Below are 56,215 nucleotides of genomic sequence, written 5' to 3' on the forward strand. Positions count from 1 at the left end.
AAGAGAGAAAAAAAAAAAGAAAAGAGGACATGAGTAGTGGGGGAACAGGGCATTAACCCACTTATGTCTCCATAAGTAAGGGAGAAAGAAGGATCAGACTTCACCCTGATATACCAAGTCATGAGCAGTGAACTAATAGAGAGGTCTGTGGGGCTGGCCCCAAGCCCAGCTATGTGGACCCCCTCCCCAGAAGATTGCACTACAGAGGACAGCTCTGAAGACACAGCCTGGGAAGAGTGGCCAGTCTGCCCAGACCACATGAGAACAAACTAAGAGGCAAAGAGAGAATGAGATAGAGCGGACAGCATCCTGGCCCACCAAACCCTGAGGCTCACCTTCCTAACACAATTGCTGAAGTCAAAATGGGTGCATAAAAAAATGTGGTGAAGATAGCTGATGGTGCCCAGCTATTACAAGATATAGCATCTGGGGTCTGAAAGGCTTGACGTCAAATAAGTGGCCATTTAGCAGGGAAGCAACAAAGCCCACCAGCCTGTGTGATCATGAGGTGTCAAAGGAATCAAGTATCAGGCATCAGAAGACCCCAAACAAACAATAATATCGATGTGAACAAGGGGGGTCGGAGTTGAGACCCAAAGTTCACCTGTAGACAATTGGATATCTCCTCACTGAAAGGTCACAAGGAAGGGACAAGCCAGACAGGGTGCAGTATAGCACCAATGAAACACACAACATTCCTCTAGTTCTTTAATGCTTCCTCCCCTCTCCTATCATGACCCCAGTTCTACTTTATAATTCTAAATCTGGCTAGACTGGAGCATGTACACTGGTACAGATAAGAGCTCTCGGTACACAGAATCCAGAACAGATAAACCACTGAGGAACAATAATGGAAGTAGTAATCCTTGAGGGTAGGAGGAAGGTGGGGGAGAGAAGGAGATGAAAGGGGGAACCGATTACAATGATCGACATATAACCCACCCCGCCCCCCACCCCCAACTCCGGGGAATGAATAACAGAAACATGGGTGAAGGAAGACAGTGAATGATGTAAGATGTGAAGATCATAATAATTTATAATTTATCAAGGGATCACAAGGGTGGGAGAGGGAGGGAAAAAAGAGGAGCTGATACCACGGGCCTAAGTAGAAAATGTTTTAAGAATAATGATGGCAACATATGTACAAATGCTCTTGATGTATGCATTGTTATAAGAGTTGTAAGAGACCCCAATAAAATTATATATATAATCTTCCAACCCACTTGCGATTGAGCTAATTCTGCCGCATAATGACCCTATATCATGTTTTTGAGGTTGTAAATCTTTTTTAAAAATCATTTTATTGGGGACTCGTACAATTCTTATCACAATCCATACATACATCCATTGTGTCAAGCACATATGTACATTTGTTGCCATCATCATTCTCAAAACATTTGCTTTCTATTTGAGCCCTTAATATCGGCTGCTCATTTTCCCCCTCCCTCCCCACTCCCCCCTACCTCATGAACCCTTCATAATTCATAAATTATTATTTTGTCATATGTTACACTGTCTGACGTCTCCTCCCATCCTCTTCTCTGCGGTCCATCCCTCAGGGAGGAGGCTGTACATAGATTCTTGTAATCAGTTCCCCCTTTCTACTCCACATTCCCTCCACCCTCCAGGCATCGCCACTCTCACCACTGATCCTGAAGGAGTCATCTGTCCTGGATTCCCTGTGTTTCCAGTTGCTATCTGTATCAATGTACAGCCTCTGGTCTAGCCAGATTTGTAAGGTAGAATTGAGATCATGATGGTGGGGGGGAGGAAGCACTTAAGAACTAGAGGAAAGTTATATGGTTCATCGTTGCTACCCTGAACCCTGACTGGCTCATCTCCTCCCCACAACCCTTCAGTAAGGGGTGTCTGGTTGGCTACCGATGGGCTTTGAGTCTCCACTCTGCACTCTCCCACATTTGCAATGATATGATTTTTGGTTCCTTGATGCTTGATACCTGATCCCTTTGACAGCTTGTGGTCACACAGGCTGGTGTGTTTCTTCCGTGTGGGCTCTGTTGTTCTGAACTAGATGGCCACTTGTTTATCTAGAGGCAGTAAATCTTTAAAGGAACACACTGTCTCATTTTTCTCCCACTGAGCTGCTGGTAGGTTTGAACTACTGACTTTGTGCTCAGTAAAGCGGGGTTTTCTATTACCTTAAAGAGTTATGGTCTTGGAAACTCACAGGGGCAGTTCTACCCTGTTCTATAGGGTCTCTGAGTTTGCTTCCACTTGATGGCATAGTTTGGTTTTTATGGTTTGGGGATCTAACATTTACCCCACAGCGCCACCTACCAACATATTAATGTATACTTAACAACAACAACTCCAAAATTCATTGCCATCCAGTTGATGTCACAGCGATCCTCTAGGAATGGGTAGAACTGAGTACAACTGCTCATCTTTCTCTGGAAGAGTGGCTAGTGGTTTCAAACTGATGATCTTGCATTTAGCAGCCCAGTTTGTAAGCACTAAGTCACCAGGACTTCTATACATAACAAAAGCAAAGAGAAATAAACCTCAAAGTCTTGTTTTGGAAATACAAGATATTTTTACTTTCCATAGTAATGATTAATTCATAGTGCTTAAAGGAAATTGTGATTATTCTGGACACTCCCTTACTGAAGGGTTGTGGGGAGGAGATGAGCCAATCAGGGTGCAGGGTAGCAACGATGAAACATATAACTTTCCTCTAGTTCTTAAGTGCTTCCTCCCCTCCCACCCCCCCACTATCATGATCCCAATTCTACCTTACAAATCTGGCTAGATCAGAGGCTGTACATCGATACAGATAGCAACTGGAAACACAGGGAATCCAGGACAGATGACTCCTTCAGGACCAGTGGTGAGAGTGGCGATACCTGGTGGATGGAGGGATTGTGGGTAAAAAGGGGGAACCAATTACAAGAAATCTACGTACAACCTTCTCCCTGGGGGATGGACTAACAGAGAAGTGGGTGAAGGCAGATGTCAGACAGTGTAACATATGACAAAATAATAATTTATGAATTATGAAGGGTTCATGAGGGAGGGGGGAAAATGAGGAGCCGATATTAAAGGTTCAAGTAGAAAGCAAATGTTTTGAGAATGATGATGGCAACAAATGTACATATGTGCTTGACACAATGGATGTATGTATGGATTGTGATAAGAATTGTAAGAGCTCCAATAAAATGATTTTTTTAATTGTGATTAATAAATGGGTTAATATATCTGAAAAGGCTATTAAAATAGTAGGTGGTATTTTGAAGCATTTATATAATTAGGTATTATTTTTGTTAAATATTTTGGAAACATTTTAATTTTTAAATAAATATTCATTTACTTTTATAAACAGAAAGGAAAAATTAAAATAAATATAGTGAAATGGCAGGCAATAGGCATAAAATGCAAGGAGTTCTGGTAGCGTGATGGTTAAACACTCAGCTACTTTGTGGGAGAAAGATGTGGTAGCCTGCTTCTTTGCAGCCGGGGAAACTCTTGGAAACCTTATGGGGGGCAACTCTACGACATCCTATGCTATAGAGCAGGGGTGTCAAACTGGCAGCCTGTGGGCCGCCTGCAGCCCTCAAGGTAATTTTTTGTTGCCCATGAAGCGCTGAAATAAAATGTAATGAGAAAAATTTGTTATGAAGAAAATAGCGCTTAGGGGAAATTGAGGCAATACCGCAGGCGCTATTTTCCCCTAAGCGCTATTTTCTTCCTAACATTTTTTTCTATTTTCATTTTATTTGTTTCGTGGGCCACCAAAAAATTACCTCGGGGGGCCGCAAGTGGCCCACAGGCCACCAGTTTGACAGTCCTGCTATAGAGTCACTGTGAGTTAGAATCAACTACGGCGATGGGTTTTGGGTTTTAGGTACAAAATGTTTAAGCATTTTAAATGTGAATGAAAAGTTAAAAATAAATGAAAACCTTGAAGATTCATATTGGAAAAAAGATGGTTGATAGGGAAAGGTTGATAATTCTGATGCCGCAGACAGAAGAGAATTGGAAACTAGAATGATAAGTAAATGTTTACCACAGGCCAGGAGCTCTGGTGGAACAATGACTTAAACACAGGACGGTTATCTTCAAGGTTGGAGGTTCAAATTAAACCCCATCAGGCTGTTTTTGTAAAAATAAACAATCTCAAAAACCCTGTGGAGCAGTCTACCCTATAGAGTCACTCTGATTTACTATGCTGATATGCTATCTGATTTGGAATCTACTGCATATCTATAGTTTTCATGTGACCATAGGCCAGGCATTCCAATTGTTAAAATTCATAGGGAAAAGAGGTGAAACTGGGAAAGAAGTGGAACATCCTTCCCTTTGAAATGAGAAGATTTATCACCTCCAACTCCCTTAAATTGTGTTAAATCTGATAGAAAGATACTTAAAAAAACAACAAAAACCCACACCCAAAGGTCAGCTTTCATCAGATTTCTAGAAAAGGGATTTGAGTGCTTTCTTTGAAAGGTAAAAGAATTTAGGGAAGATGAAAGGTTGGTTTTAAAAATAATTTTAGATGAAAAAAATGAGCCAGTTTCTGCAAGTTCTCAACTGGGGCTCATGATGACCCCGCATGACAGAGTAGAACTGCATCCAGATTGCCCTGGGCCAGTCTTTCTCCTGGGAGTTGATATAGTGTTTCTCCTTGGGAACCACGGATGGGTTCCAAAAGGTTAGCAGGCAAAATGCTTAACTGCTTATGTCAACAGAGTTCCTTTGAAGTAGGATTAGATTCTCTTTAGGGACATTGCCAAATTCGAGTGATTGGCTCATCTTGCCCCTCCCTTACACTGGTAAACTCTCAGGGCAGATTGAGTTTCTATCTTTCAGGCTCCAGCTCCGTTTAGAGTTTCTTCGGACCAGTGACATTAGCTGTGGATCACTACCTACCATCCATTCTTTCCACTTCCTTCAACCTAAATGCTTTCCAAACATCTCAAAAAATCTTTAATTTTACTAGTCCAGATTCTAGATCTGACTGCCTTCCCACTAACTTTCGATAATTTAGTGCTTTCTGATTCAGGGTTTTTTTTGTTGTTAGTCATGCGTTCTTATAGTTTGTGGGGAAAAAAAAGGCTTACAACGTTTTTGAAAATTATTAATCCTATGCGATTATAAAGCATAATGGTTTTCAGTATTCACTTTTCTTTTCCTAAAACTTTCGGAGAAATTGGTTTGCCCGAACACAACATCATCCCTGAAGAAAGAAAGTGGGTGGGCGCTCCTCTCACGTTATTGCTCCTTTTGTCTTTGGCTCGGATTAAAGTGTCATGGCGTCTTCAAGAAAAGGGGGCGAGCTTTGTCTGGCACAGTCATCGGTGGCTCCGGGCTGGGTGGAGCAGTGGACAGAGGGAGGAAAAGGGGCCCCAGGTGGGATGGAAAAGGCCGGACCCTCCAAGAGGTCTCCGCCGGACGGGCTCCATGGGAGCGAGGCCCGACTGAAACTCCCAGCGACAGACCGTGCAACGGGGCACCGCCCACCCCTGTCCTTGTCCAATGAAAACCTCAGAAAGCGAGGCACCGCCCATCTGTTGGTCAGGACGCCGCGAGGGCGGGGCCCGCAGTTCGGTTGCGCTGTGGAGCGCAGCTGTGAGGGAGTCGCTGTGATCCGGGCCCCGGAACCCGAGCTTGAGCTGAAGCGCAGGCTGCGGAGAGTGGAGTCCGGAGGTGAGCGCAGAAGAGAACGAGGGGTTCGGGTGGGAAGTCAGCGAGCGGACGGTCGGATCGGCTCTTCGGAGCCCCGGGACGTTGGACCCCGCCAGGCCGGTCCCTGAGGGCGGCCTTGCTCCCTCGGGAGCCTGGGCCGGGCCCGCCTGAGCTGAGGGCCCGCTTCTGCCTCAGAGTCCCTGGCCGGCCCTCCCCAACCTCTCGAGTGTGGCGGCGGCCCGGAATTGTGCCCGCGCGGGTCGTGGGGGGCCGTAGCGTTCGCTTGGAACTCTGGCTGGCGAGAGGCGGGGCCGCGCGGCGGGGGCGGGGCGGGGGCGGCCGTCAGGCGGCGGGCGCGGGCCTGCAGGCCTGCGGAAGCGCAGCGTCCGGGCCGGGCCCGAGGCTGCGGCGGGCGCGCTGCTGGCTGCGCGGGGGCGTGGCCTCCGCCCCTGACGGCGCCGCCCCCCAGCGGCCTTTGCTGAGGTGGCCGCCGCGCACCCCGCGCCTGCGAGGAGGGCCGGCGCGCCCTCCCAGCCCCTTGGGCAGGGCGACCTGTTGGAATGTGAAATTCCAAGGGCCTCTTCCTCTCCCGAGCGGACAGTCCCGCAGGGGTCGGCGCGAAGACTGTCCGCTCGGGGTGAGGGCAGCCTGGGAGAGGCCCGCGGCCTGCCCGCCGGTGCGGGGGAGTCGGCACGCAGAGGGGGTTGCGTTTCAGCCAATGTAAAGGCTCCGAGTAAAACTCCGGGGCCCCCCCCTACTCGGCGGCGTGAACCTGCGGTGCACTTCGGGGTCGCTGGCGGCAGCCCGAAGATTCAGGGGCGCCAGTTCAGCAAACCGCGTCCGCGCGGTGCTTGGCCAGACCCCCAGAAAACCCCAAGCCCGGGGCTGGCAGCGGGTGCAGACTCACGGAGAGGCGACGGGGCACCGAGTGCGCAGTCGGGTCCCGAGCCCCGCGCGGAGGAGGGGGGTTCAAACTGCCCGCCCCAGCCCCCAGCCGGGCTCTTCGACCCCTGCGCCCCCGGGGTTCCGGGCCTGACGCTACTGTGGCCTTTTCTGTAAGCCATTCTCGTGAACCCTCCACCACCCGAGGCAAAGAAAGGTTGGCAAAGGTAGCTTGACCAGTCGGTGAAGTGATGGATGCTCTTGGGTAATTATTTTGCCGGTGGAGAGGGAACAAGCACATTCCAAGGGCATCCCTATGACGGATGGAAGTTTAGCTGCCCAACTGTGGATAGGAGCCCTAGTGGGCTAAGCACCGGGTTAACCGCATCAGTGGCTTGTAGAGAGAGAACGAGGCTGGCTGCTCCCAGAAGGATTTACAATCTCAGAAACCCTAAGGGGGGGGGCAGTTCTCTGCTCTCGTCATTCTGAGTCAGAATCGCCTCGATGACAGTGGGGTTTGACTGGATAGTTTGTGTTCTGGGTTTAAAGTTTCTTTAGAGCCACTGGCTGCAGGCTTCCTGTGTTTGAATCCCACTGATCCTTCCTATTAACATCTGGCTGGGAATTTTTCTTAGTGTTTCCAGATTCTAGATGCATTTGATGATTATTACCGGAATGCAAACTTTCTTAAGCTATTTTTCAAGGGAAGGACTGATCTCAAACTCAAGTTTCCTGGTAGATTATTGAGGCATGCTTTCCTAGCTAGACTGAGGGAAATATCTAGGAGGCAAGAACTTAGAAAATTACTTGGGAAAGCAATATTTTACCCGATTTTTCTCTATAATGTCTGTTGTTTCTTGGTGTTTACTAAAATTTCATCTAGTAAAAAATCTGGAATAAATATGGTGGGTGTTGGAGGAAACAGGTGGGTAGATCAGAGAGTTCTTTTTTTTTTTAAAAAAAGTGGATTTTTCAAAATAATGGTGTTGATTGGAGGCTTCTGGGAATCCAAACTAACTTAAAGGAGCAAATTTACTTTCCAGAATATCATTTTATACCGGAGAACACTGCCTTGAACCAGCATACATAGGTTCCAATTTCTACACAGCCTTTGTTCTTAAAGATAGGGAGTAACATTTTGTCTGTCTTTTGACTTTCTAGAAGTTAGTGACATTCAGCTTAATAGGATTCTTACTATAATTATTTAAATTCTTTTCCTTAGCCATATCCTGGGAAATTTTATACTGTACAGTAGTACATTTTTCTATAAGGTATTTTCTTCTCTAAGGTACTATCTTCTTGAGTTACTTGTATTTGAAAAATACATGATAGATTTAGTGCCTTCAAGGAAATGTAAGCATGATTGAGCCATGGGAATGAAATGGGAATTGGAGCCTTAAAGTCTTTAGAATTGCCTCGAGCTTGTGACAGTTTAGAAGACCTCATTTATTTTGTTCATTATTGAATCTGAACAGCTAGCCTAGTGTTTGCTCACTACACATTTGTTGCATAATAAACATTTATTGAATGAATGAAAAAATGTTGCTAAACAATACTCATTTTCTATACTTACATCACACCACAGGGAAGGTGAGGTCATTAGGGATGAGGTCACTCACTAATCATTGCCAGTCACCTGACCTGGCCAAGAGTAGCGTCATCACAGATTGGCTGGGGCATTCTGTACATAGGAGGGATGGATAGTGATGGCCAAGGTTAGTTCTAGCTAGATAAATCAACAGTGTTTTATTTCAGCTGGAAGAAGTTGTTGAGGGTGTGATAGGTCCAGCCTAAGGGTTGGATAAGCAGAACATTTTTGAGTGTAGAGTAATTTCTTTGGCAAAAGACAGCTATTGGGTGAGTACCGTATATACATATTCGTGTATAAGCCGAGTTTTTTTTTCCAGCACTTTTATACAGTTTTTTTTTTCTTTTATACAGTTTTGTGGTAAAATTAGGTGCCTCGGCTGATATTCTCAGGTATATACTCGGGTATATATTTACTGAGAAGGGATAAAAACCAAAATACACTCACTGCCACTGAGCCAATGCTAACTCATAGTGACCCTATAGGACAGGTTAGAACTGTCCTTGACAGTTCCCAAGGCTGTACTCTTTACAGTAGTAGAAAGTCCTGCCTTTCTCTTAGTGGTTTTGATCTGCTGACCTTGCAGATTGCAGCCCAGTTCGTAATCACTACACCACCAGGGGTTCCTTGAGAAGAGCTAGGCTCTCTGACTGTTCCCTTGGATCTCACTAAGTGTGGTTTTACTGCCATAAATCTTGTGTTTGCCTCTCCTGAGTACTTTTCTTCAAGGTAGCTACTGTTCTCCAGACTACTAAGGAGAATAATTAGTTTCCATATTGAATAATTCTGACTTTGGATTTAAAGGCAAGAGTTGTTTTGTTGTTGTTGATTGTCTTAATAGATCTGCCCTGACCTTCTCTAACTTCTCCCTCCATCCTTGCTCCAATCAATGCAGGACTGAGAGTTCGTTCGTTCCAGCATGTCAGAGGGGGAGTCTCAGACAGTACTCAGCAGTGGTTCAGACCCAAAAGTAGAATCCTCATCCTCAGTTCCTGGCCTGACATCAGTATCACCTCCTGTGACATCCACGACATCAGCTGCTTCCCCAGAGGAGGAAGAAGAAAGTGAAGATGAGTCTGAGATCTTGGAAGAGTCACCCTGTGGCCGCTGGCAGAAGAGGCGAGAAGAGGTAAGGTATTGATAGTGCCACTTGGGTGAATGAATTCTAAAGTGAGAACTGGAGGGGGCAAAGTCTCAAAGGGGGAGAAAAAACAGGTTTAGGGAGAGCAAAACAATCAAATGGAGTAGTGGAATGAAATGTTCATGTGGTTGTTCGGTGACATCGAGTTGGCTTTGACTCATAACAGAATGAAACACTTTCTGATCTTGTGCCGTCCTTACAGTCTTTGCTGTGTTTGAATCCATTGTGGCAGCCACTGTGTCAATCCATCTTATTGAGTCTTCCTTTTGGAGGGTTCATGGCCTAATTTTAATGTCTCTTCATTTGCATTTCTTCTCAGGTGAATCAGCGGAATGTGCCAGGTATTGACAGTGCATACCTGGCCATGGATACAGAGGAGGGTGTAGAGGTGGTGTGGAATGAGGTACAGTTCTCTGAGCGCAAGAACTACAAGCTACAGGAGGTAGGTGATGGGGAAAGAATGGGGCCTTGCGGGTATGAGAACACTGATGCTAAATTGGATTGATTTGGGGGAAGCTGACTAGGGAGAGGGTGCTTTGGAGTTAGATGATTTCTGGGACAAGGAATATATTTTTCAGTATTATTATAATAGTTTCTTCCTTTTTTAAAAAAAACAATAGTTTATTATCTATCTCATCTTCCTTTTCCTAGGAAAAGGTCCGTGCTGTGTTTGACAATCTGATTCAGTTGGAACATCTCAACATTGTTAAGTTTCATAAGTATTGGGCTGACATTAAAGAGAACAAGGCAAGGGTAAGGACTCTTCCTGCGATTTCTTTACTGTAGAAACTAGCTACAGTGATTGTTCCTTTATATCTGTAGATTAAACAAGGTAGTTATCAAACAACTGGAATCAGCTCCTGGGGGGATTAGACTACCACCTGTGCCTTTTGTCTTGTTAGAGAAACTACAGAAGTGAATGAACTCTGTTTTCTCCTTCCATGTTGCCTAGTAGTCTTTCATCGTCCTTTAATCCAAGGATGGGAGCCCTAGTGGTATAGTGGTTACGCATTGGGCTGCGATCTGCATGGTCAGCAGTTCGAAACCATCAGTATCTCTGAGGGACAAAGACTGGGCTTTTTATTCCCACAAACAGTTAAAAGTCTTGAAAAACCCACAGGGGTTGATATGCGTTAGCATTGACTCAATGGCAGTGAGTTAATCCAAGGAAGTGAGGGTAAGAACAAAAGGAGAGGGAAAAAAAATCTTGATAATATAAGAAGGGACTTCAGAGAGTTCATGGAAGAATTCCAGTATCTATTAATTAATTCCATTTTCCACAAACTTTTGAAACTCATTTATATGGTGCATATATGTCACCACATAAGGATCATTTCTACTGTCGGGCTTTATTTGTGTGCCTTGCCTTCCCAGGTCATTTTTATCACAGAATACATGTCATCTGGCAGCCTCAAGCAATTTCTGAAGAAGACCAAAAAGAACCATAAGACTATGAATGAAAAGGTATGGAGTCTCCAGAGGGAGGTAGTGTTAGAGAGTTAAAAAGGACGTTAATTATGATATTGACTAGGAAGGAGGAGATGAAGGAAACTGATGAGTGGGGTGTTGAGAGAGGGATGACTGCTGACCATTGGACCAAACTCTATTCCAGGCTTGGAAACGCTGGTGCACACAAATCCTCTCTGCTCTGAGGTAAGTTGTGTTTGGTTAAATTCTGTCCCATATTGCCTGATTCAATTCCTCCAAACAGATTCCAGGGCCTACACTGCAGTTCTTTTCTGCTCCCCACTTTGTTTGAGTCATACACTGTCAAGATTAGGCCCCTCGGGTCTTTTTGAGGGGGTCCTCCCAGTGCCCTAACCACAATACTTTCTCCTTCCTGTTGCTTTCTCCTATACTTACCCAGCTATTTAAGTCATCAGGCATAATGGAGATTCAGAGTGTGGGATTTTCTTTGCGGTGACCAGCAGGAGACCTGGCCCTTGTTCCTCTTAACCCTTGGGTTCCCCCTGCCCCTAATTTCCAAGTGGCCCCTCTAACAGCCCAGTGCCCCCACAGCTACCTGCACTCCTGTGACCCCCCCATCATCCATGGGAACCTGACCTGTGACACCATCTTCATCCAGCACAACGGACTCATCAAGATTGGCTCTGGTGAGGGGAGGGAGAGGTTCTGGGCAGGGGAGCCTCGGGAATTTGGGAACCATGGGGGTAAGATGCAAGGAACGGGAAAGAGCAAAGCAAAATTCTGAGGTGTTGAGTAGTGATAAAAAAGAGAAAGTACATGGTTAGGGGAATGTACAGGGAGAGGCCAGTTGATTAGTAGAGAGAGGGTAGGGTATACCTTTATGTGTGTACCTTTATGAAGTGAAACGGGTTACTACAGATCTTGTTAGGAGGTTGGGAAAGGGCAAGAGATGGTGTGAGGTCTGCTTTGAGCCCCTAAGGCCAGACCCTACCATAGGAGGTTCCAGGCTGTGCCTGCCATGAGTGCATTCATTTGCTGTGTATCAGTATGCAGTGTGACATTTCTGTGTGCTGTGTCTGTGTGATAATTGTGTGTCCATTTGTCTGGGGCTTGGCTGCTCCATTGCTCACAACTTTTCTCTGTTTTCCTCCCTCCCGCTTACGGGCTGCTCTGTACCCAACAGTCTTTCATAGGATTTTTGCTAATGGTGAGAGCTCCCTCTGCCCCTTGTGGGGCTCTGTTTGTGTTCCCTCTGCTCCTCTCTTAGGCTGCTCAGTGCATGCAGTCGTGGGAGCAAGCCCCTGCTCTCCTCCCTCCCCTGCCTAATGTTGCCTGTTTAGCTTTTGCCCTCTTGAACCTCCACCTGCTTGCCCCCTCCTTAACCTGCTTGTTTCCTGTGGATTCTGCCTGGCTGGCTACCTACCTCTTGTTTTCTTATTCCCCATCATCATCAGGCTGGTTCCCCAAATCATACTGTGCTCCTAGACTGTGATTTGTAGTCATTGTTGACGATCTGAGTGAGTCCAAAATGGACCCAGCCCTGGTTCCTCATTTCAGCCATGTGGAGAATAAGGGGATAGAGTAGGTGACTCAAAAGTTTGGCATTAAAAGTGAAACTTACTCAAGGGTATTGACTCAGTTCAGAATTACTGTATATACTCATGTATAAGCCAAGTTTTTCAACACATTTTAATGCCATTTTTGTGGTAAAGTTAAATGCCTTGGCTGATATTCGGGGTGGGCTTATACTTGAGTATATGTGGTATTTTTTAATTTCTGGCAGTTACAGTGGGTAAGGAGGTGAGCTACTTTGTTATATGTTAATGATTCTTACCCTTTGTTGTCCAAGTTCCTGAGGTCTCTAATGGCCCCAGATTAGGAAGGGCTGCTTATGTTTAATGATATTTTCAAGGTGAATAAAAGAGCCAAAGCCAAATATTTTAATGTGATCAGGGATTAGATGGATCTGGACCCTGGGAAGGTGAACAGGCCACAAATCAAAGGTTTTTATCAGACTGCTTTCCACCATGACCAGCCCAAAGCTTTCCCCATGTCCCCGTTAATGTAACCATGTTGCTGCTGAGTTAGGAACCTTCCATGAGAAGCAGCAGGCTTGAGAAAGGAGAAGTAGACAGTGGTCATTTTTTGGTCTATAGTTCAGAATGGGCAGGGGGATAGGTTTGTGCCTGTTGAGGGTTAGAAAGGAGACTCGGGAGAGGCTTTGGGGGCCTCTCTCTGGAGTAAGAATATACTTCCCTGATGGTGGTCAGATTGTGGGTATTTTCCCTACTCTCAGTGGCTCCTGACACTATCAACAATCATGTGAAGACTTGCCGAGAAGAGCAGAAGAATCTACACTTCTTTGCACCAGAGTACGGAGGTGAGACAACCCACTTTCTGGCCTTGTCTTATCTCTCGGTTTTCTACTTTGCAACCTGAGGTACATAATCCAAATGCCTCGTATTTCTGCCTTAGTATATATAAAAGGTGTTTTTGTATTTTTTAAAGAGGCATTATTGCCACCTTCCATTTTCAATCTCCTTTTCACCCAAATCTTTTCTGTTTTCTTTAGAAGTCACCAATGTGACAACAGCAGTAGACATCTACTCCTTTGGCATGTGTGCACTAGAGGTAAGGAGATGAGATGGGCAGGGGGGAAATCAGGACAAATTAGAAGGTGGGAGTGGCAAATAAAGGGGGAGGGCAGGGAAGTTCATACTCTTCAGGGTAATTGTGGGGCACTGGAGTTATTAGCGCTCTGCTTTTCCTCCCCCCCCCCCCCACTGCAGATGGCAGTGCTGGAGATTCAGGGCAATGGAGAGTCCTCGTATGTGCCACAGGAAGCCATTAGCAGTGCCATCCAGCTTCTAGAAGACCCGTTACAGAGAGTAAGGACCTTCAGAGTCACTCCTTCCTTTACTTTGAAATATCTTCAGGTTTTCTTTGCCACCTGACCCACCTACCTACTTGAAGTATGTGCTCTTCTAAGAGCAAAGGAAGGGAACATAACACAGAAAGGACAGACAAAAAGCAGTTAGCATTTCACTAGGGTGGTACCCACCATGTTTTTTATATATGTATACACACAGATTTTGGAGATTAAGATGAGTAATGCTGGGGTTAAAGGTTGTGTGTTAATTATGTCAAAAGAAGAGATCAACTAATTTGATAGTTAATGTAGGCCATTGGTATGTATACTCTTGATATTTTCAAAGAAATTGATCAGTATTAGCTAATCAAATCAATCATTTGCGATGTGGTATGTGTAGCTTTAGGGAAAGCATCCTGAAATAATGAGATAAAGAGCTAATACTTAAAAGATGTAAAGATATTAAAATAGGGACAGGGCCTGAGTAGGTACAAATGAGGCGAGCTGGTACTTCCTTAATGAGGTAAGCATAATAGGGAGCAGGAAGACTAATGGGAAGTTGTGAGGCCAGGGTGGGTCATTTCCAATTCAGCATTAGGGTGGAATATCCAAGTAAAATTTAAGTAATATCAAGTAAAAAATTGATCTTGTCGGCAATCAGAATGAAAGTAGGAAAACTGGAGATAGAAAGGAGGTAGGGACTCACTGTCTCACTCATTCACTCACTCACTGTCTCACTCACTCACTCACTCAGTAACTCACTGACTCACTCACTGAAACAAAAAAAAAAAAGGAGGTAGGTGGTTTTGAGAGGCAGCATGAGAGAATCCAGTGGATTCAAGAGAAAATTGCATAGACCAAAGAAATCGCGACGCTGTTGGCAAACAAAGATGATGAGTGTTCTTGACCACTGTGGCTCTCAAGCAGCTCAGTTTCGTGAGTGTTGCAGAAGAATGTTGGGCCGAGAGGTAGAAAATAAGGAAAAAATAAGTTTGAACGGTAAAGAGAGAAGCAAGCTTCTGATTAAAGATCATAAGAAAAAGAATTAAATCCAGAAAGAAGAATATTTTTCATATAATACATTATGGGTTTCAGAGCCATTTCAGATACAGTTTGTTCCACTTAATCAGCACTAAGTACCTAGTGTCTACAAAGCTTTGTGCTAAGTGTAGTGAGAGATACAAAGATGAACATGGGGGAGTGCGTGCTCCTAGTGCCTTGTTGCCTTCTCTAGGAGTTCATTCAGAAGTGCCTGCAATCTGAGCCTGCTTGCAGACCAACAGCCAGAGAGCTTCTGTTCCACCCAGCCCTGTTTGAGGTGCCATCGCTCAAACTGCTTGCTGCCCACTGCATTGTGGCCCACCAACGTAAGTCTCCTCAGCTCTGAAAGATCACTGGCCGTAGTCTCTTGACTGTTGGCAAAGGAATTTCTTGACCTGACAGGAAACCCATGCCTTTATAACATTAGTGGATATTACACCCCACTCCATCATGCCCTCCAGACATGATCCCAGAGAATGCTCTAGAGGAGATCACCAAAAACATGGATACTAGTGCTGTACTGGCTGAAATCCCTGCAGGACCAGGAAGAGAACCGGTTCAGACTCTGTGAGTAACTAAAGGGTCTAAGAGGGACAGTTTGACCACTGTCACTATGAGGATTCTGTAAAACTGACCGTTTTCTGGGAATGGCTGAATTTGCTATTGTTTCCTTCCTTTCATCTTTCTTCTCTTGCAGGTATTCTCAGTCACCAGCTCTAGAACTGGATAAATTCCTTGAAGATGTCAGGTAAGAGTGAGGAGAGGCTTGCTGGGGAAAGCAGGAGTGGGTGTCCAAACACATGCAAAGCCCATGTGACTTCCTCTCCCACCAGGAATGGGATCTACCCCCTGACAGCCTTTGGGCTGCCTCGACCCCAGCAGCCACAGCAAGAGGAGGTGACATCACCTGTGGTGCCCCCCTCTGTCAAGACTCCAACACCTGAACCAGCTGAGGTGGAGACCCGCAAGGTGAGGGCTGTGTGAGTGTGGATGTCCAGGTGGTCAGGGTAGAAGGGAAACAGGCCATTTCAGAGAAGGCTTGTTCCTCGTAAGGTGCGTGGTGGACTTCTGCTCCCTGGCCACCATGTCCTCAGAGCTGCAAAGGCTCCTAAGAGTTGAGGGTTTTTCACCAAAGACTAGTCTCTACTCTAGTGACCCTCTGTGTCTACTCTCCCGTAGGTGGTGCTGATGCAGTGCAACATTGAGTCGGTGGAGGAGGGAGTCAAACACCATGTAATGCCCGGGGCAGGGCTGCGCTGGGCTGGGTGGCCAGAGGGGGGGAGAGCCTCATTCTCTAATGTCTTACCCTCCAGCTGACGCTTCTGTTGAAGCTAGAGGACAAACTGAACCGGCATCTGAGCTGTGACCTGATGCCAAGTGAGTCTCTCTTGGAGGATAGAGGGTCTAGGGGCCTTACCTTTGAGGAACGTAATGAGGGAGGAGACGACAAGGCAATAACACCTTGACTCACAGACAGTGAGCACTTTGGCCCCTCGTGTTGGTGGGTGGCTCTGACACTTTTGCGTGTATCCCTCTTTCCTAGCCAGGGTAACCTGATGCGGGGTATTTTAAGGGTTCTGTGTACTCACCCCCTCCATTTCTTGCTGTCAGATGAGAACATCCCGGAGTTGGCTGCCGAGCTGGTGCAGCTGGGCTTCATTAGTGAGGTGAGCCGCCCTCCTCCCTCTGCCCTGGCTGCCTCCATGCCTGCGCCGCTGTGCTCTCAGTCCCTGTCTCACTGAGCTCTTCTCCCCCAGGCTGACCAGAGCAGACTGACTTCTCTGCTAGAGGAGACTCTGAACAAGTTCAATTTTGCCAGGAACAGCACCCTCAACTCAGCTGCTGTCACCGTCTCCTCTTAGAGCTCACTCGGGCCAGGCCCCTAATCTGAGCTGTGGCTGTCACTAGATGTGTAGCAGCCTCCTGACCCTCCCCCAGTCAGTATTACCCTGTGAAGCCCCGTCTCCTCTGTTCTTCCGGAGGGTTTTTGGGGATCCCCTGGTTCTGAGCATCATCCTCCCCGCTCCTCCTCTTCCTCCCCTCTGCACTTTGTTTACTTGATTTGCACAGACGTGGGCCTGGGCCTTCTCAGCAGTCGCCCTCTAGCTGGGGGTTAGTAGCTGACCTGCTGGCTCCCGCCCAGCCTGTGTGGAAAAGGGGCCCCTGGGCACTGGGGGAGCCGAATTCTGCCATCTCGCTGGGGCAGACGGGAGAGAGGGTGGTGCTGCAGTGGTGGCCCTCAGGGCCGTTCCATTCGCCTCAGTTGCTGCTGTAATAAAAATCTACTTTTTGCTAAAAGCGTCGTGTGTGTTTGGCCTTCCCCGCTAGGGGGAGTGGGGCGCCCGGCCACCAGGGGCGCGGTGGCTGGGCTTCAGGTTGTAGTCGGGGCGGAACTGGGCCCCTGGCCGCAGGGCGGGGCCAGAGCCAGAGCCAGGTAGAGCTGCCCAGCGCGGCGCGGCGGAGCAGAATGAGGTGTTACCGCCTCTGCAGATTCGGTAACTTCCGGTCCTTTCGGCGGTTGCCCTGCGACCACCCTTTGCCCATCCTATCGTCGGTGAACCTGGGGCCGCCCGGGACCTGTGCACTCCTCTCCCCCGGCTCAGGCCTTCCCCTCCCCCATGCTTTGCAGACGCGGCCCAGGGCCCCCGGCGGCTTATGCGTGTGGGGCTCGCGCTGATCCTGGTGGGCCACGTGAACCTGCTGCTGGGGGCTGTGCTGCATGGCACCGTCCTGCGGCACGTGGCCAACCCGCGCGGCGCCGTCACTCCGGAGTACACCACGGCCAATGTCATCTCCGTGGGCTCGGGGCTGCTGGTGAGTGCGCACGGGGCGGGGCGCGGCCGAGGGCGGGACGCTGGGAGCTGAGCAGAGCAGGCCTCAGGCCTTTTGTCTTCCGCAGAGCGTTTCCTTGGGACTTGTGGCCCTCCTGGCATCTAGGAACCTGCTTCGACCCACACTGGTGAGGGCACTACTCGAGATTCTAGGGAGACCTTGAGTCTGGGAAGTTGGGGGTTGACTCTGGTCCACCAGTAAGGGGGAAGTGCCTCAAACTGAATTGTCTATGTCTAGTCCGTAGACAAGTTAGCCACACGTAGCCTAGCCTCTCACTCTCATCTTGTGCCCCTGCCAGCACTGGGCCCTGCTGGCACTAGCTCTGGTGAACCTGCTGCTGTCTGCTGCCTGCTCCCTGGGCCTCCTGCTTGCTGTGTCACTCACAGTGGCCAATGGTGGCCGCCGTCTTATCGCTGACTGCCACCCAGGCCTGCTGGATCCTTTGGTACCACTGGACCAGGGGTCTGGACATGCTGACTGTCCGTTTGACCCCACAAGAATCTATGTGAGCACATTCTCATTCCCCTTTTTGCAGTCCTCAAAACCTTGATCCTTTTGCCCCTTTAGTGTATGCACCTACTTACTCCTCCAGCGCCACTCCCTGTTAGTTCCCATCCTTCCACTTTGCCTTGTAGGACACAGCCTTGGCTCTTTGGATCCCTTCTTTGGTCATGTCCGCAGCAGAGGCTGCGCTCTCTGGTTACTGCTGTGTGGCTGCACTCACCCTCCGAGGGGTTGGGCCCTGCAGGAAGGAAGGGCTGCAGCAGCAGGTAAGAAGGTGCACTGGAAGGAAGGGGCAGAGGCTCTCCAGCTGAGGAGGGCCCATCCCCGGAGAACTAAGGGCCAGGATACTAACTCCATCCTCTCTGGCAGCTGGAAGAACTAACAGAGCTTGAACCTCCCAAATGTAAAAGGCAAGAAAATGAGCAGCTACTGGAACAAAATCAAGAAATCTAGGCATCCCAGGAAAGTTGGGCCTAGGACAGGTAATGGGCCTTGAGGATGGGGGCCCGAGTAGGAGTGGTGGCAGGGAACTGGTCTTAGACCTGGGTCAAAGCCTTTGCTGCTTTCCCTGCTGACGTGGACTCTCCCTCTATCAAGCAGGTGCTGTTCCAGAGGCTGGGCCCACAAGGTTTGCCATTGAGCAGGGGCCCTTACGGCAGTATAAACAATTAATAAAAGAACTTCTCATTTTCCACTCGATTATGATTCCTTGGGGGGAGGGGGGAGCACCAAGCTGGTGTTGGGGGTGACCTTGATCAAAGAATACAGTGATCTCAGTTACGTACAAAGCTTTAATGCAGAAGAGGCCCTAGCTCTCCCTCAGCTCTATCAGTTACTGAAAGGAGAAGCTGGTGCTGGGAAGCCCCCCACACCACTGGCTGATGAATTTCAGCACATCCTGGCACACTGGGCTGTGGGAGGTCTGTGAGCAAATGGAAAGGCCATGAGAGGAGCCCATTGGTATGAATGAGAGAACACCCCATTGCAAAGAAAATCACTTCCAACTAGTATGGGGAGCAGGGCTCAGGGTCTGTACCCGCCTTCTGGACAGTTTCCCACCCCCAGCCCTCAGTGCTCTCCCGGCCCCCTCGTCACATTGTGTCTAACCTTGATGGCCATAAGGAACTTATTCCAGTTGTCTTTGTTAGCTGCCTTCCCTGGCCGCCGGAATTCAATTTTGTTCCTCAGAATGGGATATCCTGTGGAACAAGAAAAAATATATACACACCATATATACTCGAGTATAAGCCGACCCGAATGTCAGCCGAGGCACCCAGTTTTACCACAAAACTGGCATTAAAAATGTGCTGGGGAAAAAAATGTGCTGAAAAACTCTGCTTATCCACGAACATATATGATATTGGGATTTGAGAGAGACTGATGTAAAATCAAATAGCAAACAGGATACAACATCAGATGTATTCCCTACTGAATAACATCAAAATTATGTTTGTTGTTGCTACTACTTTTGCTTCCTTTCCACCCACCACAGGCTACGGGGTGCTGGAGAGTTCTATACCTGTAATGAGGCAGGGCAGTGCCCGAACTCCAGTGCTTGCTGCCACCAGGGACGCCTCATAGGCACCTCGCTCATCCCTAGGAAGAACTTGCTCTAATCGCTGGTCCATGGAGACTGTGAGCACCCAGTCACGGACCTCTTCTCTCTGAGCCTCCTGGGAAGGACAGGGAGCAGCAGCTTCATGCAGGCAGGGCAAGTGGGCGATGAGTCCACTAGCCTTCAGCCGTATTGATACTGATCACCCTCACAGCCTGGTTCTCCCACTTGGTTCTACTTCCACTGCGGGAACAGTGGAAAGAAGGCAGCACAAGGAAGCTGCTGACTAGCACCCACTGCCAAGGGTTGGGAGGACGATCAAAAGTGTCCTCCCTTCTCAGTGCATTGACACACTGGAGAGACCCTCCCCTTCTCCAGCTCTGCCTCCTTACCGGGACGTGCTGCTTGGCTGGGAGTGGCACTTCAAAAGGAATGTCTGTATCTTGAAAGTCAGAGTGGTCAAGGGCATCCAGAGTCCCTTCTTCAATCGCCTGTGGCAGAGAGGGCAGCCATGAGATAGGCACAGCTTGTGATAATGCAAAACCTCCCAACCTCTGGGGCACAACTTCCTACTCACATCGGTCAGGTCCAAAAAGCGATTGAGAAAGATGAAGGCCATGTTCTCCCAGCCCACTGCCTGTGGCAGAGAAAGTTACAAGTGGGCGTGCACAGCTGGGCCAGGGCAGAACACTGGAGGATAGCAGGAGAACTCTTCCATAACCTCAGAGCCACACAGCTTTGCTCTGAGCCGATGGGATATTCTCTACCTTCCAACTTTCTAATCTCCACTCCACCCTTCCTTGTCCGAGCTCACCTTGGCAGCAGTGCCAGCTTCATAGAAGGCCTTGTCTGCAGGTAGTAGCTGGGTGTGACGTAAGAGTGAAACAGAAAGCCTAGCAGCCACCGTTTCCTAGAGATGAAAATGAAAGCATGATCCTGACACTAGTATTGATTGAACAAACAGACCGGGGAGCGTGGTTTGAGGCCAGTGTGCTGGTGGTGAGGGCTTCCCATTAGCCCGCTAATCCAGAACTCATTAAGTTTAACCCGCCAGCTGCTGTGCGGGAGAAAGGGGCGGCTCTCTGCTCCTGTAAAGATTCCATCTCGGAAATCCACAGGGACAGCTCTACTCTGTCCTACAGGTAGCTGTGAGTTGGAATCAGCTCTGGCAGAAAGTGAGATCACTAAGGCAACCACAATTTTTAAAAGCCAACAATAAACTGCCCTGGAATCTTACAGAACTTGGGTCTTAAACATTTGTTTTTTTCTTTGGTACAAAGAATTGGGCCTAGATAATTTCTAAGGCTCTTCACACCTTTAGAATTGTCATCCAAGTGGAATGACATGGAATAAATACATAGCACACTATCACAACTAAGCCAAAGGAGGGTGAATAAAGAGCTTGTGGGATTTGGATGTTTAAATATAATGAGGTGAAGGCTCACCAAGGGTTAGACCAGTGGTTCTCAACCTTCCTGATGCTATGACCCTTTAATACAGTTCCTCATGTTGTGGTGACCCCCCCAACCATAAAATTATTTTTGTTACTACTGCATAACTTTAAATTTGCTACTGTTATGAATCGGGTAACTCCTGTGAAAGGCTTGTTTGACCTCCAAAGGGGTCTTGACCCACAAGTTGCGATCCGCTGGGTTAGACAAGCTAAGAGAAGGGAGAAGCTGCGAGTGCCCAAGCTTGAATCCCTTCAAATCCATGTACGTGGCGTTGTCCTCAGACCACATGCTCCTCGAGCCCCTCTGCAGCTCACCAGTTGTTTGACGCTCTGGGCTGCTGAGCGCGTTGCGTAGTAATGAGCAATCAGCAGCATGCTCTCGAACTCCTCGTGGGCTGGCGAGTCGGCCTCACTGGACTTCCCCAGGTTTTCACACTAGAAAGGAAGAGAGCACAGCCTGCATCGGGGTCGAAGGAGGGCCGGAGCCACTGGCAGTGTTCAGCGGACGGCCACCTGGAGAGAAGGAAGTAAAAGACGACCGAGGGTAACACTTGATGTGCACGAAAGAAGAGCCTGGGACGGGGTGGCTGAGTCGCCTTTTGATCAACCCAACTTGCTCACCAGGTTGAAGAAGACATCCCGAAGATCGGCCCAGCTATGGTAAGCCTCGGCGTTGTTGGTCCCAGGTGAGCTCACCATGTCAGTGAAGATCCTTTTGTAGATGTTGAAGTTCTGGAGAGGAGGGAGAAGAGGACCACTCAAAGAGAAAGCCCGTGAAGGTGGGGCCCAGGGGAGAGGGGCAGCAATGCTGAAGTGTGGGGAGAAGAGGAAAGGCACTTTCTTGAAGTGGTGCTCTGTGACTGGGCACACATACAACCGTACTGCACAGTCATGAGGTTCATGGACAAATCCTCCGGAGAGCTGTGATGCTCAATAGGCAGGGGAGTTGTGTTCATTCTCTGAAGGACGTGAAGAAGGCCCTAGGGGGGTGTGAGGAGCTATCTCCGAAAGACTGCACCCCCTGTGTATTAGCTAAGAGCATGGGAGCTCCTTGGGTGTTTCTTCAAAAGGGTGTATTAACCAGAGAGGCTGTACATACAGCTCAGAAGGGGCTAGGTGGGAACAGTAGGTGTGATGTGTCATACTGAAGGAATCCTTTGAGAAGAGTATAAGAATTGCCTTTGCAAACATCCACCCCAAGAAAAGGAGAGCTGGTACCTGTGGGTTAGCAGGGGCGCCATGTTGCACATAGAGAGCCAGTGCTTGGACGTAGCCGCCCTCGCGGATCAGGTGGGTCGCATACAAAGCCACGTATTTGTGCAGAATCTTGTAGTTCTGTCCATGGTGGGAGAAGAGAATGGGGGAGGTAGGGATCAGTATGACTGGTGGCTCATGTGCTGATCTTCGTGGTCTGGGCTTCAGTGGAGCGAGACTACCCCAGAGGAGGTAGGAAATCAATGGAAAATGTCGAGAAAAGCTGGGAACGGGAAGGAAAGGCAGCAGTACCTGCTTGGTCGCCGTTTCAATGCACTTGTCCCACTGGCCCTGCTCCACATACAGGTCCAGAGCAGCCACCACATCCACGCCCACCAGCTAGGGATCAGTTGAAAAGAGGTTACAGGAGGAAGCTGTCAGGGGAGAGAAAAGGGGGCAGCTTGCTTGAGCCTCTCCCTGTGTTCTGCGTCCTGCTAGCTGCAGTCTCACCGAGTCCACTTTGCCCTGATTCTTCAGGAACTCTTTGTAATGCTGGTCCACGTAGTCTTCGTACCTGGGAGGGTGTAGAGAGAGCTCCGGCTTCACATCCTAGATGCCATAACTACACTCCCCCTCCCCCAAATGAGGTCAAAGGATTTTCCAATGAGGGGCTCATGAGATTACCGGGGATCGAGCTCCTTAGCCACACGCTTGGCCTTGTTCCACTCCTCACCCTCGATGAAGGCATCGATTGCTTCCTTGACTAGGTCCAGGTTCAGATAGAGCTCTGCAGCCTGCACGGTGGGAAGTCAGAGGCTCGAGCTGCTCCTCCCCTTCCACTGCCCAGGCCTGTGAGCTTGCTCCTCCAGGTCCCCAGAACTGCCTTCCCAGCTGCCAGGACCACCGGAGAGTCATATATTCCACCCCTTTGTGCCGTTCACGGCCAGCACCGTACTGACCGCATTGTGCTTTCCAATTCCAATCAGCTGGGGTCCTACAGCCCGAATGACCTCCAGACTGCGCTGGGGAGGCAGAAACTTGATGGAGAGTTCAGCTGCCTGAGTGGTTGAAGAGAGATGGAAATGGGTATGAGCAACAAATCCCACGGCGGGGCCTTAGCCTGATCCGGTGACTCCAGTGAAGATTTACCGCCTTGGAAGCCCTGCATTGCTAGGATCCCTCTGAGTCAGAATCGACTCAATGACCGTGGGTTTTTACCTATCAAATCTTTCAAAACTTAATGTGCCTATCTAGGACGCTCTCTTCTGACTCACCTGGAGAAGGGATAGTCATGCGCACACCTGGGAAACAACGCCCCAGAGGAAAACAAATGAAGAAAGCGAAAATCTCAGCTAGTCACCAGATGTGACTCCTACTTCCTTTTTCTCCGACGTCTAGGGGCTCCTCCTGACAAGGCCTCAAACCACCGACGGGAAGTTTTACAGGGGCAGCATCACACCGACATTTCCGCACACACCCCATGAGCTCCCTGTACCATAGTTGACTGAATCAAAGAAGCGTCATTTACACTCTACAGGGATCTTCGTTCCAAAGTCTTTGAACTGTGCTTGAAAGTGTGTCCAAGAGTGGCCTGGTTTAATCTGCAGAAGGCTGCTTTTCAGGAGCGGCTTGCCATGGCCAGGAAAACCTTCATGGCCTCTGTCTAGTTGCCCTCCTCGCTCCTCCCTCACAAAGCCTTCCTGGCCCTCCACCACACTCTCCCAGAACTGCACTTTGAATCACACGCCTTGGCATTTATTTACTCAGACACAGTGTTAATTGGACCATGCCGAACTCCCTCAGCTTCTGGCTGTCAGGGTTCTGCCGGCGGTTGACAGTCTAGCTATTGCCTCCAGGGGGCACTCAGTAGACACCTGCTCTCTGAGTGAAACCAGAAGGATGCCGGTGGGAAACAGTGGAGGTGGATGTTTGAGCAACACAACCGGGCACATGGGGAAGCACGGGGAAAGGAGGGTCGGGGAGTCCTCACCTTCATCCAGCATTTCTCCACAAGGCTGCTGCTTCCTGCATCCCGCACTTTGAGGTAACAGTCGACCGCACGGCTATACTCTCCAGCCTGCTCCCACTGCCGAGCTTGTTCTACAAAGCCCTCCATACCCCTACGTGAAGGCAGGGTGCTGACCAGGAGTGGGGTGCCGCAGGGTGGCCCATCCTGCGCAGGCTTTGGGACCCACCCCCTAGCTCTGCCAACATTCCCTGGACTCCTGGCTTCCTACCTGGCCCCTTTCTTGGTAGCTTCCCGTTCATATTCTTCCTGGAGAGCCTCCAGCTGGCCAGGCATATAGTCCTTGCAGATCCGCAGAGCGTCGCTCCACAGCCCGGCCTCCTGCTCGGATTCCCAGGGGTCAGAAGAGCAGAGGAGGGTATGGCCAGTTCCCACTGCCACACAGGTGCTTTGTCCCAGTGCCCCTAGGTCCTTGGACCTCTTCTCCTTCAGCATGCCTTTCCCTCCCTCCTCCAGTACCATCCTCCCCGACCTTTTTTGGGACCAGGAGTCGGTGTGGCTCCCTGTGGACTCACACCCGGTCACTTTGCCTCCTGGTCCTGAAGCCAGTACCCACCTTGTAATAGTTGAGGGCCAGGCCTGGTCTCTGGGCCCGAAGCAGCAGCCCTTCAGCTTTCTGAAAGTCCTTCTCCTCCAAGGCCCCCCTGGCCTGCCCCACAAGCACCTCTGCAACACTGTCAGGGTCGTGGGCCTCGGCCACACGCTGAGCTGCCTCCCAATCCTGGTTGTGGACAAACCTGCCTCCACAGAAGCACAGAGGGGAGCCTGAGTACAGAACATGTTGCTGCAAGGCAGGAGCTTTCCTGGTACCAGGTTTGGGCGAAGGGGAAGACACGGGGGAGGCCAGGGTAAAGGCTTTCGCGGGGTAACTCACATAAGGACTGCTTCCTTGGGTTTACCAGCTCTGATGAATTCAGCTTCAGCCTCTTCAAATTTACCCTGGAGGGAGAGGAGAAGACTAGCTCACGGGCCACCAGGAGACCAGGGGGGACCAGCTAGTGATGGCAAAGGAGGGCTCTGGGGCCAGGGTCAGAACCAGGGAGGGAGGATCCCATGCATACCTCATCCTCCAGGTACATAGCAAATCGCAGGTGAATCTCAGGGGTTTTGTGCTTGAGGGCCAGCCGAGAGAGTTCAAACGCAAATTCAAAAGAGCTGAAATGGAAGGTGCAGGTCAGATTTGTCAACGGGGTATTCCTTTTGTAAGCGGGAAAGAGAAAACAGAAAAAGGTAAGGCTGAGAGGAACAAGAGGGACAGACTAAGAAATGACGTGGCAGCAGCCCAGAGACAAGCAGAGTCGAGACAGGGCGGCAGCCCTGGGAAGCCCACGGTTACCAGGGACCCAGAAAGGCCTGCGCAGGCCTGAGTTCCCTGAAGGCAGCAGGTGGAGGGGAAGTGGCTGGGCACGGTGGCGGACAAGCGTGCAGAGGGCCTCAGAGCATGACGGGGACAGCAAGAGAGGCTTCCTGGGGCTCCCGCCACCACCTCCTGAGCCCCACTTACATTAGCAGGAAAGCACTCCAAGGCCATGAAGACTGCCCTCAACAATCGGACTTAATGCAGTGCTACTGCTGCTGCTATTTCGTACCATTTGCTTAAGGAAAGTTACTTTGCAGTTTTGCCATTCCAATGGGTATGAAATGAGGCATCTCGGACCCAAGAAGAGAGACTATCATGACCACAGAAAGGCACTAGGAAAGCAGATCCCAGCACAGACAAGTGGGAGTGGCAGCAGTAACAAGAGACAGAGTAGTGGGCTTTCTAGGCCACAGAGGCAGCAAAGCTGAGGCTTTTGGGTAGAAGGCTGGCTTGGTAAGTGGAATGCACTTCGGGAGTTTCTGGTGGTGCAGTGGCTATGCATTAGGCTGCTAACTGCAAGGTGAGCATCAGCTGCCTTGCAGGAGAACGACAGGGCTTTCTGCCACCATAGAGTTTTAGTCTCAGAAACCCAATGGGCAGGTCCACCCTGTCCTACAGGGTCGCTGTGAGTCAACATCAACTTGATGGCAGTGAGTCGGGAGCTTTTTAACACTTGCTCTAGCTGGACAAAGGCCAAGGGGCCATGTGGCTAAAAGGCTAAGGACCTAAGAGAAATGTGCCTGCTGGTATGGCTAAAAAGAAACACGTTGGACAAATGAACTGTATCCTCAATGTTTTCTGATACTGACTTGTAATCTGTTAACTTCCCTAGTGAACCCCATTTAAAATTTTAAAAAAGCACTGCCATCGAGTCGATTCTGACTCATAGCGACCCTATAGGACAGGGTACAACTGCCCCTGTGGGTTTCTGAGACCGTCACTCTTTACAGGAGTAGAAAGCCTTGTTTTTCCCCTAAACCCCCATAATCATGAAAGAAAGAGAAAAGTTACTTTGAATTTAACAGGATCGTTGCACATCTCCCTTAGCCAGAACCATTACTAGCTTCAGTGGAGCCCGAGTGCGGAGAAGTCGCTCCCTCTGCCACGCTCCTAGGAGAGCCCAGGCTCCAACACTGAGTGGAGCCCCTCTCCCTTGTCCTTCCAGGGACCACCTCTTACCACAGCAGTCCACATGCCTCAGGGTTCTGAAAATTTTTCTCAACTATACATAGCTGACCCTTCTTCATATAGGGGTGTATGTGTGTCTCTAGGGGTCCTAGTGGCACAGTGATTAAAGATTTGGTTGCTAACTGAAAGGTTAGTGGTTCGAATCCACCAGCTGCTCTGCTCTGCAGAAGAAGAATGCGGCAGTCTGCTTCCCTAAAGATCTGTAGCCTCAGAAGCCCACAGGGACAGTCCTACTCTGTCCTACAGACTCTCTTGCTGTGAGTTAGAATTGACTCGGCGGCAGTGGGTTTTCGTTCTTGTTCTTCACTAGATAGGGTCTACCTAGGGTGACAAAAGAGGTCCTGGTGGTATAGTAGGCTATATGTTGGGCTGTTAACCACAAGGTGGGCGGTTTGAATCCACCAGCCCCACCAAGGGAGAAAGATGAGGTTTCCTGCTTCCCTAAAGAGTTACAGTCTCAGAAACCCACAGGGCCACTTCTACTCTGTCCTGTAGGGTCGCCATGAGCCAGAATGGACCCGATGGCAATCTGAGGGTTTTGGAGTTCTGAGCTCGGGTGGGGCTGGAGGAGGGAAGGCCGGGGGCCTCACCAGTTGTCTGCAGCGTGGTCAATAGCAGCTTCCAGGAGCCCCAGCTTGTTCAGCAGTCTCACAGCAGCCTCTCCTCCCAGGCTCTTGGCCCACAGGTAAGCCACGTGCTTGTGGGCATTTGCTCCCCCGTGAGTCTTAGCCACCTGGAAAGCACAGCCACTCAGCAGTCCTCAAGTGCAGGGGCACCTCGCCATGACCTCCGACTCAGCTGTGACAAGGACCTGCTCTAAAACAACTGTAAGTGGGGTCCATTTCAGGGTCTCTTAACCTGCTTAGAGCTCAAGAAGGAGCCTCAGGTAGTCGACAAAGCCATAGAATGACATGCCAACTTTCCTGCATATAAGTGTGGATATTTTTTCTGAGCAAAGATGATTTTCCTTTGTAAAGAGGTCAGCTTAGGATGAGAGAGTCAGTGTGTTATTGGAGAGTGTGAAAGAGAGCTGGCTGTCCCCCTGCTGTGGCCTGGCCTCCTTACCCGGTAGGCCTCTTCCCACAGCCCATTGGACCGATACATGTTCACTGTTGCCTTCCATTCCTGGGCCTCGAGGTAGTGGTACTCAGCCTCCTGTAGCCGGCCTTCAGCCTCCAGCTCCTGAGGGAAAGTGGGTCAGGATGGAGAGATGGAGGCTGATGAGGGAAGAAGTGGGCGTCGACGGGAGAAGGCCCCACCTTGCCCAGATGTAGGTGGGTGTCGCTGAGTAGATCGGGGTGGTGTTTCCCCACCAGGCGGATCATATCATCGTAGAGTTTGTGCTTTTTGAACATGGTAATGGCAAGGTCAGCTTCCTCCACTGTCACGTAGAGCCTAGGGATGGCCGACACACCCAGGCGCTCTATAACCAGATGCCTCAGGCTAGCGCCATTCCTAAGAGAGGCTGTCACTACCCTCTGGGAAGAGGACACAGACCCTCAGATGCCACCCTCCCCTTCCTCCCAGGGGCCTCGCTCGTCCTCACCGCCTGGAAGGACATGGCTCACCTTTCTGCCTCGCGGTACTTGCCCTGCCTCTCCAGCTCCTGAGCCTGGGTGATGTACAGCACGGACACATCTTCAGGTCTCATGCACTTCATCGCCAGCTGTGCGGACACACAGAGCCAATTCCCGAGGGAAGCAGAGGGGCACGCAGAGCCCTCAGGGAAGCAGAGCTTTAAGGCACCTGCCCGCCCAGGAATTCTCAACTCTGCCAACGGGTCACGCTGCCGGTCAGCTTCAGGGAATGGCAAGCCCAAGCGGAGCAGGCTAAGCTCTCAGTGCTGCTGAGGCGGGAGGGTTGGCGGGCGATGCCTGGTACTGGCGAAGATGAGCCCACTGCTGTGTCCTTCTGGGGCCTTTGGGCATGCTGTGCCTCGAGGCTCAGGGGTGGTCCTCCAGAGCCCCCAGCCCTCAAGCTCAGCTGCTCTCTTCAGAATTACGGGCTGGGAAACAAGGGGCCCCCTCCACCTTGCCCTTTCCCCAGGGCGAGGGGTCAAAGTTAGATGCATTTTGGTCTTCTTTCTCAGCTCGCCGGGAACCCAGTGAGGTGGGGCAGCAGGGCGCATGGCGAGGAGCTCGCTGGTCAATCTATCGCGCCCCCTACCTTGTGGGCTTGCTCCCAGCGGCCGGCCTGGGTGTACATGTCGATAGCATCCTTTGTGCGCTCACCCTTGGCGTAGAGTTCTTCAGCGATCTGTCGGGCATGAGGAGGAGAGGCTGAAGTCAGAGCAACAGAGGGAAAGCCGCAAGGGGTGGGTGGGGGACACAAACCACAGCAAGGGGTGCGGGGCCAGGGGTACTATTACTTTACAATCATGGAGAACACATGAGGACTCTGGGTGTCTCCTATCGGTCATCACTGAGGAAGAAGAAGAGAGACAGACCAGCCCCAAAGCATCTAACAACAGGGTCTTTAAAAGGGCCTCATATTCCTGCAAGCAAGGCAGTCCCATCGGAGGGGGCTGCAAACAAGTCGTGGAAGAACTTCATTATCTTTTAATTCCGTTTTTCCAGGAACGTTTTGTGTTGGGTTGCCGACTGCCAGCTCGGCAGTTGGAAACTACTAGTTGCCCCGTGGGGGAAAGCTGAAGCGCTCTGCTCCCACACAGAGTTACAGCCTCAGAAACCCACCGGGACCTACTGTTCAGAATCTACTCGGTGGCGGTGAGTTTGGGGTGTTGGTTGTCTGGGATCTACATCGCAGTGGTTCATGACGAGCTGCTCCTGCGGACCCAGAGAGCTCTCTGCCGCCAGGGTGGGAGGGCCTGGGTCACGTTGGGAGGGACCTGGGGAGGTGACTTCACTGTGAAGTAGCAGGAAGGCAGGCCTGGTGCGCAGGCCCATTGAGTCTCCTCACCTCGTACTCCTGTAGCGACGCATAGTGCTGGGCCACTCGAGGGTAGTATTTGGACGCAATGTTCCGGTCCTGCAGGTCTAAGATATAAATCGCCTTCTTCCACTGGCGGGCACCCAGGGCAGCCTCAATCGCCTTCACGGAGCACCTGGCACAGCCGGGGAAGACAGAAATATGTCTGAGGAGGGAGGAAGGGATCTCCTTAAACACACTTCCACTTACAGTTTGAGATGTCTCTTCTTTCAGGCCTTGGTGCCCTGACTTGCCCACCTCCCCTCGCTTCGGCTCAGATCGCCTTTGCATGACCCCCACCCCAACCCCCACCCTCACCCTCACCCCCACACCCACCCTCACCATACCGGGCTTCGATGAAGTGATTGATGGCTGCATCGAGCTGCTTCTGCTGCACCAGGTGGTCCCCCCAGGCCTCCTCCAGTTTCACCACCTCCACTGGGAATGCCAGCCGAGCCAGTTCCACCGCTGCCAGACAGAGGGTGGGTACTCAGCCCAAACTCCCAGGGACAGGGCTCAGCAAGTCAGGAACAGGGAAGGAAACATGGGGAATGGGTGAGAGGTGGGGGGACGAAAGAGGACAGAACCAGCTAATGTCCACAGGTGTGCCTACTGAGGGGGGCCGGGGCCGGCTTGGCAAGAGTGAAGGCTGGCGTGGGGGCGGCTCGTACCTTTCATGAAAGCGTTGCCTTTACAGTAGCACTCAAGGGCCCTCTGGGGATTTCGAATCTTCTCAAAGAGGTCCCCTGCCTATGAACACACGCTCATTACCACAGTGACACCCCCGACTGTACAGGAAATCGAGTGTCCGCTTCACAAGGAGGGAACGCCACCCGTCGGGGAGGCCTATGTGCTCCAAGACTCCTCTGGGTAGAAGAGGGTCCTGAGCCCCGGAGTAGGGGAGAGACCCGGCCGTACCCTTTCGTAGAGTTCGCCCTTGATGAGGGCGGTGGTGATGTGCTCCACCAGCTCTGTGTTGGCGAGCAGTTCCTCTCGGGTCAGCACCAGCCGGGCAGCTTTGGCCGGGAGACCAGCTTTGAGGTAGAGGCTGATGGCCGCGAGCCCATCCCCTTGGCTCTCCTGCAGCTCACCAGCTCGCTCCTCCTGCTGGGTGTCCATCAGCCACTGGTAGTAACTCCGGCGCAGCTTCTCCAAGGCTGGGTGACCCTGCACGTGCCACAGAGAACTGCTTCTCCAATGTCCCTGGACTCGCAGCAACCCTCCCAGTTACCGCTATCCTAGACCCCTCTATTCTAGGACCATTGGCCCCCCCCTTAACAAGGAGGGGTTGCTAAAGTGGACAGAACTAAGCTCAGACCCGTGAAGAAGGCAGAAGGGGTACCTTGGCTTCAGCCACAGCAATACACTCATCCCACCGGTGCAGCTCCTGGTACATGTCCATGGCCTCCTCGACGGCATTCTAGGGCACACCGCAGAGGGACAGGTGAGGACCAGGGCTCAGCTAGCCCTCGTCAGCCCAGCTAAATGGACAGCCCAAGAGTCCTGAAAAGCCTCACCTTTCGCTTACTATACAGCAGTGACCGATTTATTGAGACGCTCTAGAAGCTGAAGGGCAGGGCCCCTTATTTGCTCATGGGGATACCATGGGGACCCAAGGTAATTTTTCTTAAGGAGCACTCTCCATGTTGTATAAGCTTTTGCCCAACCAGCAAAGCCTGGGGCCACTCTTGTCATGAAGCGAATTGAGTCCCCCAAATATACATTAACTTACTAGAGCATGATTCCTAGTATTGTGTGGCTGCCCATTTTATGATCTGATAAAATTATCCTTCATTTTGCCAAGTGTTGCTATATGGTAACTCCTATATGGTAACGAGGTAGGATTCCGGGGTGGGGGGGGGGACATATCTTGAGTCACATCCTTATGCAACTGACACCTTTGCTTGAGTCCCACCTTTCTCTAACAAGAGATAAAGATAGAGAGAGATGAGGAATCTCTCTCTGATAAAGAAAGATGAGCCAGGAATGAAGCCAAGGTCACTGGGCTGAAAACCACCTACTCTGAGAGGAGGATTGATGCCCAGACACATGATGATCCCAAAGGTCAGTAGATGTTAAATGGAGACAAAGACTTTCTCCCAGAGCTGAAACGGAGGGAAAGCCTTTCACTAGAGCTGGTGACCTCAATTCCCACTTCTAGGCTCCTCAACTGCGAGAGAATGCATGTTTGTCTGTTAAAGCCGCCCACTGGTGACCCCTCTGTTACAGCAGCACTAGATAGGACAACCACCAAAGCCATGGCCATCATGTCAATTCCAACTCATTGTGATCCTGCAGAACGGAGAACTGCCCTGTAGGATTTCCAAGGACATAAATCTGTACAGAAGCAGACTCCCACCTCCCTCTCCTGTGGAGCAGCTGGTGGCTTTGAACTGCCAGCCTGTGGTTAGCAACCAAGTGTTTCCCCACTGCACAACCAGTGCTTTCTGGACCCCCCACCCTAGTGTACAAGCATTGCAAGCCTAGAGACTGTACAACTCTTCTTGGTCTGATTGAGCTACTGAATTGTATGACAGTTAGATTATGCCCCAAGTAAAACTGTTTATTTAAAAAAAAAAAAAGACAAACTCATTCGGCACCCATTAGCTCGAGTTAGGGAGTCATACAGTGCCAGAGTGCCCACCTTAAAAAAAGGGGGGGGGGAGAATTACAAAGTCAAGCTCTGGAGCAGAGGAAGAGATCACTCAAAAAGCCCACAGTCACTGAGTCGGTTCCGACACACAGTGACCCTCTTGGACAGGGTCCAGCTGCCCCTTTGGCTTCCTGAGACTTTCGATCTTCATAGGAGCAGTAGGCACCAGCTTTCTTCCACGGAGTGAAAGGGTGGCTTTGAACCACTGACCCTGTGGTTAGCAGTTCAACGTGTAACCCACAACATCTCCAGCGCTTCTTGCGGGGGAGACAGTAGACTGTATTAATGAAAGAAGTAATTGGGGCTAAAGGAGGACATTCGCCCGGATTAAGACCTTCACACGGGGGGGAGGAAATTATGGAAGGAGTAAAATTAACAATAGGAACCCTTTTAAAGGTCTTTCCAAACGTCTGGAAGAATAGGTGGGCAGTTGTTTCCACGGGAGTTTGCCTCCCTGTGTTCCCCATCAGATCCCCTTGCCCACCCCGCCCTCTTCTCCCGCTACCTGCTCCAAGAAGATCATTTCAGCCAGTTTGTAGTTCTTCTCCAACATGGCTAGCCGGGCTCGGACCTGATAGAAGTCGGTTCCTTCTCCACCCTGTCGAGAACATGGACGTTCTAGCGAGCCTGTCTGTCGGGGCTAAATGACAGGAAGGTCTACAGAGAAGTGAAAACCCAAGGACCAGGGGACCTGGGAAGCTGGGGGGAAAAAATCACGGGGCTTGAGGTTTAGCAAGAACTTCAAAATGGTTCCGCGTGAGGACGGGGTGAGGGCAGGCAGTGGGGAGGGAGAGTGGATGACTGCAGAGCTAGAGCCACGAGGCTGAGCGTGAAGAGGACTCTCAGCCTGGTAACGCAGAAAAGCCGGAGGAGAATACTTGCATATTCCCGAGACACTTGATCTGCAATCTCATTGGTCTCATGCAGGAATCGAGCTTTTGCGACGTGGCCCAAAGCAGAAAAACACCTGCGTGGTGTAGAAGTGATGATCGTGTTAGTAGTATACTCTAGCCTGGTTATTCATTGGTTCACCACATGCACATTGGACCTCCGCAAGGTCCTTCTTTTCTTTACGTTGAAATACGAAGTTGACTGAGTAGCTACTCTGTATGCAGATAGGAAGAATCATCTTGTCTCTAATTGTTTAAGGTGAACTTTTGACCTGCCTCGCAACAAAGATGGATTGGATTGTTGCACAAGGTCATGAACAGGGGAGTTCAAGGCTAACGGTCTCAGAAACTTGCGGGCAGTCCCACCGCGCCCTCTGGGGTGGCTCTGAGTCGGGGAGCCTGGCGCCTGGCCCTCACCTCTCGGCAATGTGGAGCTGCTTAGCCTCGAGCGCCAGCTTGCTCAAGGTCTTCCACATGGCCTCTGTCTCGGGCGTCATTTCCAGCGTCTCCAGGAAGGCTGTTGCCCTGGAGAGGGAAGGAAGCAGAGGAATGAGCAGGGCAGGGCGCCTGGCCTCTCCCTTGGCACCCTGTCCCCACCCATCCCACGGCCTTCTCTCACAGCCAGCCTCTCCCCCCACCCCTCCTCACCGGGTGTAGTTGCCGTCATCGATGGCCGTTCCAAACTCGATCAGGCCCTCGTCCAGTGTGTAGGCCACTGTGGTCACACCCTCGGTCACCATCACCTCGGTCTTTCCCCCAGCCCGCTCCAGACCTACCACGTCGCCCTGTCAAAAGGACATTGCCCAGTCCCCGCCCAAGTCGAGGTCAGCCTGTCCACAGCACAGACCCACCCTGACCCAACCCTGGGGCCCCTGTTTTCTGGACACCCCAGTCTCTCTCAAGCAGGGAGGAAGCCCCGCTGGATGGTAACGGGCACTCGTTGCTCAGACAACGCCGGCGTTGGCACCAAGGAGGGCGTTCCCTTCTGCTGCGGCCGCACCCCACACTGCACCCCCCTCTTGGAGCTGAAGCTGGTCCTGGAACAGACTCCTTTGTGCATTGCTAAGCTTTCCAGAAGTAAGGGAGAAGCATGCTCCCTACCCTAAGCCCACCCTTCTCCTTCAGAAAAGAAAGAAAGAAAGAAAACAGAAAGGAGGAAAAATAAACATTAGTGAGCAAAGACCTGAACAGGGGGAAAAAGGTAGGTGGGCAAGCAGGATGGAGAGAGGTGCCTTGAGGCCAGAACAGAGCCTGGATCCTGGGGCCCTCCAGCAGGCTGGGGACGCACCCACCACACTAAGCAGGATGCATTTGAAACCCGGCATCTAGGTACATTATAGTTAAACCCTCTAAACCTCTTAAAAATATATTTAAAAAGCAAACCACTCCCATCTGTAAGAGCTCCCAATAAAATGATTTTAAAAAGAAAAGCAATCACTCCCATCCATAGATGAATTGTTAAGTGTGGTAGTTATATAATCTGGTGTCAGGATGGGACTTGAGAGGATTAAGAGTGAAGGGGTGGAGTCTATCAGTGGGATCATAGCCAATGAGGCCTCTGTGTGGGCATGGCCTTCTCCTAAGGATTCTGGAAACTCCTGGATTTCCTCCTTGGAGGTGAGAGACACCCTCTCTTTCTCTCTTCACCTACTCACTGGAGAGACGCTCTACTGACCAGACACATGGCACTATGCTGATAGACCCCGTGCCCTGGGAGCTGGTGGAGCCACATGGAGACCCCTGCCAGCGCTGAGATGCTTCTACCGCCCCTGGAGCCACAGGACTTTGTACCCACTGGCCTGTGATCTTCCACATTCGGCGTCATTGCATGTGTTTCGTGAGTCTGAAGAGGACTTTATAGATTGGTATTGGACATATGGGCTAATATCGGACTCATGGACTTGATCTGGACTGGGCATGGATGTTTTCTTAATGTACAATTACTCTTTATATAAAGCTCTTTCTTAGACACAGATGCATGTTTATGAATTTCTTTCTCTAATCTCCCTGGACTAACACACTAAGCAAGTTGTGGGATATGGTATTTATTATTCCACTCTAAAGAACAGTGACATCCAAAAAGAGGCCAGCGCAGGCACCTACCCTGGGAACAGGCTCAGTGACATGAGCCGGCAACAACAAGGCAAATGGGGTCTGACCCCACTGGTATGAAATTGCTGGACTCAGTAGCTCCATCGAGAAGAAGGAGGGGAGGGGAAGAGGAGCTGGAGTGGGGAGTCAGCATGCACATTGGTGAATTGTATTTTATGTGAATGATTCCTAAATAAAGATTTTTTAAAACAACAAGAGAAAAAATATCACCTCTACAGAAATTACTGTTGATAGAAGTTTCAAAACAAGAGAGGAAATTGATCCAAACGTGCGACAATATTTTTTAAATGCTGAGAAAAAGTAGCTGTTAATCTAGAATTGGGTACCAGGCTTAAGCATTGTTCAAGAATGAAAGCCAAACACACCTTTTCAGGTAAACAAAACTTGAGCACATCTGTCATCAAGATACTTTCATTAAAGGCATTTCTAAATGACAGGAAGCAAAATAACCCCAGGAGGCAACGCAACATGAAAGAGGTAAACAGGAAAATCGGTCTGATGGTTGTAAATGTAAGTAAAGTGTCTGCATAAAACAATGCTTAACTTTAGGCAGTAAAACAGATCAGGGCGAGATATTGATTAACTTCAGACTTTGATCATTTTAGTACAGGTAAACTTTCAAGGATAATTGCAATAGAAACAAAATGCATAATCTCCAATCAAAGGTGTGGGGATGTTTAAAAAGGGGGAAGGAGGCAAGACCAACCTCAATAAGAGGGAAAAAAAAAGAGGTGCTGACAGAGGGCCACAGCGTATCCAGTGCTCTATCTACCCCCATCAGTCACCCTAGCTGGGCCCAGGGGCCTCTCTCTTCCATTTTCAAAGGCTTCTCCGAGGTATTAGATGATTGGACTTAGGAGAGGGCTTGAGCTGAAATCTGAGTCAGAGGAACTTTGAATGCTCACAACAGAGAATCAGCCCACAAGGGGGAGGTGGATCTTCCAATGTAGAGGGAAGTTCACATCAAGACTTAGGGAAGCCCAGAGCCTTTGTAACTAAGGCTCCCCTCCAAGGTGCTCATGAAGAAGAATCAGGAATCTAAGCAAGGACAGTCCTAGGACCAGTCTGCTGTGCAGGAAGTGGGTATCCTAAGCTTCACTTGTCGACTCCATCCTAGAGATTATGACTGGTGGGCAGGGACCACCAGGCAAGCACCTTTGGGGGCCTCCTCTTCCAGGCTGCACTTCGCCAGCCTGACACCATGTTTGAGGTGCTTGGTGTCCACGTACCCTGATAGAAGACATGGTGACCCGCTCCGGTGCCTCGATGTTGTACCACACACACAGGCTGTTTCGGTTCTGAGCGACCAGCACATCGCTCCCTGGGACCCACTGCACGTAGGAGCAGAAGTTGAGGATCATGGTCTTAGAGCAGCTTTCAGCATCGTACAGGTGCAGCTGAAAAGGAACAGGGAGACAGCGTGATTAGCAGGAGCTCCTGGGGTGGCTTCTTCTGATGCAGACTCCTTTCCTCCTGGTCAAACGGGTGGGCTGAGTTTCAAAGCTTCCTGGCCTGCCCCCCTTGAAGCTGATGCTGAGTTGGTTGTCCTGACTCTGGAATTTCAGTTGGCTGGAGACCAGGCTTTCCTCGTTAGCACGAGTCTGGCCCGAAGGTACCAGCCAGAAGGATCACAGGACAGGCCACCCGGCAAGTGGGACGGGCCACAGCTTTCATGGAAATGGAAACGCAGATCATCTCTTTGCCCTTGAAGTTGAACTCTTTGGTGACATGTGCTGAGCTCAGAATCAACGAGGGACCAGGAGAGGCACTGTCCTTCGGCCAGCTTCAGGGCCATGAGATCAGGGAAGAACACTGGAGTGTGGGTACCCATAAAGGCCGGGAGGCATGCAGAGGAAGAAGGCGGCGGCGGTGGTGGGGGTGGGGTTAGGGCTTCAACAGGGCACAGACTTCTGAGCAATAAGACCGAAACCCATCTCCAATCTTGGTGCCATGGGATACAATTTCCTTCAGGGTAACACATCAAGGGTTAAGCTAGTGGGGATGAGGTTGATTCTCCTTTTGAGATGATCTCCTGGCCTGACCACCATGATCCCAGAAAATACCTCTGGACCACACTCTCCATGGCCAGCCAATGGCTAAGGCTCTAGGAACCCTTCTCACCCGAAGCTTCCGGTCCCTGAAGAGGAGCTTGTGCCCAGTTTCATTAAGTTCCAGCCAATCCACGCGGCTCTCGTGGCTGATGGTGCCAATGTTGTAGCCACCAACCAGATCCACTGGAGAGGGAAAAAATGGGAAAAGGCAGGGCTCAGAAGAGAGTCTACACAGTCCTGTACAGGGCAGCCTGGCCTTACAATCAGTCGTATGCTGGATTTGAAGAATGTCGTATCAGACCAGGATCGTCAAAGTTGAGTCCCAGATGGAATGGGAGGGAAAAGGGAGACAGGACAACAAAACTAAAAGGTTTTTGTTGTGAAAGGTCAGGTTTACCGGATCAACTGGCTTGAAGAACAGCCCCGAGAGAGACTACGGCTCTGAAGCCCTCTTTAAACTTTATGTTGCAACTCCTCAAGGTCACCTTCCAGCTAAATAACAGGCTGGTTCATGAAATAAACACTGTCGCTGAGAGGGCGGTGGTATCTGCGACCAAACAGTCCAACAGTTACCCTCAAGCAAAGAGGAGAAGGCACCGTGGGGCGGGAAACTCGGTGAGTTGAAATGGACCCACCGGAGCAAAAATAACGGGAATGCTAGCACAATGTGAAAACCAGAACCGATGTCCATGAACATGTTTGGAAATTCTTAAAACGGAGCTCAATTTGCTCCATAAACTTAAACCAAAGCACAATAAAAACAGGTGTGTGTCTGAGGGGGTCAGTGCCGTGGCTGTCGCTGGAATGATCTGCCCGCGCCAACGCTACCAAGGGCCCTCCCACGCTTAGAATACTCTGTATCTAAGAAAACACGACCACTTTCCTTAAATAACGTCTTTTACTGTTAACCTAAGTTTTAGAGTTCTGAATGAGGCAGGAAAAAAAATAGAGATGAAACTAAATAGCATGACCATCGTGCTCAAGTATGACATGTGTTTTGAAATGTGCAATGTCTGTGCATAAATACATGTGAAAAATGATTTGTCGGGCTGCAGTGCATCACAGGGGAATGCAAGCCAATCTAGCAATTTCTCCAGGATGCTGCAGATGCTGGGTCTCTAACTGCAGGGTTTGTATAACTCCATCCTTAACCCAAAGGGTCCACTCCCATCAGGGAAGGCCATTCCTCTCTGGGACTCTTTTTTAAAATAGTTTTATTCACATTTCACCCACACATCATACAACCCCATAGTTCAATCATATTAAGAGCTGTCCAACCACGACCACAATCAATTTTAGGACATCTTCTGCCCCACTCCCCGGCCCCTGGTTAAATCACTTTTAAAATGAGTTGTGTGAGGGAATCCAGGACAGATAAAGCCCTCAGGACCAATGAGTAGAGTGGGATACCAGAAGGGGCAGGGGAAGGTGAGGGGATGAAGGGGGAACCAATCCCAATGATCTACATACAACCCCCTCCCTGGGGGACAGACAACAGAAAAGTGGGTGAAGGGAGACATCGGTCGGTGTATGGCATGAAAAAAAAAAAGAATTATCAAGAGGGAGGGAGGAAGGGATGGGGGGATGAGGAGCTGATACCAAGGGCTCAAGTAGAAAGAAAATGTTTTGAGAATGATGATAACAACAAATGTACAAATGTGCTTGACACAATGAATGGATAGATGGATTGTGATAAGAGTTGTACGAGCCCCCAATAAAATGATTAAAAAATAAAATAACATGAGTTGTAATCACCATCAGTTCTAAAGAGTGCTCCTGGCCCCCTCCCACATACACTGCTTTTTCCCCCAGCCCCTGGTGTTGATTCAAAGTGCTCAAGAAATCCTCTGGAAGGGCAGCGGTGCGTTCCAAGTACAGCACACCAGGGAAAGAAAGCTGACCAGTCAAACGACCTTGATGATACTAGCTCCACGGAGTTATCTGCACCCGTGGGTGCCTGTACCCTAAGCGTTTCGAAGGGCTGAAGTGGGGCAGGTAAGCAGGCGAAACAGATGGAAGCTCTGACTACCGTTAGGTGAGTCAGTGCAGAGGATGAATAGATTATCTGGTCTGACTTTTGTAGGCAATGTCAAAATCTCTTACATCTAGAACTGGTCACTCTGAGTTGGCGACTTGCTTTCAAGGAGTATACTGATCAAAGTCCATTCTCAACAACTTGATTTACAATATTAATGAGCAGTGTGCCTGCCCCTGATATATGTGCTCCAGCTAAAGACCAGGAGCCAGCTAGTTTGTATAGCTGGGAAAATCAACGTAAGAGAATGGGTTCTCCTTTCATTTCACAGCACATTGATAAGACCATGCTTTGATGCCTCCGTTACCAGTAGACTCTGAAAGGAACCCTACTTCTGTGAGCACTCTCTAATTATGTGCAAACTTATGTGTGCAAGCATGCTTTTTCTGGGAGACGATCTATGATTTTCATTAACTCAAAGTGGCAGGTGACCCAAAATAGGTTCGGGAAAGAATGTTGCTATTTGTGTACAATAAAAATGAGACCTACAGAGGTGAAGTGACTTGTCCCAAGTCCCTTATTGTCATTGGAATCTAGAGTCTCTTGGCTTATATTATTATTTCCATTATACGTCCTTACATTTCTGACCTCTCCAACCTGATGAGATAGAATATTCATGAACTAAAAAAAATCTTAAGAACAGATATATATGTATATGGAAACTTAATTTATGGCAGACAGCATTACAGATTAGAGGGTGAAGAAAGGACATTTGAATAAATGACAAATAAATGACTCAACAAGAAACTTAAGTCCCTACCTAACTCACACACAAAACTAATTCCAAGTGAAAAGTAAAATGTCAAAGTCATAACAGAAAATATTAGAATAGGGACAGATTTTTTTTCAATCATTTTATTGGGGGCTTGTACAACTCTTATCACAATCCATCCATCCATCCATTGTGTCAAGCACATTTGTACATTTGTTGCCATCATCATTCTCAAAACATTTGCTTTCTGCTTGAGCCCTTGGTATCAGCTCATTTTTCACCCTCCCTTCCCACTCCTCCTTCCCTTAAGAACCCTTGATAATTTATAAAGTATTATTATTTTGTCATATCTTATACTGTCCGACGTCTCCCTTCACCCACTTTTCTGTTGTCCATCCCCCAGGGAGGAGGTTATATGTAGATCCTTGTAATCAGTTCCCCCTTTCCACCCCACCCTCCTTTCACCCTCCCAGTATCGCCACTCTCACCACTGGTCCTGAAGGGATCATCTCCTGGATTCCCTGTGTTTCCAGTTCCTATCTGTACCAGTGTCCATCCTCTGGTCTAGCCAGATTTGTAAACTAGCATTGGGATCATGATAGTGGGGGTGGGGGAGCATTTAGGAACTAGAGGGAAGTGGTATGTTTCATTGTTGAGGGACAGATTTCTTAAATGAGATTTCAAAATGTTTTTAATAAGCAATACAATCAATTAATTAAACTCTTAAAAATTGCCTGAACACTTTAAAACTGCTTAGAAAGAGAGACAAAGAAGACATGGACTAGGACAAGCTATCTGCAGGACAAAGCTTGAAGAAAGCAGATGGTATGTGGCTATCAGAAAGACTAGCATCTGAGGATCCACTAAATCCACACAGAAGAAGCACACCAGCCTATGTGATCCAAGGACTGCAAAGAACAAAATCTGAATCCAGGGGAGGGGACAGAATTAGAATTTAAATTCTGACTACCAGTTTGCTGTTGAGGTCTGTGAAAGCCCAAAACCCATACGTAAGGTCCCTCAAGGGGAAGTGTGTCTGGTGAATCCCCTCAGACTATGGATCGAGGACGATCCATAGCTTTGTTGTCAGATAGAGTGCAGTGCAGGGTGGATCACTGTAGTTGTTAGGTTGAAATAGGACACCTTGCCATTTTATCTCCTTTCTGATCCAGTGGATCCTTGTTCTAGTTTTTAAAATCTTTTTCTTTTCAATTAAGGTTTTATTCTGTCACTGTTTGTTTTCATTTGGGTTTTGAATGGTTTTCTGTGTATGAAATCTAGGATAGGGGCATCTAGTTTCCTAGAGGGAGGGCAGGGAGGTTGGAGAGAAATGGGGCGCTAACAACGAGTGCAAGGAAGAAGAAATGTCATAAAACGGATTGTGGTGATGATTACACAACTCTTTAGACGGTGCCTGAACTATTGAAATGTATGATATGTGAATTCTAAGTCAATAAAACTGTTCAGAGCATATACCTGTTGGGGAGACATGGGGAGCTAATCACAATGAGATTAAGAAAGAAGATGCTCTAAAATTGATTGTGGAAATGACTGTACCACTCTACTTGAAGTGACTGAATTAGTGAATAGTATGATATTGGATTATGTGCTAATAAAACTGTCCAAAAAAGTATCTGCAGTAAAAATAGCCGTCAAAACCACACGCGCACATACAAGTAACCCCTTTGAATCATGGACAAGGAATATAATGTGGCAATTCACAGAGGTAATCCAGATGGTGAACAAACAAGTGACCCACACCAAATACAAGTTAATGCAAATAAATATCATTTCAAATACATCAAATTGAGGCCAACTTATGAAGTCCGGCAATTTCAAGTCTTAGAGAGGTCGGAATGTTAGTTGGTACAGCCTTTGTGGAGAACATTTGGAAATATTTACCGATATACTCGAGTATAAACCGACCCGAATATCAGCCGATATCACCTAAGTTTATCACAAAAACTGCATAGAAAATGTGCTGAAAAAACTCGGCTTATATAAGAGTATGTACGGTAATCAAGTGAATTATTTTTTCACAAATGATACCTCCACCCCACTTCAAAGGATAAGGATTTAGAAAACAGAAACATTACAAGAGTGAAAAATTAATGGACATATATGTCCATCAATAAGAGCTAAAAGAGCCAAGTTAAATATCACAAAATGTTAGAATCTGACAGAATTGGGTTAAGGGTACACAAGTAATAGTGACAATTATCATTGTAATATTCTTATCAAAATAGATATGTATATATGAAGCACTTACTATGTATCAAGTACTAGGCTAGTCTAAGAACCTTTTACATCAGGGAAGGTTCCTTTCTTATTTTCATTGTGGACAAGGAAAAGGCAGCACAGAAAGGTTACAAGAGGAAACAAATAGATAGTGAGGTTGCACGACTCCAGAGCCCTGATCTTAACAACAACCCTACCAAGGAGCCTGCTAAACTACTCTCTATACTGTTTTCTGTGTTTGAAACATTTAATGGTAAAAAAAAATTGATATATAAAATTAATTTATGGATACGAATATTTGTGACGTGTAAACCAAGAGTCTGTTATGACTAATTACTCGTCACAAACTGTAACCAAAAAACGAGGCCTGTTCTACTTCTAAGAATTTATGAGCCTCGAGAGCAGTGGGTCTCAACCTTCCTAATGCCGTGACCCTCTCACAGTTTCTCATGCGGTGGTGACCCCCCAACCATTACATTATTTTCATTGCTGCTTCATCACTGTAATTTTGCTACTGTTATGAATCGGGCAAGCCCTGTCAAAGGGTCGTTCAACCCACCAAAGGGGTTGCGACCCACAGGTTGAGAACCGCTGCTCTAAAGTCTAAACAGGACAATTTATACATTTGCTAATGGTCCTGTTTCAACCACATTTGCCAGCTCTAAGACATTTGCTTAGAGAAGCCAAAGAACATGGCCAGGCACATGCATCTCCGTATCGATAGTTAAACATTTCGAGGTAGACACACATACGGAAGGGTAAAACAAGCAATTCTTTTCTTAAACTCGTGAACCTTACTCACCGATAGCAATGGTCTTGATATCAACAAGATAAGCCAGTTTCTTATTGTCTTCCATTCCTCGCTGACGCCGCTCGTTAATACGAACGCTGAAACAAGAACGGTGAGGTGAGGCAAGCGGCTGTCCAAACCAAGCCTCTCAAGTCGGTTGGGATGCAGAGGGAGCCCGTGGGACATAGCACAAGGGCCAGAGTGCATCTAAGGCTGTCGTCTCAGCTTCCCGCGGTCGATCTGGACCATCGACTCTCTGTTAGCAACACAGCCCCTCACCCACTGCGCTGCCTGCGCTCTTTGAGTTGGCTTTCGGGGGCTGGGCTGTTTCTCATGGGCTCTGAATAGGGTACGAGACGACGTCTCAGCTAAACCTGGGCATATCGGTTAAATGTCAAAAGTGTTTCTTCGGGGTGTAAAGGGTTTACGAACTTAGCAGGGCTACCTGATGAGGTGGGGGTTCATGAATTCCGTGCGCACAGAGCCCAGGGTATCGTTACTCCCGTACTCCACCAGGGTGAGCTCGCCAGCATTGAAGATCATGCACACCTGGGCAGGAGTGCGATTGTTCAAAGGGGGAGAGGGTGCATGAAAAAGAGAGCGTTGTTCTCTGCTCCGCTCCGCTCCTCTGGCTAGTTCACAGCCCCCCACCCCCCCACCCCACCCCCGTCTCTGATACAGAGCTTGTTGAGATGGCGAAGGAGAATCAAGCTCTACTCACGGTCTCATTTTCAAAGAAATACTTCTCGTTGCCAGAGCCCTGCCAGGCAACCTGCGGCAGGGGAAGAAGAGATAAAGGACATCGTGGACCGTCACCCAACAGGCTGCCGAGAGCTTGGCAGGGTAGGAGGCGAGAGAATTGGGCGTGCTGAGTCAAACTCAGCCCTGCTCTCGGTTTTTGGAGTACAACAGCCCAACTACCTCAAGATGCTCACCCTTGTGGGGCCCCGTTTAAAGAAGGTTCCCCATTCCTCCGTCGTTCCATCTCTGGTTCCTACCTCGCTGAGCCGGTTAGTACTCAGGTCCCCCAGCAGCAGCGTATCGGACGTGTGGGCCACCAGGTAGCGTTCTTTTCCAAGGATCTTCACCTCTTCCACCTCGTAGCCGTAGTGAGACTTGAGCACCACTCGGGTCCCTGACGACAAGTTCTTCACAATCACCTTGGGAAGAGACGGCGCTGAACCTTGGGGGCTCCCCCCTCCGCCCCCCCCCCCGCTCCCCACAAGGGGTGAGCATCCAGTGGGCTCTGCCCACCTCCACAGGGCCAGTCCAATCGAGTATCACGGCTCTTCATCTGGCCTAGGACATTTTTCATCCTAATAATGCATTCAGACATACGGGACTGTGTTTTGCATGAAATGCCTTCATACATTACTTCTTTTTATGCTCACGATACCAATGGTTCTGGATTCTACTGGGTAAAACCAGTCACTCTATATTTCCAAAGTTCTTTGTGTAAACTTTTATCATGGTAACAGGCCACTGTCCTACATTACTGGTCGATGGGCCTGTCTCTTTGAAGGGACAGTGTCCTACCGTTAATTCTCTTTCTCTTCTCCATGCCTGTCCATGCTGGCACATGGTAGCGAATGAATAAACATTTGTGAAGGGAATAAACGGACGACAGGACCAACGAGTAATGGATGGAGGGAGAGAGGGCACATGTAGAGAAATGAGAATATGGGTGGAAGAATGAAGAAATTAGCTTGCAGCATTATACACAATAAGTTGAGAGGCTGGAGAAACAAGGGAATTCTTTTTTGTAATCACGTCTATTAATTCCTCCAGGAGCCAGGTAATGGGCAGCCAAGTTTTAAACTAAGAAGAATCGGTGGTCATCCCTGTACCCCTTACACCTGCTGAAATCCTTCTTTACAATAATACAGCTTTCCTTTCCTGTAAAGAGCTACAGTCACGGACACTCACAGGAGCAGTTCTCCCCAGCCTGTGGTCAATAGGAATTGGAATTGATTCGATGGCAAGGAGTTAATACTATGAAATAATTAGAGCAGGATGGTTGCCGGGCAGAGGTGTATGTCTCCAGAACAGCTCTGCTAGGGGACTGAGGGTGTGGCCAGGTGGCAGAGAGGCACAACAAGGCTCAGTGAGCCATGGCAGGCCCTAGGTGTGGCAGGACGCCAGCAGCTTACCTGGCTGGGCCCCACATACGTCAGCTCAAACTTGTTCTTGTAAATACTCCTTCGCAGGCAGCAGTCGAACTGCTCCACCCCACCACAGAGTGTGCCCTGGGAGGAAAAGAAGGTAACGTCAACGGCACGTGGGTCCGGGGATCGAAATCGATACTCTGGAATCTCCCGGGGAGTCGAAATTACTGTTGGGGAGCTCGCAGTTACCGGAGTAGCAGAAGGGATGAGGGGGAACCAACCATCGGGCTCAGGGGAATCACACGCTGATGAGCTGTAAGGGAGAACTCGGCCCTGCCTCTAAGAGCCCTCATCCCTTTGGCCTCTGATGAACCACGGATTTCTCCTTCCTGTTTCAGAGCCCGGAGTTTTAGGTTGGGGTCCAAGAAGAGGAATCTTCCTAGTGTCAGGGGAAAGTGCTTTGGGGACAGGGAAGGCTTTTTTTCTAGTCCAGAACAAGGTCCCCAGGAGCTTGCTTACCGCACAGAGCCGCGAGCCGTCCCGCTTCCAGGCCAGGGCAGTAACGGTGTACAGGTTGGCAATCTCCTTGGGCTTTGCCTCTTCCCACATGCTCTTCCGAGGGCTCCAGTTGAGCACCCGGAGTCTGAAACAAAGGAGCTGGTTTTTAGGAGAGAGGGCAGGGGAGACAAAGCATGAAACGGGATTGATAACTGGAGGAAATTACCATGTCACATGTCAACCAAGTCACAGCAGAAAAGAGAGGGACAAAGAAACTTGGGGAGAGAACAAAGACCAGCACAAAGAATGTCAAGCCGGAAGTAAAATGGTCCAAGAATGGTCTAAGTAGAGAAAACAAGAGGAGATTAGGCTGGTAAGGAAAACGAGGGTCAAGGGGAGAGAAAGATGGAAGGAGAAAAGGAAAAATGGTAGGAGCCAGAGAAGAAAGACTAGAGCAGAGGGGAGCTAAGGGAGCTGCAGCCGGATGGGGGTGTGGGTGCCCAGAAAGGGTCACTGCTCACTCACTCCACGGCCCACCAGGTGTTTTCGCACCGACCAGTGGATGTCAAACAGTTTGTGGAAAGATGGAAGTAAAAGATCATGGAATTTCCCCCCAACTTTTCGAAACCCCCTCACGTTATGTCCTAGATACTAATCTAGGCACTGGAGAGGAAAAAGATAAGTCGTCAGCCCTTATCTCAAGGACTCAACTTCGTTAGCTGGACACAAACACGAAAGGACAAAAGAAAGCGATCATCACTAAGCCGGTGAAGGGGACACGGGAACCCAAAGTGGGCGGACGAATCCTCTTATGGAACCTGGATGTGGGCATGTGGGGAGCTCGGGAACCAGACGGGAGCACAGGGGACTGTGTAAGTGCCAGAGGGCCAGCGGGTCTGGGGAGCAGGAAGAGAAACGGGAATTAAAATCTCCCGAGACTCTTTTCCAGCACCCACTGGATTCTGCTTCAGCCTCTGGTTGGGGACCACAGGGCGTGTCCTAGCAGAGTCGCCTGGAGACGCAGCTGGGGAGTGGGGGTGTCCCACCTGTCGTAACTTCCCAGCACAATGGACTGGCCCCCAGGGCTGGCGGCAGCTGTCGTGAACTCCCGCTCCTGAGGGTCCCGGCTGTAATCGAAAGTTTGTAGCACGTGGCCTTCCTTCCCGTAGGCCACAATCTTCCGATCGCAGCCTGCGGCCACGATGCTGTTTGTTGCCCACGCCAAGGCATAGGGTGGGCACGGGTGGCTAACCAACTTCCCCTAAGACAGAAGTAGAGGGTGTCAATCCCACTGAGACGCCTCTGCAGAAACTCCTCAGCCCCAGCACCTGTATACCGCCTCTGACCATCAGCCCACCCAGCAGCAGTCTGCTCCACACGTTGTTTCTGCACCGCCCACATACCCTGTTCCTGTGGGCTTCAAACTCCACCTTTTACTGAGAGGCACACCTGCTGGAGGGCACCACTAACCCACCTCACCCACTGCCACTGATCATTTCCGACTCTCAGCAGCCCAGGTTCCCAACATTCTTTGGCCTACTGCCCCTTCAAAAATGTATTTGGCCTGCTGTCCCTTTTTCAGGTATATATATATATATATATCTCCAGTGTCCCCTTCGCAATTAAAATCTTTTGTACTGTAGCCCATAATCTAGGATAAAGTATAGGTATCTGCTTTTGTAGCCCCCCACCTGCCAGATTGTTCCGGCGCCCTTCAGGGGGCTGGTTTCAGCCACTTTGGGAAACACAGCATTCGAGGAAGACTGTGTGCTGGGAGACTGTTCATTGAAACCTAGTAGGGTTCCTCGTACCCACCAGCCAACACTATGACCCTGCGCAGGCCCACCAAAAGCAAATGACCCCTTTCTTTAGGGTGGCCTAATCTGTACTGATTAATGATGGTGGAGCCCTGGTGGCAGAGGGGATGCACGCTGGGCTGCTAAGTAATTCTCAATGTAAATGATTCAAACAATCAGGAATTATACAGAATGAAACATAGGTGTTCCCATTGACCTTTCCTTCGAGAGTTAACTGTTAACTCTGTTTTCTGGCACTTGATACTCATCCATGGGAATGATGTTCATCTTTTGATTCTCCCAAGTATCTGCATTTCCCTTTGCCTCCAGGTCTGGAGTTCCTTCATCCCATACACGTTCAGCTCTGGCCTCTTCGACACTAGTCCTCTCTGTGGCTGCAGCCTGCCAGCCCCAGCCCACTGCTCTCTCTCCTCTCTGCCCAGCACCTCACCCTGCAGTCCTCAGAGAACCCACACCCTCCTCCAGGGAGGCAGGCTCTGCAATGTGTGCTTATCCCCTAGCCCAGAGCATCCAGGACCCATCCATACCTGTGACTCGCCAGAGCCTTCGTCGTCAAAGAAATACCTAACAATGGTACCATCTGCATGACCAGACAGAATTCCTTTTCCGGAGCAACTAAAAAGTGAAAGTGGGGAGGAGAGACATAAGAGACAGTGTTTTGCTTCACTCGGGAAGCCCTCCCTCTCTGTCAAACACGACCCTACCCGTTTCCTGCTACCAGTATTCCCACCCCACCATGGGCCACACTGTGACCGCCTGCCCACCTCCCCGAGCTCCTGCGAGGCCTCGCTGCCTGACTCACTTTGCTGTCAGTGACACCACGTAAGAATCGGTCCCATAGATGGTGGACGATTTGTTGGTTTTAGTGTTGGCTAAACGAACCTGTCAACGAAAGAAGGGACTGTGTTCCTTTCCGTGGGGGCCCCCGAGAAAAGAACAAGAAAAACCACACGCACTTCTGCCTTGGCGCACATCTGGACCCTCTGGGAGAGCAACCGTGTTCTCCTTTGCAGGACCTTCCCCTCCCCAGCAGATCTCTGGGATTCCCTTCCCCTTTGTACCTTCCCCTCGGCCAGTCCAAAGACGATGATGTACTCTGCTGGCCACTGCAGACAGGTGACAGCGCTCTGCGTGAATGAAACAGCAAAAGGACACGTCTGTCTGTGTGGGCTAGCGCATTTCTAAGCCTATTGTGAGCCACCCCCCACCCCCCACACCCCCAATCTCCTGTCAGGAAGGAGGAGGGGTGCAATTGGACTCTGGACTTGGAGGAAGGAGGCAGGTGAGGAGGACCATCCGTGGGTGCGGATGCAGAGGTGGGAAAAGACCAGCAGAGAGTGACGCAGGCTGGGCAGACACCGTCTCCCAGGGGCGGCTCTGAGCGTTACCGTCTGGATGAACTTGTTGCAGATGACCTTCTTGTCACCCCTGCCAAATAAGAGGGAGGAGAGCACATGAGCAACGACTTCCACCACGTGCCTCACATGACGCTGAGCGAAGGGAGGAAAGAGAAGACAGCGCGCCTGGCCCGCTCCTGTTTCCTCGGCCTCTGTCAGTCCCGAGTGCAGCCTGAGAGGGAGCCTGCACAGCCCTAGAATGCCAGCAGAGATGCAGCCCCTCTCTGGGCTCCCCGGGATCTCACAGGGCTGCCTTGCACGGATTCCTCCAGGGATGGACTCACAGACACGTGGACAGACCATGGCAGAGCAGCAGCCACCCAGTCAAGTGGCCGCCTTCCACGCCCAAGCATGGCTTCCCATCCTCTCCGCTCCCCCTCCCCAGTGAGGCATCTATTTCTCTTGCCTCCCCCTTCTTCCCTTGGCGACCCCACCCCCCCAACCTCTGGCCTCACCAGTCTTCTCCAATCTTGTAGACGTAGATGATGTTGTCAGTCTGGCCAATGGCAATTTTAGTGGAATCAGGAGAAAAAGCCATGCCCTTCACCATATAGCTCTTCCTGCCATACTAAGAAGTAAGGGGAAAAAAAGATTTAATTTATCAAGGGTTCATGAGGGAAGGAGGGAGGGAGGGGAAACAAATGAGGAGCTGATATCCAGGGCTAAAGCAGAAAGAAAATGCTTTGAAAATGACGATGGCATCATATGTACAAATGTGCTTGATGGATTGTGATAAGAGCTGTACGAGCCCCCAACAAAGTGATTTTAAAAAGAAAGAAAGAAAAGTACACACGGAAGAGGAAGGAGAAACAATGGCACCTGGGTGACAATTTCCAATTGTTCCATAATCGGCTCTGGAAAAGGAGGGGTGGGCCATTGTCTGTGCCCCGGGGAGCAGCTTTGAGAGGCTCATCCACAGGCTAAGGTGCGTATAAACACTACCTTTACCTTCATGTCAGCTGGTTTGGTGGAGAATTTATCTCTCCGCTCGCCGTGTTCATCATACAGCAGCACCACTCGGTCCACGGTGCAGACAGCAAATTTGGCATTGTTCTGGGACCAGGCCATGCAGGTGACCTTGGCAGCCCCATCCTGTAGAGGCAACGACAAAACCAAAGCCAACCAAACAGACAATATAACCCAGGTGCTAGTCTAAAATGCCAGAAGCACTCATGGTTCTATCACTTGTGGTGTAACTTGATCAAATTTTTTCCCCCAAAGAGTGAATGGTCTTGGAAAAAAAAAAAGAGGACCTGATGCAAGGGGCTTAAGTGGAGAGCAAATGCCTTGAGAATGATTGGGGCAGGGAATGTATGGATGTGCTTTATACAATTGATGTATGTATATGTATGGATGGTGATAAGAGTTGTATGAGTCCCTAATAAAATGTAAAAAAAGAAAAGAGGAGAAAAAAATGATTAGGGCAAAGACTGTACAGACGTGCTTTATACAATTGATGTATGTATATGTATGAACTGTGATAAGAATTGTATGAGCCCCAATAAATTGTTTAAAAAAAAGTATGTACAGATGTGCTTTATACAATTTGTGTATGTATGGATTGTGATAAGAGTTGTATGAGTCCCTAATAATATGTTTTAAAAAATAAAATTAAAAAGAACAACAACAAAAAAGAGTGAATGGTCTTTTCCATAGAACAAAGAATTCCCTGCAGTATCGCCTGGCCTCCCTGCAGTATCATCAGACACGGACCGAGGGAACCCTGTGCCTCCGAGACCCATGATGCAAGTCCACGAGGAAATGACGTGTTCAGTCAATTGCACCAAGGTGTTCCCGCAGTGGCCTCTTTGTTCCCCATCTATGCCTACAACTGAAGTAAACTCAACTGGGCTGCAAATTTTGACCGCTAGCCATTCATTTATTTCATACTTTGGCGCACCTTGCTGAACAAGACACTCAGCCAGGAGCTGAAGAGACACAGAGAGTAAAACATGGTCCCTGCATTTGAAAGGTTTAGGATGAATAAAATGGTACAAACTGGAAACGTCCCAGACGGACAGTACCTACAAGAGACGTGGAGAGATCTGGGATAAATTCATGTTTTAATGATCAAAGTTGAGCATTAAGGACTAGATGCAGCTCAGAGGAGGAAATTATCTGAGCCTGAACAAAGCCAAGTTCTGGTCAAGAAGGGGGAATTTAGGTTAGCTTAAAGTGCCCTGTAAACAGAATAGCGCAGAGGAGGCAGGACGGGGGAAACAGACCAGGGCCAGCTTCGGGAGTCTTCCAAGTCAGGCTAAAGAGTTCAGGCTTATTGAGAGGAGCAGGGGAACCAGCGAAAGTTCTGGAACTGGAGTGATTTAGGATTAACAATACCACTCTAAAAAACTATTGACTTGACAGAAGTCCAGGGGATTTTCCAGGAGATGGCTGTCCGTCCCATCATGCGCCCTATTTTTATATGGCTCTACCACTAAGGATTTCCTTCTTTGACTTTTAAAAATAATTTGGCTCCAATTTCGTGATTAATTACTTGGCCTTAACCTTACTATTTCCCTCTTCATTCCTAAGTCGCCATTTCCCAGAGTCAAACATTTAAAGTTCTTCTCATCAAAATGCTCAGACAGAGTCAGAGAATAGCTACGCCCGACTGTCATCATTCTCCACTCTGACAAGACAGGGATCCTCACCGCATTGTGCTGGTCATCCTGCTTCAGCATTTTGCCCAATTCTGGGCATCCAGCCTTTCCTGCACTATGACATCATTTTATTTTGAAAGGGACTGGGAGGAAATTGGAATGGGAGGAAGACCCATTCCAATTGTTCCATTAGGGTAAAGGCATTTTTAAATGACGGATTCAGGGTGCGACAGACTGAGTAATGCGCACTTGGCCCTTGGGTTCTCATTTCCCTGTCATCTCCAAATACCCCATCCTCTGAGAAGCCATCCTGATGTCCCAAATCAACTCGTTCTCCTCTCTCTACATGACGGACCTCACAGAACGGCTGTGAGGATTTAATAAGAGAGGGGACAGAATAATAGTAATAGCCAGCCGCTAGGAAGCACTTAGCTTTGACCGACTAGGCATTTTGCTATGTGCTTGACAAGCATGGACTCATTTGACCTTTTAACTCGGAGAGAGATGCTGTTATTATCCCCCTCCTACTGATGGAGAAGTTGAGCCAAAAAAGCTAAGCAATTTGCTCAAGGTTATCTACGCATTTTCTAATTGGCAAAAGCAAGGTTTCAACCCAGGTATATCCAACTCCTTGGACCATGATTCTAACTTTACTGAGTACATCATAAGTGGTCAGTCATGGGTTCCTAAGAAGCCCTGGTGGCCTAGTGGTTACTCCTTGGGCTACAATCGGCAAGGTCCACAGTTCAAAACTACCAGCCACTCTGAGTGAGAAAGATGGGCCTGCCTTTCTACTCCTGTCAACAGTCACAGCCTCGGAAATGCACAGGGGCAGTTCTATCCTGCCCTGTAGGGTCACTATGAGTCAGTATCGACCCAATGGCAGGAAGCTTGGTTTTTGGTTTAATGGGTGCCTGGCTACCACTACCAACTGCTCTCACAAGACCCACAGGAGAAGGTCCAGAATAGGGTGGGAGATAAATGTGAAATCATGAAAGAGGCCAGGGTATTGGTGTTGGATAGAGACTGGTAGGATCCCCAAGACTATGGCCCTAAGTCATGCTTCCAGTCAGGAACTGAACACATCCCCGTGTTAGAATAGTCAACCATTTAAGAGCAAAGGGTAGTATTTACTAAAGGATCAAGTGCTCAACTTTCACTGCCAGTGAGTCAATGCTGACTCGTAGTGACCCTATCGGACACAGGAGGACTGCCCTTGTGGGCTTCCTAGACTGTAACTCTTTACGGGAATAGAAAGCCTCATCTTCCTCCTATGGAACCACTGGTGGTATTGAACTGCTGACCTTGTGGTTAGCACCCTAACACTTAAACACTATGCCACCAGGGCTCTTAGGACCAAGTCCAGAGGGTTAGACATGAAAGAGGAGTAGAAACACGAAACGCAGGGAGGAAGTGGGATAAGTGATGGTGTCCTGAGGGGACTGCAGGAATGAGTTGGAAAAAAATGTGTTTGCATTGTTGAGTGTGAAACTGATTATCTACTCTCAACACATTCACCTAATTCATAATGGAATGCCATTTGTTTTTTTAAAGTACTCGGTCATGACAGATATTAATCTGTGTGTGGGTTCTAGCCCATAGTAGCCCTGTGTGTAGACGGAACACTACCCAGTCGGGCACCATCCTCACAATTGTTATGCTGGAGGCCGCTGGAGGCTAGTGGACACGTGCACACTGTCTGAGCCATACCCAGCCCGCTGACGTTGAGTTGACTGCAACTCTTAGCAACCCCATGGGACAGAGCACAACGGCTCCCGCAGAACTCCCAAAACTGTAAAACTTCACAGAAGAAAATTGCCACATCTTTCTTCTATGGAGTGGCTGGTGGGTTTGAAGTGCCAATCTTTCAGTTAGCAGCCAAACGAGTTAACCACTGTGCTACCTAGCAGGGTGCCTTTCCACACTCGGTATTACCTTCAAAACCAGCTTTCTAAAGTAAAACATTTTGAAAATGATGAGAGCAACAAATGTACAGATGTGCTTGACACAATGGATGGACGTATGGAATGTGATAAGAATTGTCAATAAAATGATTAAAAATAAAAAGAGGGCTACCTACAATGGAAAAATACATCAGCGATAAACCCCAATATGGAAAAAAGGAAAGAAAATGTTGAAAACCAGATGAGGCATGACATGCATGGTGCAGGGAGGGGTCGGAGAATCAAGGGACAAGGTTTAACAGTTCAAGTCAGGTTAGTCATTTCGTTCTCTCTAGCCATCTCTCCAACACTCTGGCAACCAGTTTATTCCCATCCCTCCGTTATGAAGAGAGGGAAACCAGAGGCTTATTTCCTGGGTAGCTCTCACAAATGCATCTTGGGCTTCCACGGTCATCCACAGCCTTCTGCAAACCAGCATCTCACAATGTGGGCTCTGATACTATTCCCTCCTTCAGATTACATGACTTACAATCCTTCGGGGATGGCCAATGGTATACTTCTTCCATGTGGACTTAGTGGACATCTCAGATGACTGCTTGTTTGGAAACAAGCCTTTAAGACCCCAGACATCCTTTTAGGCGACCGCGGGGCACCATCTAATTTCTTCACCACACTTTGCTATAGCACTCATATCTTCTGTGTTCCCTTCCTGAGGGTGAGTATGGAGCAGGGCCATGATTTAAGAACCAATTGTTCTTGATTGGAGCTAGAATTTAGTGCCAGCCCCAAATCCAGTCCTGGATCTATGCTTTTGTTTTGTTTTATCTTAAGACTAACTCTTCACTGAAGCCTCATCTTTCTCAAGAGGAGCAACTGGTGTTTGGGAATGCTTCACCCAATGTGTCACCAGGGCTGTACATTACTGTTTATTCGATTATGAATGTCCTACCCTCTTTATCTCTCAATTTTCATGCTGCTTTTAGTTTGCAGGAAATCCTGGTGGCACAATGGTTAAAGTGCTTGGCTGCCAAACACAAGGGAAACGCTTTGAACCTGTTTCCAAGGAGAAAGATGTGGCAATCTGCTTCCAGATTTAAAGGCTTGGTAACCCCAAGGGACAGCTCTACAAGTCCGAGGGGGTAGGACGGCAGTGGGTTTGGTTGGGGCTTTTAGTTTGCAAAGCACTTTTGTATATATTCCATTAATCCTCCGCCAAAACGCCTTAGATTGCTATGACCACGGCTCCCACTTTCCAAATGAAGCAGCCAGGTGAGTGCTCAGAGGGTTAAAAATCAGAGGGATCGAGTCATTTGTCTAACGTCGTGATGGATCTGGTACCGGAATTCGGATTTCCTAGCCCCCCAAGACTTGCCCTTTCCCTCCATGTTTCAGGGTGCCCCCCACTAGTGGCGGCCTGAGGCGGTCTTCCCCAAGCAAAGGGACGTTCGCTGCTCCGCTCTCCGCCCGCAAGGGCTTGCACTTCTGCACCATCCTCGTTTAAAGTGCTGCGGAGTTAGGTTCCTGGTGGACAGGCGCGCCTCTCCTGCCCCTGGGGGGCAGGGGCAGGGGCTGGTTCGGTGGTTCGGGGGCCCCTCCCAGCACCAGCACCCAACGATGCAATGCGCTGCGGCTGAACACGGCGCACCGACCTGCAGGGTACGAATCAGCCCTGTCTTGGGCACACAGTAGGGGCTCAACACCCTGCAACTTCACTTCCCCCCCTTTTCTGGGAGCTCGAAAGCAGGCGGGGTAAGGAAGAGGCGCGCAACTCCTCACCTGAGGGCTCAGCAGGGTTCTCAGGTGCTTCAACTGCATGACGAACACCTGTCTCGCAGATGCCACTAGACAGCGACAACTCCCGCGGTTACCTGGACAACCCGCCACGCAGCCGCAGCCGCCGCTGCTGACGCAGACGCGACCAGAACACAACCCACGTCGCAAGGTCACCACGTAGCTTGCTTGCGGAGCAAATAGAGCGCGCGCAAGCGCAGTGAGGCCTCGGGACGGTCTTCGAGAGGGCGTGGCGAACGCTCGCCTCGGCCAATCCCATCACGGCTTGCAAGCTCTCAAGCCTAAGCCACGCCCAAGCCTTCGGGAGCACGGCCTCCAACCAGGGGCAGCCTTTGCTGTCCTTTGAGGGACATAAGCGTGGCTGGAGTGCACTCTTGATCCTCATTCCCCCAAAAGAAAGCGGGGCAGGTGCGATTATAGCCCTTTAACAGCTGACGTCATCGAACCGAAATAGGTTAATTTATATGAGTTGCATGGGATCGCAGGCTAAGAATGACGGTTAACAGCAGTAACTACTCTGAAATATGTGTCCCGCCAGGTAATATGCGAAGTGTTTTCATGCATTACTTCATTTCATCTCAAAGCCACCTTTTGAAGAGGGTAATATCATCAGTCTCATTGAACATAATAGGAAACATAGGGGTCACATTCCTAAGCCAACAGCCAGGAAAGTACTTCAAAAACAAACAAACAAACAAAAACCAATGAAACTCATGCTATCAAGTTGATTTCAACTCATAGCGACCCTATAAGGCAGGGTAGACGTGGTGGCGACCTGCCAACTGCAAAGTCAAGCCTTCAAACCACCGCAGCTCCCTGGGAGAAAGATGAGGCTTTTTACTCCAGCAACTCTAGCCTGTTCTTTAAGCTATCTCAGACTTGATAGCAGTGAGTTTCAAGTGAGCTCTTTCCAGAGTCAAAAGCTTCTACTTTCCCCTAAGAACCTAGAGTTGGTACATTTCAATGCCCTTTATATTCCTTCTCCAGTAG

The 56,215-nt window shown here is 49.4% G+C and overlaps 3 protein-coding genes across 8 annotated transcripts; 2 read left to right on the forward strand and 1 right to left on the reverse strand.

The window, feature by feature from the left end:
- Window positions 1–5,536: 5,536 nt before the first annotated feature.
- Window positions 5,537–16,890, forward strand: NRBP1 (nuclear receptor binding protein 1). 3 transcript variants are annotated; one of them, XM_075535879.1, is made up of 18 exons: window positions 5,537–5,664; window positions 9,009–9,242; window positions 9,574–9,696; window positions 9,906–10,007; window positions 10,629–10,718; window positions 10,867–10,907; window positions 11,274–11,368; window positions 12,979–13,062; window positions 13,255–13,313; window positions 13,472–13,570; window positions 14,786–14,918; window positions 15,054–15,159; window positions 15,290–15,340; window positions 15,426–15,561; window positions 15,772–15,825; window positions 15,906–15,969; window positions 16,204–16,259; window positions 16,350–16,890. In XM_075535879.1, the coding sequence occupies exons 2-18, from the start codon at window positions 9,033–9,035 to the stop codon at window positions 16,452–16,454; spliced, it is 1,608 nt and encodes a 535-aa protein (XP_075391994.1). In that variant the 5' UTR covers window positions 5,537–5,664; window positions 9,009–9,032; the 3' UTR covers window positions 16,455–16,890. The 3 variants fall into 3 exon arrangements, with proteins under 3 accessions (XP_075391994.1, XP_075391995.1, XP_075391996.1); XM_075535880.1 differs by lacking the exon at window positions 5,537–5,664 and adding an exon at window positions 6,206–6,698; XM_075535881.1 differs by lacking the exon at window positions 5,537–5,664 and adding an exon at window positions 6,768–6,790.
- A 140-nt stretch (window positions 16,891–17,030) lies between these two features.
- On the forward strand, window positions 17,031–18,710 carry KRTCAP3 (keratinocyte associated protein 3). Of its 3 annotated transcripts, none has more exons than XM_075535883.1 (6): window positions 17,031–17,406; window positions 17,492–17,551; window positions 17,723–17,929; window positions 18,060–18,194; window positions 18,298–18,410; window positions 18,526–18,706. In XM_075535883.1, the coding sequence occupies exons 1-5, from the start codon at window positions 17,248–17,250 to the stop codon at window positions 18,379–18,381; spliced, it is 645 nt and encodes a 214-aa protein (XP_075391998.1). In that variant the 5' UTR covers window positions 17,031–17,247; the 3' UTR covers window positions 18,382–18,410; window positions 18,526–18,706. The 3 variants fall into 3 exon arrangements, with proteins under 3 accessions (XP_075391998.1, XP_075391999.1, XP_075391997.1); XM_075535884.1 differs by having other exon boundaries at window positions 18,529–18,705; XM_075535882.1 differs by having other exon boundaries at window positions 18,298–18,710.
- On the reverse strand, window positions 18,706–55,387 carry IFT172 (intraflagellar transport 172). Of its 2 annotated transcripts, XM_075535877.1 has the most exons (48): window positions 55,211–55,387; window positions 49,879–50,022; window positions 49,386–49,498; window positions 48,922–48,961; window positions 48,595–48,660; window positions 48,336–48,415; window positions 48,061–48,148; window positions 46,763–46,977; window positions 45,738–45,861; window positions 45,264–45,359; window positions 44,112–44,273; window positions 43,835–43,885; window positions 43,559–43,662; window positions 43,126–43,211; window positions 37,409–37,521; window positions 36,517–36,684; window positions 33,824–33,960; window positions 33,593–33,700; window positions 33,168–33,252; window positions 32,791–32,883; window positions 30,975–31,052; window positions 30,551–30,799; window positions 30,304–30,382; window positions 29,980–30,100; window positions 29,624–29,768; window positions 28,871–28,960; window positions 28,273–28,370; window positions 27,964–28,099; window positions 27,770–27,886; window positions 27,295–27,437; window positions 25,218–25,311; window positions 25,031–25,095; window positions 24,713–24,893; window positions 24,368–24,477; window positions 24,121–24,250; window positions 23,090–23,188; window positions 22,815–22,924; window positions 22,641–22,704; window positions 22,443–22,529; window positions 22,155–22,271; window positions 21,558–21,668; window positions 21,252–21,371; window positions 20,298–20,393; window positions 20,061–20,120; window positions 19,876–19,974; window positions 19,448–19,601; window positions 19,036–19,127; window positions 18,706–18,850 (listed from the first exon to the last, which is right to left on the reverse strand). In XM_075535877.1, exons 1-48 carry the CDS (start codon window positions 55,247–55,249, stop codon window positions 18,761–18,763), a joined length of 5,247 nt encoding a protein of 1,748 aa, XP_075391992.1. In that variant the 5' UTR covers window positions 55,250–55,387; the 3' UTR covers window positions 18,706–18,760. The 2 variants fall into 2 exon arrangements, with proteins under 2 accessions (XP_075391992.1, XP_075391993.1); XM_075535878.1 differs by lacking the exons at window positions 18,706–18,850; window positions 19,036–19,127 and having other exon boundaries at window positions 19,448–19,524.
- Window positions 55,388–56,215: the final 828 nt, after the last annotated feature.

Source organism: Tenrec ecaudatus, chromosome 17 (assembly GCF_050624435.1).
Source record: "Tenrec ecaudatus isolate mTenEca1 chromosome 17, mTenEca1.hap1, whole genome shotgun sequence".
In the NCBI taxonomy this organism is placed as follows: domain Eukaryota; kingdom Metazoa; phylum Chordata; class Mammalia; order Afrosoricida; family Tenrecidae; genus Tenrec; species Tenrec ecaudatus.

Coding starts and splice junctions, on each gene's coding strand:
- NRBP1 (XM_075535879.1), top strand. CDS start 9,033: ATGTCAGAGGGGGAGTCTCAGACAGTACTCAGCAGTGGTTCAGACCCA. Junction 15,562..15,771: donor CTGAGGTGGAGACCCGCAAG/GTGAGGGCTGTG, acceptor ACTCTCCCGTAG/GTGGTGCTGATGCAGTGCAA. Junction 15,826..15,905: donor AGGAGGGAGTCAAACACCAT/GTAATGCCCGGG, acceptor CTTACCCTCCAG/CTGACGCTTCTGTTGAAGCT.
- IFT172 (XM_075535877.1), bottom strand. CDS start 55,249: ATGCAGTTGAAGCACCTGAGAACCCTGCTGAGCCCTCAG. Junction 36,685..37,408: donor TCAGGGACCGGAAGCTTCGG/GTGAGAAGGGTT, acceptor GTTCCTTTTCAG/CTGCACCTGTACGATGCTGA. Junction 33,961..36,516: donor TCACCATGTCTTCTATCAGG/GTACGTGGACAC, acceptor TCCTTTTGACAG/GGCGACGTGGTAGGTCTGGA.
- KRTCAP3 (XM_075535882.1), top strand. CDS start 17,248: ATGCGTGTGGGGCTCGCGCTGATCCTGGTGGGCCACGTGAACCTGCTG. Junction 17,552..17,722: donor ACCTGCTTCGACCCACACTG/GTGAGGGCACTA, acceptor TGCCCCTGCCAG/CACTGGGCCCTGCTGGCACT. Junction 17,930..18,059: donor TTGACCCCACAAGAATCTAT/GTGAGCACATTC, acceptor TTTGCCTTGTAG/GACACAGCCTTGGCTCTTTG.